The sequence below is a fragment of the Marmota flaviventris genome, chromosome 1 (assembly GCF_047511675.1).
Source record: "Marmota flaviventris isolate mMarFla1 chromosome 1, mMarFla1.hap1, whole genome shotgun sequence".
NCBI classification, from domain to species: domain Eukaryota; kingdom Metazoa; phylum Chordata; class Mammalia; order Rodentia; family Sciuridae; genus Marmota; species Marmota flaviventris.
In genome coordinates, this window is record NC_092498.1 from 208777268 (window position 1) to 208849356 (window position 72089).

Sequence of the window (72089 nt, forward strand, 5' to 3'; positions counted from 1 at the left end):
AGAATCCAGATTCCCACCCATAGACCTTCTTTTCAGAGACCCCATCCAGGTGAGTATGAGACCCCAGTAGATACTGCAGGGAAGGTTCAGCAAGAATGAAAGTTGGCAGAATTTACTTAAGGTCACCTGGAACAAGCCAGCCTAGCTGAGACATCTCTGTCATTGTGTACTTGACTACTTAGCAATTTACTTAATGTGTTAAAATTATACTGTTTTTTTAGAAGCTGCAATGCATGGATCATGGATGACAATTATATATTGGGAATAGAAGTCTAATTGGATCCCACTTGATAAAGAAGTAAAGTATTTTCCATAAAATTAGAACATATCCAAAGGATTTTTACATTATAAAGATCAGACTATTACCCTACTGACAAATATCACTTTGCAAAACAGCTCTGAGATTCCACCGTATCTACTGTTTTGCTGGGTTTTCACAGGAGCAAAGTAACTTTTCACTAGGTCAAAGGGGAAACTACATTGCTTTACATTGCAACACTGCTGAGGCTGGATATATGTTGTGTGTGTTGGCCAATCTCTTTCTCTGCAATTCCATATTGTTTATGCAAGTTCTTTTTTTTTAGTTTATTGATTTTATTTTATTTTACTTTTTAAAATACACGACAGCAGAATGCATTACAGTTCTTATTTTTAAAAAATGCTCTTGGAGATCTGTTTCTTTCTCATTCAGAAGGTGGGGATGTCTCATCCAGTAGGTGTCTCGGCCCCTAGGATGGTGTAGGTAACCAGGGTGTGAAGACTCGACCTGGTGTGGAGCATCTAGAAGTGGGGAGTGCTGCCCACAAATCCCAGGAGAAAAATTGCACCTCACAGGTCTTTTTTGTAACCACTCATCTGAATTGAGCCTCCGGTATTGTTTCCCACTCTTGCCTGGAGATTTTCCAGATCCTGGTCTCTCTGTTATGCTCCAGACTTTAGTCTCCTCCCCTCTCTTACTTATCTGGTCCCAACTGCAGAACCTCTCACCCCCAGGCTCACACCAGGTGCACGATGCCCTGTTTTTACTGCACTCCTGTCCAGCTGAGAGCTGTTTTTGTGTTGGGTGGTCACTGTGCAGAGTTACCACTGCTGGTGGTGGGTGGGATTGGAAATCAGGTACCTGCTCAGATGGCGATGGATCTGATAGCCCAGCCCACCACAAAATGGTGAGGAAGGTTTTCCAAGATGGAGTCCGTCTGCTTCCAGTGCTGGGGTGTCTGGTGAGGTGGGGGGAGCTGGGCAATGGCCTTGTGCTGTGGGTAGGTAGTGGCCTAGTGTCCTGTGTGGGAGCGGCAGTGCAGTCTGGAGTTCTGCAGAGGAGCTGACAGGTGGTTCAGCTAGGCCGCTTGGGAGCCATGTGTGAGCTAGCACTGCGGACTTTGGGTCCAGAGTCTGGAGACTCACTAGAGCCAGAGGCTCTGATTTCTGCACAGGTGGTTCAGTGCTGGTGATTTCTGTGAAAATCCACTGTATAGAGGTCCTCTCACACTCTCTAAGATGTTGTATTCAGTCTAAGTAAGACCTTGTGGAGAAGCTGCCTGTCTGCCTTCTTGGTTTCATGCCATGTAGCAGCCAGAGACAGGACCTCCTCTATTCCACCATCTTGGATCTCCTGTTTGTGCAAGTTCTTTTTTTTTTTTTTTTTTTGGTGGGAGGGGAACCGAGTGTTCTAACTTGTGATTTTGTTCTTTCACAGGATTAACTGGTTTTTCCACTGTTTGCCATTTACAATTTCATTATTTTATATATTATAGATATATTTGGGGGAGGGGGCATATGAGAGTTATAAACTTGTTGTGGTCAAACCTATGTCAGTCACATTGCAGACCCAATCCCTCCATAGCTTTTTAAATCTAGACAGTTCCTCTGCACAGCTTTTGGTAATCAATTGCCTCTTTTGCTTTTTGCTACCTTATTGCACATGTTTTTCCTTATTGCTTTCTGGGATTGATACTATTTACATAAATAGCAAACATCCCCTGCCACATGATGGAACCTGTTATTTCACATTCAACTAAAGATCACCCACATCTTTCTCATGAGCATACTTTTATACATAGAAGCTTTACTATATTTACGGAGATTCCCTGTCTATACAACAGGTGTAAATAATTGGCATCATAGGATTCCTATGAGGAACAATGAGAAGCTGTATGCAACGTGTCTAGCTCTCACACGTGGTGAGAACTCGGAAAGCAATCCAAGAGTTTTCATCATGGTTGAGATTTAATTTCATCATTCTTGCCATCATGTCCAGAGTCATAAGCTCTTTTGAATCCATTTATGTTTATATAGGATAAAATGATAATTGTGGGTGCTTCTTTCACTACTCCCAAGTATCTGTTTTTATTATTATATTTCTAGGACTTTGCCAATTCAATCTTGAATTAGATGCTCATGTTGATAGAATAAGATTTTTATTATTTTGGGCCTTTTGTTGAGAATTTACTTGAAATGTTATTCAATTTCATTCAATGCAGTTATTTGGGACCTCTTTAAATACTCAGTCATTCTTTTTTTTAAAAAAATACCTTTATTTTATTTATTTTTATGTGGTGCTGAGGATTCAACCCAGCACTTCACACATGCTAGGCAAATGCTCTACAACTGAGCCATAACCCCAGCCCCAAATACTCAGTCATCCTTTTCAGTGTATAAACTAACTTGTTTCAATATTTTCTAACATTTTTTCACCTTTGTAAAAACACATAAAGAAAGCAGATAAGATCTCCACTTGTGTGGATCTTACATTGTAATGCCAAAGTGTCTGTGAGACAACATCCACAAGGATAAATCACATGAAGTGGACAGAGTGTCTTGAGGAGGGAAAGATGCTATGGAGGTTATAGAGAGTGGTCTTCAGAGCTGTGGTTCTTGAGCTCATGTATTCTCAGTTGGGAACGATCCAACATTTCAAGGTGCTGTTGAATTCATCTTGCGAATATTTTGCTGAGGGTATTTTTATTTATGTTCATGAAGAACATCAGCCTGCAATTTTTCTTTCTTCACAGGGTCTTTGCCTGTCCAGATCATCACTTTTAAATACAGATGCCTGAAACAAACAAAGGAATCCACTTGGGTCTAGGGGATGCCTTTGAAATCAAATATCACATGATTCCACATAAATGAGAAGCCTAAAGTGACCAAGCTCATCGAGCACAGAGCAGAAGGGTGTTGGGGGAATGTGGGAGGGAACATCTGCTACTTCTTTAGGTATAAAGTTAATTATATAAGACATTTAATTTCTAAATACCTGATTACAACATAGTGCCTGGCACTAGCAAATGATATTGAAAACATTCCATATGGACAGAACTGGTGTTAATTGTTCTTACCACAGACAAAGACAAAGCAAAAACCAAAACAAAACAAAACTCGGGAAGGGATGGATGTGTCTAGGGCATTGATTGCATGGGGGCACCAGGCTCTGTACATGTCTGAACTCATCATATTGTACACATGACATAGGTGCAGTCCTTCAACTATAGCTAGGTCTCAGGGAAGCTGCTTAAAACTAAAGTATAAGGGACAACTTGTTTCCTCCATCTGTGTGATATTATCAGCTCAGGGGAGGTATAAAGCATCCACCTGTGTATCTCACCTCTCTGGTCCCCTTATTTTATTGTACTATTCAAATTGTGCACCTTAGTTCTGCTGTGACCCAAAACTCACACTCAAGTGCAAGAGCCTTGGTGACATACACTGTGGTCACCCCCATGCTGAACCCCTTCATCTAGTCTGAGGAATAAGGACATCAAGAGCACTCTGAAAGTATTCTCAGATAAACTGTATAAGCATCCACTGTCCGGAGACTAAAAATTTCTGTTGACTGCAGAGTTTGAAGCTTCAGAACAAGAAATGGTCAGTTTGTTCAGATGGTGGAAGTAGAACTTTTTCCTTCTGTTTATTTTCTTGAGTTTCCCTTTCTTTGGTTTCAACTCCTCTACAACAGTTTCATAACTCACTTTGTGAAGCTTTCTGCTCTTTGACATCCTAACTGTGTTCACTTTGTCCCTTTCATACTTTCTCAAAGTTATTTTCAATCGTGGATTGGAAATATTGGAAATTCCCGTTTATCTCATGGGACAACTTGCATTTTTAAAAGAATAATCTCTTCTCAAAGGCCAGGGAACACAAAAGTAAGTTCTCTTTCATTTTCACTTAAAAGCCTGTACATGTGTTGAACTCCTCCTGTGAAGAAGATGCCAGCTTCTGTATATAGATTGAGGCTCTATTGGCCTCCACATAGAAATGCACACAAGCAGTGTTTGCTTCTAGGTGGCATCTTTCATGTAACCCAAGGATCTGTCCCCTTCATTCTGTTTTAAATGACAGGATTTCATTCTTCTTGAAGGCTGAAGAGCACTCAGTTATGGATATACCTCATTTCCCTTTTCCATGTATTTACAGATGGGAAGCTCAGCTGCTTCCACACCCTGACTACTGTGAAGACTGCCCCAGGAAAGGTGGGGAGTGCAGGTACTTCGTTGGGTGTTGAGTTCACTCCCTCTCTTGCTTTATTACCAACATCTACCTCTATGAGTCTGGATTATTTTTCTGCCTCAAAGCCTCTTAGTTCACCTGCCCATGTGCAGTTTTTGTGGCTAAGGCTCTCTCTTCTTTCTCTTCAACCATCTCCTAATTTTTGTTCCTTTCAACTAAAATTCACAGAGGAAAAACTCCTTACCAGGAACTGTGCTAGACATCATGGTTGCAGGCACAGATGAGATAGGGTTCTGAATTTCAAGGGATCATACTGTGCATGAGTAGACAAATTCAGTAAGCTGAGGATGACAGGAAGCAAAGAGAATCACACAAAAAGGTGGGAAATCTTTGAGTTGGTCTCATTTGCCTCACCTCAGAACACATATATGCAAGTGAGTTTTCAGAGCAAAAGCACACACAGAGTGTTACTTCTGAGACTGTTTGTTAAAGATTTGGTTTCTTAACAATCAAAAAAGAAACCATTATTGTAGATAGCTGGAAAAATGCCATGTTATATTCATACCACTTAGATTTACTGGATGACAAATAAAAAGGGTGATCAACATAGAACTTTATGAACAGAGCCAAGATCAGAAAAGATCCCAAAGGAAGATCCGAGGGATGAGTTTCTTCAAACATATAAAAGCAGATGTAGTCAGAGGGCTAGATGACAAAGGCCAGGCTCTCAGGACCTCGATGTCATGCATGCTGCTGCTCAGGAGAGTCCTACTATGGCCTTCACTAGGGGGCATGATCTTGCTGGCCCCTTCACATTCCTGTTTCTCAGACTGTGGACAAAGGTGGTCAGCATGTGGGTGACCTTCTCCAAAGTTACATCAAGGTCATCCTAGACAAAGAGAGCTCCTGCAGTGCTGAGGTTGACCTCAAGAGCTGCGTTTTTAATCTTATGTGTCCTCCAAAGACCCTGTGTTAAACATTGGTCCCCAGCTTGGTGCTATTGAAAGGTGGTAGAAATGCTAAGAGGAAGGTCTAGTGGGAGGTCTTAGTTCATTGGGAGATTTCCCTTGAATGGGAAATTGGTACCCAGGTCTCTTCCTCTTTCTTTTTTCATTTCCTGGCCATGAGGTGAGCAGCTTTATTCTGCAACATGTTTTCCACCCCTCATCAAGGGCTCATTGCCACAGGGCCAAGCCATGGGGCTGATCCACCACAGACTGGAACCTTGAAAACTGTGAGCCAAAATAAACCTTCTCTCCTTACAAATCAATCATTTGAGGTGTTGTGTTATAGTAACAGAGTGCTGACTAGCACAGCCAGGGCATCAAGCAAGACATTAGACCCACAGGTGAAAAAGGCTTTGGACTAGCCCCGAGTAACAAAATTCTCAGGATAGAGGGGAAAACATTCTGAGAAGAAGAGAAGAGGATTTCAGTAAGAGGAAAAAAACTAGAATGAAAGAAACTAAATATACTGCTACTTTATTGATGAGGTTGCCTGAACAGAGGAATTCAGGACTCTGGCAAGAGTTCAGAAGAGTGTGGGTTTCTCATGTGTGTGCAGAAGGGAAGCAGTCAAAGAGGTTCATGTAAGTAAAAGCCACAGTGTAAATCACACGTCCGTCTGTACTGTATCCCCTAGTCTCTACACAGCAGAGAGTGAGAGCAAAGAAACATCAGATGCCAACATTTCTTATTGTCCCAAATCTGTTTATTTCAATATACAATATTTTTACCCCAATCAGAAAGCAAAATTCACCACAGTCTTCTGTATATCTTATGTCTAGATTGACAGAAAGCCACAGCCCATTACAGCATTCTCTTTCATTTACCAGGTCTCATTAGAACAAAGCACATGAGGGTAATTTCAGCATGGGATGCACCGTGAAAGCAATGACAGCTCGCAATTACACGGGAGAAAGTGAAAAGCAATCATGAGTTCAAGAGGAAAGGGAAACATATCAAAATTTAAACTGTTAACAAGTGGCTTCCTCAGGTATCATTCACTTTTTAAATAATTTTTAATTGAAATTTTAATTGGAGAAAATTATAAATTAACATTTTAATTGGAGAAAATTATAAATTAACATTTTAATTGGAGAAAATTATAAATGACCAAGAGAGATCCAAGGACCCTTTCATGAGCTTCCACAATGATAACACTGAGCAAAAATATCACAGCCAGGGTATTTACATTGATAACAAAGAAATGAAATTACAAAGCAAAGAGAAGCATCCATGCCCATGTTTATTGCATCATTCAAAATAGTAAGATATGGAGTCAACTTATGTGCCTGTCAACAGATGAGTGGAGATATAAAATGTGGTATATACACAACATGGAACATCATTCAACCATATATAAGGATGAAATCCTGTCATTTGGGGCCATGTGGATGGAGCTGGAGGACATTGTGCAAAGTGAATAATGCAGTTACAAGCTCTTCATGGTCTCTCTTGTATGAGAAGTTAGTAAAATACCAACTAGAATGTAGAATAAAGATTACTAGATATTGGACAGGTGTTGGAGAGGGGTGGATAAATAGAGGCTGGATTTGAGGAGTATACTCATCGCATTATAGTTAAAGAATGAGTATATATATATAAATATATAGGCACTGCTCCAGTTTCAGTAGAATTGACATTGGCATGTGTGGAAATATCAGGCTGAACCTCATTAATGTTTATAATTAATATATGTTCATCAATGCAGAGGATGGTTCCCATCAGTCAAGGATCCCAAGTTTTGTCCTGTTACAGCCCCATTCAACCCCCCACCTCTGCCCAGTGCCTTGACCCTTAGAACCATTAATCTATTCACCATTTACCTATTGCTATCTTTACAAAAATGTTGTCTAATGTGTAAAAATATGTGCCTGCAAAAAATGGTGGAGTGGATACCTGTTTTGTCCATACCTAATGTGATCTCTGTAAACACCATGTTGGAACAGAAATAGGATCTAAAAGATGCAAATAAAACCTAATGAACAGCTAAAACCATGGTAGGTGAAAGGCTACCTTATCAAGAATGGAAGTAATATAGGAAAAAAAATCATGAATACACAATTGAAAAACTATTCTCAGGCAGACCGGGTGGTGCATGCTTGTAATCCCATCAACTCAGTAGGCTGAGGCAGGTGGATCACAAGTCCAAGGCCTGTCGCAGCAATTTAGTAAGGCCCTAAGCAATTTAGCAAGACATGGTCTCAAACAAAAACCAGAAATGTCTGTGGATGTATCTCAGTGGTTAAGCACCAGTGGGTTCAATCAATGCTACCAAAAGAAATTTTTTTTCTCAAATTTTCTTCCACAAGAAAATTATAAAAATAATCTTAGTTGTCAAATAGATTTTTCACATAAGAATACAAATTGTGTCTATTTTGGCAAAATAAACTATTACTTAGTATGATGTATGTCAATTGAGATTCAATTATTTCCAAAAAAGATGTATTTTATGGGATAAGTGAGAATTCTCAAATATTTCTTATCCAAAGATGGGAATAATTTTGAGAAAGTTGGAAAATGACAAATGGAGGGGATTTGAATTCATAGAGATCAGAAAGTGACATAAAGTGTCTGATTCAGTGGAATTGTATGCAGTAGATGAAATCAAAGAAATGATAACTCAGGAATAAATTAGAAGGAGCAAGTTCTGATAAAGAATCCCAGATTTCAGACCAAAGGCTCTGAGCCCTGCGAATCATGGGCACTGCTCCAGTTTCAGTAGAATTGACACTTTTATCTTTCTCTCTCATAGAGTCTTCTCAGAGCACTCTTGATGTCCTTGTTCCTCAGACTGTAGATGAAGGGGTTCAGCATGGGGGTGACCACAGTGTACATTACTGAAGCTGTTGCAATGGAGTGTGAGTTTGGGGCCACAGCATAACTGAGGTACACACCTAGGCTTGTGCCATAAAATAAGGAGACCATAGAGAGGTGAGATGCACAGGTGGAGAAGGCTTTGTATTTGCCCTGAGCTGATGAGATTGCATGGATGGAGGACACTATCTTGCAGTAAGAGTAAAGGATGCCAGTGAGAGGGCCACCTCCCAGCAAGACAGCAGAAATATATATCACTAGGTCATTAAGAAAGGTGTCAGAGCAGGCACGGTGAACCACCTGGTTAAGTTCACAGAAAAAGTGTGGGATTTCCAAGTCTGTGCAGAAGGACAGCCACAACATCATTAAGCTTTGTAACAATGCATGCAAAAAACTCACAAACCAGGACACCAAAACTAACAATCCACAGAGTCTGCGGTTCATGATGACCATGTAGTGCAGGGGAAGACAGATGGCCACATACCTGTCATAGGCCATCACAGCTAAAAGGAAGTCATACAACCCAACAAACAGTACAAAAAAGTGAATCTAGGTGATGAAGCCTGCATAGGTAATGGCCATGCTCTGTGTATGGATGTTCACCAGCATCTTGGGGATGGTGGTGGAGGTGAAGCAGATGTCTACAAAGGACAGGTTGGAGAGAAAGAAGTACATGGGCGTGTGCAGGTGGGAGTCTGAGATGGTGGCCAGGATGATGAGCAGGTTCCCCAGCACAGTGACCAGGTACATGGACAGGAAAATGCCAAAGATGAGGGGCTGCAGTTCTGGGTCCTCTGCAAATCCCAGAAGAAGAAATTCTAAATGTTGACTATCATTCCCTGGTTCCATATGCATGTGACTACCAGAAATGAGAAAAAAGAGCATAACGAATTTTCCCTAGACAGGTATTACTCACATCATTGAAGTGAAATGATTCATATTTTTCTGAAAAGAATTAATTTAGGGAGTAGCTCAGTGGTGTAGTGATTGCCTAACATTTACAAGGTCCTGGGTTTCAACCTTAGCCCCACAGAAAAAGAAAAAGAAAAACCAAGGGAAAGGAGAGAAATTAACTTCCATAGAAGATCTCTGTATCTTATCCCCTAAGGGATCCTGTGCCAACTCTATAATGAATTTCTACTTCACTGTATGGTTCACTAGGAAGTCATATATTTCAGAATTGTAAAGATTTTCATGCATTTCAGAAATACACATCAAACACCCCTGATGAACACTTTGTGTCTTGGCGACTGTGAATTATGCATAGTAAACTAGGAGGTCAGATATCTCCCCAACATACCCATTTCATTTCTTTGGCTACATAGCCAGCCATAGGATATCTGGTTCGCATGGTGACTCTGTTTTATATTTGTGGAACCTCCTATCTTTTTCCACAATGACTTCATTAATTTGCATTTCTACCAACTCTGAATAAGGATTCCCTTTTCTCCACATTCTCACTGGCCCTCTCACTGATATCTTTGGTCATTTTGATAACAGCCCTCCTAACTGGTGTGAGGTGATATTCTACTGCAGTCTTAATAAGCATTTTCCTGATAATTAGCAATTTTAAGCATTTTTCCTATGGCTATTGGTTGTTTTATGTGATAGCGATACACAGTGGAATAATATTCATTATTAGTGAAAGATTGAATTCTGTCACTGGGGACAACGTAATGCTGTATTACTCAGTATATAATTATAGTTAACACTAATATATTACATATTTTAAAATAGCTAAAGGAGAGGATTTTGAGTATTCCACCACACAGAAATGATAAATGTTTCAGGTAATTAAGCTGATTGCCCTTATGCAATTATTACACTATTTACACAAGTATGGAAACATATACTTATACCTATAAAGTTGTACAATTATGTTAATTAATAATAAATAATAACTAATTATTAAGTATCAACTCTATTGATCATTAATATGTATAAGGACAAAAATCTCCATTACCCAGTGAGAGGGAGAGAACATAAGAAAAATATTTTAAGATCACTTAATATGTCCCATGGTGATGGGTACTATGAAGAAAAGAAAAAAGAGTAGAGAGGTAGTTGTACTTTTGCAGAAATGCGGGGAAAACCAGCAGGAAGAGGGGCATCCAAACAGAGACCACAAGGAAGGCAGGACAGGAGCTACAAATGATCCTCAGCAGTGTGGTCTTCACTGGGGGAAATCGTAAGCGCAAAGATCCTCAGAAATGTGATTGTTTCAGGAAACTGAGGCTTAAAAGAAATGCCTTGACAAGGAGAAGAAATAAGAGGGGGAGAGATGAGAGATGGTGTCAGAGAATGTTGAGGAATGATCTGGCCTCACTGCTCTCTGAGGCTACAAGGTACAGGGAGACATTCATCCACACCCTGAACCTCTTGCCCTTAGATTTGCTGCAAAGACATTCTGTGAATTGCAAAGGATTCCCTCCTTGCTACCATCTGAGGGTTAAGATCTGTTCTGACCTCTAGCTGCTAAGAGTCACCCTGGAATATATAAGCTCATGTACCCCTTCTCTGAGCCCTCCATGAGGCACATAAACACACACACACACACACACACACACACACACACAGAGGAACACACAACACACCCTGGGCTCATGGTCTTATTTCTGCATGGCCTCTCCGTCCCAATCATCCTGACAAGGTTGTGAGTGTCAACACAAGAGAGATGATCAGTTCCCTATAGAATGTGGACAGGGCACCTGGAGAGTCCACTGGACACAATTTTCCATGAACAAATGAGCAGACCCACTTAAGAATGCTGCTCCTCTTCCCTGTGTTTACAAAGAAGCACAAAAATCTGTGCAGTCAACAGAGGGAGGAAGAGAAATAGAGAAGAATGGTGAGTTAGAGAAAATGAGAGAGAAGGCAAAGGGGTGGATAGAACATGAAGAGGTGAGGGCAGAGATAGGGCGAGCTGACATGGACCCAGGGGAACAGGACCTTGCAAGCCCAGGTGTCTGTTCTCCAGGAGGAAAAGGCTGCCTTGGTTTTAGCAGCATTCCAAACCCAGTGACCTTTACTAGGTGCCCAGCAAAAACCATAAGCAGCAAAAGTAAATTTGCCAAAAGACAAAAGTGGTAACATTTTTTAACCTACCGTTTAATGTTTTTAGTAGTGCATTGCAGTGAAACCTAATATTGGGGTCCTATTGACACAATTACACATGCATGGAATATAATTTGGTCCACACTGGTCCCCAGTACATTCTCATTCCCTCCGCTCCTCCCACCCACTAACCCTAACCCTTCCTGATGTCAAGGCACCTGACAGATTGTACACTTCAAATAATAAAATGACCTAAGGTCAAACATCAACAATACACAACAGCAGATGCCAAAGTACATACAGAAACTTGAGAACTTTTAATATGAAATGGCACATCTGTCTTCCCTGCTCACCCAACCTATTGGCTTTTCCCTAGATTCATAGCAGTTAAGGCAGAACTCTTTCTGTTTTAAAATTCACAAAGAATTATTGTAGCTGTTTTTGAGTATACATGTGATAATTCAATATACGTATGTGTTGTGTGTTGATCAAATCAGGGTGATTAGCATTTCATTCTCCTTAGACACCATTTCTTTGATTCCATGAATTGTGGAATCAATTCATGGATGTTCTTGGGCTTGAGGGTATCTTACTTTTTATAAGTGTTATTTTGTTAGACACATTATAATGTATAGGTGTTTTTATCAGATATTTTTAAAATGTTTGATACATGAATACACTATTGTATAATGATCAGATCAGGGTACTAGGAATAAAATGTAAGAATAAATTGCTAGAGACTTGGAAATAAAAGATGAGAAAGTAGAACATAAAGTTATGATTGAATCTTATCTAAAGATAAATAAACTCAAATTTATTTGTGGAGGATGGAGGTGATCTTTAGTGAAATGATGAAGGGGAATGCCTTCCAACTGCTGGCCAAGATGACGAGGCTTTTGGAAATGCACCTACATCTAACCATGCAAAATCAAGACACAGAGACACAACAGAAAATAAATTGGAAATGTGCTGAAAAGACGACTTATTAGCACAAAAAGTGCAGAAAAACTTTCATCAGCATTTCATTTTAAACTGAGGATTCACAAGTGAAGAAATATCAGATTATTGAGTCAGATCTTTAAGAATGAAGAACCCTGAGAGGAACTCAGTACCAAACACTCATCTATTGGAAGACATTAAAATCTGTAGATTTGCAGACACTCTTCACAGACACATCTCCACATATGTTCTGTGCTTATGTAAACGAAACAAGTGGCAACATCAAAATCAGTGAAAAATATTCTGTCTGAAAGAATAAAATGGAAAAAGAAAGAAGGGGAAGGAATACACTCCAACCCAAAGCTAAGGGTTTTAACAATTTGAAATAGAGAATTCAACAGCTTTCCAATTTACTTCATCTTGACAGTTTATGGAATAATTGCAAAATAAAACTCTATGGCATGCCCATTTTCACTTATTATGTAAATTTATTTTTCACTTGGATAATACTCAGAATGAAACAAGATTCTGTGAAATATCTGTATCAATAATTTCTCCTACAGGGATTTATTTGCAAAAAAAAATCTTAAATCTGGATCTTTCTTACAAATATGAAAATGTGCTGAAATATGCTCCTTTGTAATTTTTTTTAAACGAGCTCTGTCCAGTGCATATATCTTCACTCTTAATTCTGGATTTACCCATTCCCCTTCATTGCAAAGGTATGTAGACTTACATTTTACTTTAATTTGAGCCACTTCATGCCTCCCATCCCTCTTCTAATTGAGCTTCTGTGACCATAAGTTAATGGTCAACAATGACCCCGTGTTGCTGATTTCTGAATCACTTCTCTTTTTAGTATCTTATAAATCCATCAATAAATTAAATAAGCTAGCAACAGACACCACTATCTCTGGGCTGCAGGCCAGGCTAGATGGGCTTTCAGGGAACATCAGGTGAAAGCTCCTGCCTTCATTCTCTTCAGTCCTCTCCTGCAGTGTCTGCTGGGTCTTCAGGCTCACCTGGGCGGCATCCCTGATGGGAGGGTCTTCATGCACATGCATCAGTTCTTCCCTGGATGTTGAGGGTGCAGAGTGAGACTCTGACCCCAGAAAAGAGAACCAGGAATGGGTCCAGCTTTGGTTCTTAAGTCCCATTTCAAGATCCTGAAGAATCAAGTGTGCCCCAGCACCACATACAAACAAAGATGTTGTGTCAGCCGATAACTAAAAAATGAATAAATAAATAAATAAATAAAAAACACTGACTCACGTTGGGGAGACAGCCTCTGGTGTCTCCAGAATTTTCCTATTTCCCTCTTATCAGAAAAGCATGCACTGCTTTTGTTTGTTTGTTGGTTGGTTGGTTGGTTTTTAAATGTGAAGCCATAAGACAACCCATCCTATATTCATCACACTTTGCCAATCATACCTAGAATGTCATACTTCTAATAAACTCACATTTCTAATAAGAGACCAAATTATGGCTCTTGACTTCAGATGTGAGTTGAGTGTGAAGAGATTAATAAAGATCTCTTCAGGCACCATGACCCGAGCTGTCTTCCCATTTCATGCTCATTCAAAGTTGGCTCTTTTCATATCCCTTCTCTCACATTTCAAGATGAAAAAATGTACATTTGTATGTACATGTGTATCCATTTGGGTTGACAATTCAACTTCTAAGCAAAACGGCTTACAAATCCAAAGGCACACATGGCCTTATTCACACCCTGTACCATGACCACATTCTGTGGTATTTTCCACACATTTCATTTATTCCTCACAACATTGGTCTGAATTTATGCTTATTTCCCAAGATTGCCTTCAGAAAAAAGGAGCATTGGGGAGATTAATTTTCTTGATATTAGAGTTTTAGTGGAGCCATATAAGTGTCACATATTTTTAGGGCACCATGTGATGTTTCCATATTGGTGTACATTGGGTAATGTACAGATCAAGGTAAGCATATATACCTCCCCAAGATTTATCATTTCTTTGTGGTGATAACACTCAACCATGGTTTAAAAAAAGGAAAGTGAAAAAGGGAAGGGGGAGAGGAGGAAATGGGGAAGTAATGGGGACTAAGTTGGAGCAAATTGTATTCCATGCTTTATGATTATGTCAAAATGAATCCCAAAATTATGTATAATTATAAAGCACTAATTGCAAGGGATATTGGATTCCATCATTTTTGAAATATACAGGACCTTATCATGACAGTACTGTGCGACAGAACAGCAGAACTCCTTCCTCCTACCTGACTACAACTTAGTACCCTGGGGCCCACCTTCTCTGTCCCTCCTGCTCCCTTACCCTTTCCAGCCTCTGGTAACCAGCATTCTTCTCTGTGATACTGTGAGAGCAACTTCTGTACCTTCTACATGTGAGTGAGATCCTGCCGTACTTGTCTCTCTGTGCCTGGCTTATTGCCCTTCACATGGTGACCTCCAGTTCTCTCCATAGGATCAAGGATGCCAATTTTATAACAATTATATATAAAAACAATTAACCCTTATTGAACACATTCTTCAATTGAGCACAAGAGGGGAAATGTTCATAGTAACACTTTATATATTTTATGAATAACTAGGAAAGAGGAGGTCAAAGTCTCCAGAGCAGAGGTAGTTAGGAATAGATGGAAGCATTAATTATCTTCATTTTTATCAATACTTACTATGCACAAGTATTAAAGTATTACACTGTACCCATACCTACATACAATTATTACATGTTAATTACACGTTTCTGAAATTGTTTAAGAAAATAGACCAGTTGAATATCCTAACATGATCATTACACACTGTATACATGAATTGAATTAATATGCCACTCTCTAATAATTTGTAGAATTAAGAAAATAATTTTGAATGAATTATCTTAAATTATGCATATCAATAAATTGATAAGATAATAGAATAAATCAGACATTATTACCCTATGTGCATACATGATTATAAGACCTGTATTACTCTACATCATGTATAACCCCATGAATGAAAAGTTATACTCCATTTATGTATGATCTATCAAAATGCATTCTACTGTCATGTATAACTAATTGAAATAAATTTTTAAATACATAAATTAAAAGAAACACTGATAAGAAAATTAAAAAAACTAGGGAAAACATATGATATATTGTGTACTGTGGAAATTTGCCTCATTACTACTAATAATTTACCTACCTATGATGTTACCCCTATAACATCAAGTTTTAAACCTCAAATATGGACAATAAAATGTACCCTAAAAATAAAGTAAATTAAATCCAAAGTAGCAAAATAGACATGTACAGATTATTTCAAAACATTTAAAATCTTTAAAACTCAAGAAGAAATGATCAATGTGCCTGAGCCACTGACCAAAAAATAAATACAAATGGTTTAGGAACATGAACCCATGCTCAATTTCATGAATACACAGAGAAAGTCACATTAAAATCATCAAGGGAACTTTAAGTACCTTACCTTGGTGTTCACTTTAGTCCTAAAACTCCAACACCCAGAGATAGAGCGCTTCTTTGTGGGGAGAATCCCAGCAGAAGGAGTTTGTATCAGAAGTTTCTCTTTTCTTTGACCTTGAGCTTTAACATTGGAAGAGCTTCTCTAGAGCCAGCTGGACATCAGGTCTGGGAGCCGGGCCTGGTCCACACAGCTTGTGGGGGTGGGGGGCTCATCATCCACTGTGATCTCAAGCTCGTTGCCTGGTGACCATAAGGTCCTGCTACCTCATGAAGGAGTGACCAGGAACCTCCAGAGACAGTGTGTATAAGATGGTCCAAACAAACGGGAAATGCTAGGCGGAGCTTTTAAATCGTTAATTTAATGTTTACTGACATGTGATTGTACATATCAATAGGGGTGATTGTGTTATTTTAGCACATACTATTGGTGTGTGCTGAATGAAACTGCTTAAGGAAACTTTCCCTCCCCATATCATTACCTTATGATTCCAGGTTTGTGCTCCTCACTTCAGATCTTCATAAAACACATGTCAAGATCTGGGAACTGCAGCCCCCACCCTCTTCCAGTCACTGAGAAACACCAGGACTGGGTCTTCCTATTCACCTGTGTTCCTGTACCTGTTATCCAGCCTCCCCTGCTCCTCCTCCTCCTGCCTCCTTCCCAGCCTCCAGTGTCACTATTCTGTATATAGATTGAGGCTCCTTTGACTCCACATAGGAGCACATGCAGTGTTTGCTTCTGTCTGGCTTCTTTCATGGGACACAATGGCCTGTCCCCTTCATTGTGTTGTAAATGACAGTATTTTATTCTTCTTGAAGACTGAAGAACTCAGTTATGGATATACCTCATTTCCTTTTCTATGCATCCACAGACGGGAAGCTTGGCTGGTTCCATACGTTGACTACTGTGAAGAAGGTGGGGAGTGCAGATATGTCTTTGGGTGCTGAGTTCACTCCCTCTCTTGCTTTATTATCAACATCTACCTCCATGAGTCTGGATTATTTTTCTGCCTCAAAGACTTTTAGATCATCTGCCCATGTACTGTTTTGTGGCTCAGACTCTCTCTTTTTTCTCTTCAATCATCTCCTAATTTTCATTCTATTCAACTAAAATTCACACAGGACAAACTCCTTACCAGGAACTGTGCGAAACATCATGATGGCAGGCACAGATGAGATAGGGTTCAGAATTTCTAGGAATTCATAGTGAGTGAGTGGAAAACTTCAGTAAGTAGAGGATGATGGGAAAGAAAGAGGATCCAACAAAAAGGCAGGAAATCTTCAGAGTTGGTCTCATTTGCATCACCTCAGAACACATCTCTGCAAGTGAGTTTCCAGGGCAACAAGGCATCACTTGTGAGGTTATTTGTTAAAGGTATAAGATTTGGTTTGTTAAATTTAAAGACAATCCCTTATTGTAGATAACTGGGAAAGTGCCCTGTTATATTCACACAACTGAGAATGCCTGGTGAAAGTTAAAAGGCTGATCCAATGTGGAACCTTAGAAACAGTCCTGGGGACAGGGAGGTCCTGTAGGGAGACCCCAGGGAAGAGTGGCTTTAAAACCTGTGAAAGCTGAAGTCGTCAAAGGGCTGGATGGAGGAGGTCAGGCTCTTGGGCCCTTAATGCCATGCCCACTGCTGCTCAGGAGAGTCCTGCCATGGCCTTCACTGGGGCACCATCCACCTGACCCCTCAAACTCCCTGCTCCTCAGTCTGAAGACAAAGAGGCTCAACATGTGGGTGACACCAAGGCCACATCAAGGTCATCTAGCCAACAAAGTGCCTGCAGAACTGAGGAAGACCTCAAGGCCAGTGCTAGAGTTTCAATCCTAAGTGTCACCCAAAGGCCCTGTGTTAAAGCTTGATCCCCAGATTGGTGCTATTGGAAGATGGTAGAAATAGTAAGAGGAAGGTCTAGTGGGAAATCTTAGTTCATTTTGGAATTGCCCTTGAAAGGGCTTGTAGGACCCCCATCTGTTCATCAATTTATTCAACTTCCAGGCCATGAGGTCAGCTGATTTCTTTTGCCACATTCTTGCCACCCCTCGTCATGTGCTCATTCCAATAGGGTCAAGCCATGGGGCCAATCCAAAACAGATTGGAATCTTGAAAACTGTGAGCCAAAATAAATGTTCTCTCCTTATAAATCCATTATCTCAGGTGTTGTGTTAGAGTAACAGAATGCTGACTCGCATAGAAAGTGCATAATGCAAGGACCTTACCAATAGTTTACACCCACTTGCAGAAAAGGCTTTGAACTAGTTCCTGACTGTCAAAATTCTAGAATGATAGAAACTAAGTACACTGCTATGTTATTGATGAGGTTGCCTGAATAGGGGAACTCAGGATTCTGGCAAGTCCAGAACAGTGTGGGGTTCCTATGTTTGTGCAGAAGGTGGGGAGTAGAAGAGGTTTACTTAAGTGAAAGCCATATTCTAAATGAAATATTCGTCAGTACTGTCTTCTCTCATCTTGATGTAGCAGAGATCAAGATCAATGAATTGTCATATGCCAACATTTCTTTTTGTCACAAATGTGTTTATTTCAATATCCAACATTTTTACACCAACCTGAAAAGCAGACTTCACCACAGTCTTTTTACATTTTGTGTGTGGGTTGACATTGTCATCAAGATGGTGTTCTCTTTCATTTGCCAGCTCTAATTAGAAGAAAGCACATGAGGGGAATTTGAAGCCTAGGATGCACCAGGACAGCAATGACAGCTTGCGATTCCATGGGAGAAAGTGAACAGCAATCATGAGTTCAGGAGGAAACGAGAATGCATCAACATTTAAACTATGTACAAATGGCTTGCTCTGCTTTCCCTCTTTATTTATAATTCTTAATGGAACTTTCCATTTGGAGAAAGTTGTGGATTAACATGTTGTAGTAAAAAAAAAGACAGAGAGAAATCCAAAGAAGCTTTAGTAAGATTGCACCATGGTAACACCATGGTAATATCACTGGCAACTTATCAGTGCTGCTAACCAGGAAGTGAACACACAGAGCAAGGAGAAGCTCACTGCTCATGTCTTACAACATCATTCACACAGGCTCAGATAGGGAGTCAATCTAAGTACCCATAACCAGAGGAGTGAAGGGAAAAAAAAACGTGGCATATATACAACATGGAACATCATTTATCCTTATGTAGGATGAAATCCTGTCATTTAGGCCAATGTGGATGGAACCAGAGCACATTGTGCTAAGTGAATAAGGCAGATACCAAAAGTATTTCATGGTCTCTCTCAAATGAAGAAGACAAAAATAAAATAAAATAAATGCTAACTTGAATATAGAATACCGATTACTATACATCAGGTTGGAGAGGGTGGATAATGGATGGTTATATTTGATGAGTGTTCACCGTGGGCATGTGTGGGAATATCACACTGAACCTCCTTAATATTTACAGTTATTTACGCTCATCAAAATAACAAACAGAACAGTTCCCAGGAGTCAAGGATCCCAAGTTTTGCCCTGTTACAGCCCCATCCACCTTTCTCCCTGCCCAGTGCCTGGCCCCCCAGAACCGTCAATCTGCTCACCATTTATATATTGCTAGCATCTCAAAAGTGTTGTCTAGCACATAAAAATATGCTACTGGGAAAAAATGGTGGAGTAGATACCTCTGGGGACATGACCTGTTTTGCCCACGACTATGTTAGGCACACTAGACACCACGCTGAAATAGAAACACAATCCAAAAATGAGAATAAAACCTAATGACCAGCTAATACCTTGGGAATTTAAGGGTTAACTTATCAAAAATGGAGGTTTTGGAAACAATATAGGAAAAAAATCAAAAATACAAAATTGAATATCTATTCTCATCCATGCATGGTGCACACTTGCAATCCCAGTGACTCAGGAGTCTGAGGCAGGGGGATCACATATCAAAGCCTTCCTCAGCAATGTAGTAAGGCCCTAAGCAACATAGCAAGACACTGTCTCAAACAAAAAACAGAAAGGGCTTTGCCTATGGCTCAGTGGTTAAACAGCCTTGGGTTCAATCCACAGTATCAAATTTTATTTTCTCAGATTTACTTTCACAATAAAATTATTAAAATTAACTTTAGTTGTTATATTCAGTTTTACACATGTGAATAGTAATTATGCATATTTTAAGCAAAATGAACAATTCCTTAGCATGACATAAGTCATTTGAGATTATTTCTAAAAATATATCTTTTGGGATAAATGAGAATTTTCAAGTATTTCTCATCCAAAGTGGGAATAATTTGGGAAAGTTGGAAATGACAGGGGAAAGGGTTGAATTTCATAGTGATCACAGTGTGCAATAAAGTGAAATGTGTAGTGGGATTGTATGTCAAAGTTGAAATCAAAGAAATGGAAACTCTGTGTTAACATAGAAGGATCCAGTCCTGCTTCCACATTCCAGTGAAGAATTGCGGATTCTGCTACTGAAGCTCTGATCCCTGAAATCATGGGCACTTATTCAGTCTCAGCACAATTATCACTTTCATCTTCCTGTGTCACAAATTTTTCTCAGAGCACTCTTGATGTCCTTGTTTCTCAGACTGTAGATGAAGGGGTTCAGCATGGGGGTGACCACAGTGTACATCACTGAGGCTGTTGCAGTAGAGTGTGAGTTTTGGGTCACAGCAGAACTGAGGTACACACCTAGGGTTGTGCCATAAAATAAAGAGACCACAGAGAGGTGAGACGCACAGGTGGAGAAGGCTTTGTACTTTCCCTGAGCTGATGAGATTGCACGGATGGAGGACACTATTTTGAAGTAAGAGTAAAGGATGCCAATGAGGGGGCCAAGAGCCAGCAAGAAAGAAGCAATATATATCACCACCTCATTGAGAAAGGTGTCAGAGCAGGCATGTTGAATCACTTGGTTAAGTTCACAGAAAAAGTGTGGGATTATTTCCAAGTCTGTGCAGAAGGACAGTCGCAATATCATTAAGCTTTGTAATAATGCATGTAGGACACTCACAACCCAGGACACCAGAACTAGCAATCCACAGAGCCTGCGGTTCATGATGACCATGTAGTGCAGGGTATGACAGATGGCCACATACCGGTCGTAGGCCATCACAGTCAAAAGGAAGTCATCCAACCCAGCAAAGAGTACAAAAAGGTGAATCTGGGTGATGCAGCCTGCATAGGTAATGGCCTTGCTCTGTGTCTGGATGTTCGTCAGCATCTTTGGGACAGTGTTGGAGGTGAAGCAGATGTCCATAAAGGACAGGTTGGAGAGGAAGAAGTACATGGGTGTGTGTAGGTGGGAGTCTGAGATGGTGGCCAGGATGATGAGCAGGTTCCCCAGTACAGTGACCAGGTACATGGACAGGAAAAGGCCAAAGAGGAGGGGCTGCAGTTCTGGGTTCTCTGCAAGTCCCAGAAGAAGGAATTCTAAATGTTGAGTATCATTCCCTGGTTCCATATGCATGTGACTACCAGAAATGAGAAAAAGAGCATAACTATTTTTTACAGACAGGTATTACTTACATAATTGAAATGAAACAATACATATTTTGCTATAAAACATAATTTTAATGATGTGTGTGTAGGTCATGTTGGAGTGGTTGCCTAACATATGCAAGGCTCTGGTTACCATCCACATACCTCAAAAAAAAAAAAAATAGAGAAATGCCAAGAGAATGGGGAAAAAATAACTTCTATAGAACATGTGTAGCACTTGTCCCCTAAGGGATCTTGTGTCACCTCTGAAGAGGAATTCCTGTTTCATTCTGAAGGTTTGACTAGGAAGTCTTGCATTTCAGAATTCTAATAAGAAAGTTATTCAGGCCTTTGGGAAGTGTAAATTGAGCACCCCTCCTGAGCATGTTGGTTGTTTCTGTGTTTTGGCTACAGTGAATTGTGCATTAGTCAATGTGGAATGGCAGATCTCTTCAAAATACCCATTTCATTTTCTTTGGCCACATACCCAGTAATAGGATTCCTACATCAAGTGATAATAGTATTTTAATTTTGTGGATTCTCCATAATGTTTTCCATAATGGCTTCAATAACTTGCATTCCTACCAACTCCAGGTCAGGATTCCTTTTCTCCACCCATACACATTGGCCCTTGATATCCTTGTCTTTTTTGATATTAGCCCTTCCAACTGAAGTTAGTCCACAGTCTACCATAGTTTTGATTAGCATTTCCCAGATAATTAGCAATTTTGAGCACATTTCACACAGCTATTGCCCATGTGTAAGTGGTACAGATACACAGTGGAATAATAACAGCTATTAATGAAATGATGCATCTTATCATTGGAGACAACATAGATGAACCTGGGGACATTTATGAAGTGAAATCAGCCAGGTACAGGTACACTAAAGCTACATGATAACATTCCTGTGTGGATTCTGAGAAATTTTATCTCATAGAATGTCAACATAGCATGATGGTCACCAGAAGCTGAGGTGCATTCTGGGCTCAAAGGGATGAGGAGAAGCTCCTCAAGGGGAAAAAAATTACAGTAAGAGAAGAGGAATAGCTTCTGGTGATGTATTGCACAGTAGGGTAATTATAGTTAAAAATAACATGTTCCCTATTTTAAAATAGATAGAGGGGAGGACTTTGAATGTTTGTCACAGAGAAATGATAAATGATTCATAAAATTAAGCCAATTATACTTGTTCAATTATTATTCAATTTATACATATATGTAGATATAAAGTTATTTTTGTGAACTTGTATAATTATATGTCAATTAAAAATAAAGCAAAAACTAATTACTGAGTACCAAGTATGTTCCACGCATTGGATCAGTAATCTATATGAGTTAAAACACAGAAGTCCACATTATCCAAAGAGAGGGAAAGCATATAAGCAAAAATGTTTAAAATCACTTAATATGTATCATGGTGATGGGTACTAAGAGGAAAAAGAAAGAGCAGAGGAGGTTATAGTTTTACAGCAATGCAGGGAACACCAGCAGAAAGAGGGGCATCCAAAGAGAGACCACAAGGAAGGCAGGGCAGGAGCCACCAATCATCCTCAGTGGAGTGGTCTTCATTGGGGACAGTCAGTGCACAGGTCCTAAGGAACATGCTTGTTTCAAAAAAAAAAACTGAGGCACAAAAGAACGCTGTTGGCAAGGAGGAGGAAAAAGATGAAGAGTGAATAGAGATGGTGTCAGAGAATATTAAAGAGTGAGCTGGCCTCACTACTCTCTGAGGCTGCAAGGTACATCCACACCCTGAACCTCTTGCTCTTAGATTTGCTGCAAACACATTCTGTGGATTGCAAAAGGATTCCCTCCTTGCTACCACCTGAGGATAAGTTCTGGCCTCTAGCTGCTAAGAATCACCCTGGAATATATAACATCAGGTCGCCTTTTCTGAGCCCTCCATGAGGCAAACACACACACTCACACACTCTCATAGCCTGATTTATACCACGTCCTCTCTGCCCCAGTCAACCTGATAAGGTTGTGAGCTTCCACAAAACAAGCTAAGTTTGTCTTTTCCCTGAAGAATGTGGACAGGGTACCTAGAGAGTCCACTTGACACTCTTTCCATGAACAAATGAGTGAACCCACCTAATATGCAAACACAGATATGACAAATTGTGGTATAAAGGTGTATTAAGAAGTGTAATGCAAAAAAACTATCAATAAGAGAGCCCACGTATAATGGCATAATTTGTTGTGAACATACTTTATATACAGAGTTATGAAAAATTGTGCTGTGAATTGGTAATTATGAATGTATTGCTTTCCACTTTTGTCATGTATGAAAGAAATAAAAAAAATAATACTTCTTTTCTGTGTTTAAAAAGGAGCATGAAAAGCTGTGCAGTTAACAGAGGGAGAAAGAGAAATAGAGAAGGATGGGGGAGTGAGAGAAAAGGAGAGAGAAGGCAAAGGGGTGGACAGAACCTGAAGAGGTGAGGGCAGAGATAGAGTGAGCTGATGTGGACAAAGGGGAACAGGACCTTGCAAGTCCAGGTATCTCTTCTCCAGGAGGAAAAGGCTGCCTTGGTCCTGGCAGTATTCCAATCCTAGTGACCCTCACTGAGTGCCCAGCACAAACTTTAAGCAGCAAAATACATTTGCCCAAAACACCAAAGTAGTGACATCATTTTCTCAATCTACATTTTAAATGTTTTCATTATTGCATTTCAGTGATACATAATGTTGGGGTCATTGAATATTTTTAATTGTAGATAGTCACAATACCTGTATTTTATTTACTTATTTTTTCTGAGAATTGAACCCAGTACCCACACCTGCTAGGCAAGTGCTCTGTCCCTGAGTCCTAGCCCCAGCCCTGTTGGGGTCATTTTGACACAGACTCACCTGCAGGGAATCTACTTTGCTCCACTTTAGTCCCCAGTACCTCCGTTTTCCCTCCTCTCCTCCCTCCCACTGTTCCTCTTCCTTGTGTCAAGGCACCTGACAGACCATACACTTCAAAAGAAAAAAAAAGGACCAATGTCAAACATCAGGAATTCACAAGTGGAGATATCCAAGGTACCTACAGGAAAGTGGGGAACATTGAATATGAAATAGCAGATCTGTCTTCCCTAGTTCTGCCCCTTTCACCTGACCTATTGTCTTGTCCCTAGTTATGTTGCAGATAAGGCAGGCCTTTTCTCACTATTTTAAAATTATTACAGAATCATTGTGCCTATTCACTGAGTATATATGTGATAATTCCATATATCTATGTGCTGTGTGACGATCACATCAGGGTAATTAGTGTTTCAATCTCCTTAAGTTCTACCATTACTTTGCTTGTTTTGTGTGTGTGTGTGGCATTATTTCATGATCGTTCTTGGGTTTGGGGCTTTTTAAATTTTTTTGTACATGTTATTTTGTTAGACATAATAATTATATATGTTTATGGGGCATATTGTGTTGTTTTGATACATGAGAATATTGCATAATGATCAAAAAAGAGTACTAGCAAGAAAATGTAAAAACAAATTGCTTGTGCCTTGGAAATAAAAGATAAGGAAGTAGAATAAAAACTTATGATTGAATCTTTCATATTTAAAGAGAAACAAACTCCAATATACTTGTGGATGGTGAATATGATCTACAGTAAAATGATGAGGAGCAATCCCTGTATTGTATTGTGGAAAATCAAGAGGCACAGAGACCTAAGAGACACATGAAAAGAAGTTGGAAATATGTTGAAAAGTTGACTTATTAGTGCAAGGAGTGCAGAAGAACTTTCACCAGCATTTTCGTTTAAAGCAAGGATTCACAAGTCAAGAAATATGTGTTGAGTCACATCTTTCAGAATGAAAAACCCTGCCAGGATCCCAATAACAAACACTGGTCTACTGGAAAACATTAGAATCTGTAGACTTTCAGAGACTCCCCACAGATACATCTCCACTTATGTGCTGTGCTTATGTAAATGAAACCTGGGACAATATGCAAAATCAGTGAAAAAAATATCTAAAGAATTAAAATAAATAGAATGAGAGGGAATACACTCCAACCCTAAGCAAAGGGTCTTAACAATTTGAAATAGAGAAGTCGACGGCCATCCCGCTGACTTCATCTTGACAGGTTGTGAAATACTTGCAACGAAAAATTCTGTGGCATACGCATCTTCACTTATTAGGTTAGTTCATTTTCCATGTGGATACCCAGAGAGGAAGGGGATTCAATGAAATATCTATATCATGATTTTCTCCTGCAGGAATTTATTTACAAAAATTCCTAAATCAGATCTTCCTCACCAATATGAAACTGTGCTGAAATATGTTCCATTATAACTTTTTTTAAAAAAAATGAGCTCCCTCCAGTGCATATCTCTCCATACTCAGTACTGGATTTACCCATTCCCCTTCATTGTAAAGGTAAGCAGACTTACATTTTACTTTATTTGAACCACTTGTGCCTCTCATCCCTCTTCTAATTGAGATTCCGTTACCATAAGTTAATGGTCAACAGTGACCCTGTATTCCTGATTTCTTGGTCACTTCTCCTTTTTAGTACCTTATAAATCCATTAATAAATTAATTAAGCTAGCAAAGGACACCACCATCTCTGGGCTGCAGGCCAGGCTACTTGGGCTCTCAGGGAACCTCAGGTGAAAGCTCCTGCCTTCATTCTCTTCAGTCCTCTCCTGTAGAGTCTGCTGGGTCCTCAGACTCACCTGGGTTCCATCTCTGGTGGGAGGGTCTTCATGAACATGCATCAGTTCTTCCCTGGAGGTTGAAGGTGCAGAGTGAGGCTCTAACCCCAGAAAAGAGAACAGAAATGGGTCCAGCTTTGGTCCTCAAGTCATATCTCAAGATCCTGAAGAATAAAGTATGCCCCAGGGTGTGCACTCAGGGAGAGCAGGAGCAATCACATCCCACAGCTTTCTCTATCTGCTCATTAGGCACATGTCCTTCTTTATACTGCAACCTCTAGGCACCTGTTTTCCCTGCAGAACTCTGGTCTATAATCAGGAAAGGAAGAGTTTGCATAGATCCCCTGAGATCAAAGTGCTATTAATCTGCCCCTTTTTACAACCAATCCATGAGCCTCACCTTCCTGATATCCCACCACCCATCACAACATCCACCCTTTGTGCTCCACTTTTCTTACCATGTCGAAAACTAAGAAACCTTCCCTGGTTATTTATCTCTGTCCTCAAAACACTGACTCACATTGGGGACACAGTCTCTGGCATCTCCAGAAGTTTTCTCTGTCCCTCTTTAACAGAGGAGTGAGCTGTGTTTTTTGAAATGTGAAACCACAAGACAGCACCTCCTGAACTCATCACACTTTGCTGATGATACCAGAAATTTCATGCTGGGAATGAACATACATTTTTATAATGAGGGACCAAATGATGGTTCTTGATTTCAGGTGTGTGTATGAGTTTCAAAAGATAAAGACCTAGAATGATAGATACTAAATACCCTGCTATGTTATTGGTGAGATTGCCTGAACAGAGGAACTCAGGACTCTGGCAAGATCTCAGAACAGTGTGGGCTTCCCATGTGTGTGCAGAAGGGAGGCAGTAGGAGAGGTTCTTAAGTAGTAAAAGCCACAGTGTAAATCACACTTCCATCTGTACCGTATCCCCTAATACCTACACAGCAGAGAGTGAGAGCAATGAAAATCAGAAGCCAACATTTCTTCATTGTCTCAAATCTGTTTATTTTGATATGCAACATTTATACACCAATCAGAAAGCAAACTTCACCACAGTCTTCTGTACGTTTTATATCTGGATTGACAGAAAGCCACAGCACATTATCAACAAGTCGGTGTTCTCTTTCATTTACCTGCTCTTGATTGAAGAAATACACAGGATAATTTTAAGCACAGGATGCACCATGACAGGAGTGACAGCTTACAGTTACATGGGAGAAAGTGAACAGCAATCACAGGTTCAAGAGGAAAGGGAAACACATCAAAATGTGAACAGTTTATAAATGGCTTCCTCAGATGTCAATCACTTTTTATTTATAATTTTAATGGAACTTTTAATTGGAGAAAATTGTAGATTAATGGGCAGTAGTAAAAACTGACAGGGAGAAATCCAAAGACCCCTTCGTGAGTTTCTACCATGGTAACACTGAGCAAAATAACACAGCCAGGTATTTACACTGATAACAAGGAAATGAAATCACAGCAAAGAGAATTGTCCATGGCCATGTTTACTGTAGCATCATTCACAATAGCTACACTATGAAGTCGCCCAAGTGCCCATCACCTGATGAGAGGAGGAAAGAAACGTGGCATATATACAACTTGAACATATTCAGCCATATGTAAAAAATAAATCCTGTTATTTGGGGTAATGTGGATGCACCTGGAGGATATTGTGCTCAGTGAAGAAGGCAGATACCGAAAGACAAGTAGTTCATGATGTCTCAAGTGGAGGTTTAAAAAAAAAAGTAAAATGTCACCCTGAACATAGGATAGAGATTACTAGATGTTGGGAAGGGGTTGGAGAGGGTGGATAAGGGAGGCTGGATTTGATCAGTGCACCCTGTGGGCAGGTGTGGAAATGTCATGCTGAACCTAACATTTACAATAATTTATGATATTCAAAATAAAATACAGAATAGCTCCCATCAGTCATGTGTCCCAAGTTTTGCCCTGTTACAGCCCTATCTACTCCCCTCCATGCCCAGAGCCTGGACCTTTGAACCAATAATCTAGAGTCTAGTCCTTTGAATCGTTAATCTAGTAACCATTAATATATTTCTATCATTTCAAAAATGTTGTCTAGTGCATAGAAATATATGCCTGTCAAAAAAGCAAAGTAGATAACTCTGGGAACCTGTTTTGTCCATGTCCATGTTACACACTGTGGACACCATGCTGAAAAATAAACAAGATCCAAAAAGTTGAGTATAAGACCTAATGACCAGCTAACACCATGGTGTGTTAAAGGCTACCTTATGAAGATTGGAAATTCTGGAAGTAATACAGGAAAAAACATCATGAATGCACCATTGAAGATTTATTCTCTGTCAGGCATGGTGGTGCATGCTTCTAATCCCAGTGACTCAGGAGGCTGAGTCAGGAGGATCAAAGTTTAAAGTCATCCACAAAAATTTAGTGAGGCCCTAAACAACTTAGCAAGTCACTATCTCAAATAAAAGCCAGAAATGTCTATGGATATGGCTCAGTGGTTAAGCACCCTTGGGTTCAATCCATAGGACTAAAAATATTTTTTTTTCTCAGATTTGGCTCCACAATAAAATTATGAAAACAGCCTTATTTGATAAATATTTTCACATATGAATATAAATCATGACTATTTTAGTAAAATAAATAAGTAAATATCAAGACATATGTCATGATATTTACTTATTTATTTCTAAAGTTATATCTCATGGAACACATGAGAATTCTCAAGAATTTCTCATCCAAAGATGGGAATATTATGAGAATGTTCAGAAATGACAAAGGAAAAGGATTGAATTTCATAGAGATCAGAATGTGCAAAAAATAATGATTCAGTGAAATTGTATGCAGGAGTCAAAATCAAAGAAATGGAAATGCAAGAATAAAGGAGAAGGAGCAAGTTCTGCTTCCAGAATCTGATAAAGAATCTCAGATTCTGACTTGGAGGCTCTGAGCTCTGCAATCAGGGGCACTTATTCAGTCTCAATACAATTGACACTTTTATCTTTCTCTCTCAGATTCTTCTCAGAGCACTCTTGAGGTCCTTGTTCCTCAGACTGTAGATGAAGGGGTTCAGCATGGGGGTGACCACAGTGTACATCACAGAAGCAGTTGCAATGGAGTGTGAGTTTTGGGTCACAGCAGAACTGAGGTACACACCTAGGCTTGTGCCAAAAAATAAGGAGACCACAGAGAGGTGAGATGCACAGGTGGAGAAGGCTTTGTACTTGCCCTGAGCTGATGAGATTGCATGGATGGAGGACACTATTTTGAAGTAAGAGTAAAGGATGCCAACGAGGGGGCCACCAGCCAGAAATAGAGCAGCAAAATATATCACCACCTCATTAAGAAAGGTGTCAGAGCAGGCACGCTGAACCACCTGGTTAAGTTCACAGAAAAAGTGTGGAATTTCCAAGTCTGTGCAGAAGGACAGCTGCAACACCATTAAGCTTTGTAACAATGCATGTAAAAAACTCACAACCCAGGACACCAGAACTAGCAATCCACAGAGCCTGTGTTTCATGATGACCATATAGTGCAGGGGGTGACAGATGGCCACAAACCGATCATAGGCCATCACAGTCAAAAGGAAGACATCCAACCCAACAAAGAGTACAAAAAAATGAATCTGGGTGATGCAGGCTGCATAGGTCATGACCTTGCTCTGTGTCTGGATGTTCACCAGCATCTTGGGGATGGTGGTAGAGGTGAAGCATATGTCCACAAAGGATAGGTTGGAGAGGAAGAAGTACATGGGCGTGTGCAGGTGAAAGTCTAACATGACAGCCAGGATGATGAGCAGGTTCCCCAGCACAGTGACCAGGTACATGGACAGGAAAAGGCCAAAGAGGAGGGGCTGCAGTTCTGGGTCCTCTGCAAGTCCCAGAAGAAGGAATTCTAAAAGGTGAGTATCATTCCCTGATTCCAAATGCATGTGACTACCAGAAATTAGAAAAAGAGCATAAGTAATTTTCCCATAGACAGGTATTACATCATTGAAGTTAGACAATACATATCTTGCTGTAAAGAAATTAATTTTAGGAATGGGTGTGTAGCTCAGTGGAGGAGTGCTTGTCTAACATGTGCAAGGCCCATGATACCATCATTAGCCTCACAATAAACAAAAAGAAAAAAAAAACAATGGAAAAAATATAATTAGTTTCTACAGAACGTGCATGTGTCGTGTCCCCCTAAAGGATGCTGTGCCATCTCTGTTGATGAATTCCACTTTTACACTCACGGTTTTACTAGGAAGTCATGTATTTCAGAATTCTAAAGGGAACATTAATAGTGCCTTTAGAAGTATAAAAGGAGCACCCCTGATGTGCACTCTGGTGGTTCCTGTAATTTGCTACAGTGAACAGAGCATCAGTAAACATGGAAGGACAGATATATCCTACTACACGTATTTCATTTCCTCTGACTATATCCCAATACTTTGATTGCTGCATCATGTGATATCTACTTTTAATTTTTATAGAATGTCCGTATTGTTTTCCATAATGACTTCATTAATTTGCATTCCAAACAACTCTGAATAAGGAGTATTTTTTCCTCCACATACTCACTGGCCCTTATTATCTTTGAACATTTTATAATAGACCGTCTAACTGGAATAAGATATTATTCTATGGCAACTTGATAATTGGCATTGAGTATTTTTCATATGGCTATTGGCCATTTGTATGTGTATAGTTCACAGTGGAATAATACTCAGCTGTTTATAAAAGATTAAATCCTTTCATCGAGGACAACCTGGATGAACCTGGGGGACATTATGTGAACTGAAATAAGCCAGGTACAGGAACACTAAAGCTGCATGACATCATCCATAGGCAGATTCTGTAAAAGATGATGTCACAGAAGTGCAGCAGAGCAAGATGGTCACCAGAAGCTGAGGAGCGTGGTGGGGACAAAGGGATTTAGAGAAGCTTCTCAAGGTGAGCAACAAACACACAATTAGAGAAGAGGAATGACTTCTGGTGTTGTAATGCACTGTAGGAAATTATAATTAACAATAATATATTACATATTTTAAAATAGTTAGAGTGGAGGATTCAATGTTCCACCACAGAGAAGTGTTAAATGTTTCAGGTGATTAACTAATTACACTTATACAATTATTACACAATTTATAAATTCATGGAAATATAAAGTTATACTAATAATGTTGTATAATTAAGTCATTAAATATAAAGAAACAACTAATTATTGAGTACCAACTCCGTTCCAGGCATTGTATTAGTAATCTCTATGAGGTTAAAAAAAGGCTCCATTATCCAAAGAGAGGGAAAGAACATAAGCAAAAATGGTTAAAATCACTTAATATGTCCCATGGTGATGGGTACTAAGAGGAAAAATAAAGAGTAGAGAGGTAAGTTGTACTTTTATACCAGTTCAGGGAAAACAAGCAGGAAAAGGGGCATCCAAACAGAGACCACAAGGAAGGCAGGGCAGGAGCCGCAAGTCATCCTCAGTGGTGTGGTCTTCACTGGGGAACAGTCATTCCTGAGGAACATGCTTGTTTTGGAAAAACAAGGCTTAAAAGAAAGCCCTTGGCCACAGAAGGATCAAGTAGGAGAGTGATAAGATGGTGTCAGAGAATGTTGAGGAATGATCTGGCCTCATTGCTATTTGAGGCTACAAGGTACAGGGAGTCCTTCATCCATACCCTGAACCTCTTATCCCCTTAAATGTACTGCAAACACATTCTGTGAATTGCAAAGGATTCCATCCTTGCTAAGACCTGAGGGTTAAGTTCTGACCTCTTGCTGCTAAGAGTCACCCTACAATGTATAAGCTCATGTACTCCTTCTCTGAGCCCTCCATGAGGCACATAAACACACACACACACACACACACACACACACACACACAGGAACACACAACACACCCTGGACTTGAGGCCTAATTTATGCCATGGCTCTCATCCCAATCCCACTGACAAGGCTGTGAGTGTCCACAATACAGCTGCGATGATATTTTCCCTACAGAATGTGGACAGGGCACCTGGAGAGTCCAATCAACACACTTTCCATGAACAAATGAGCAGACCCACTTAAGAATGCTGCTCCTCTTCCCTGTGTTTACAAAGGAGCATGAAAATCTGTGCAGTCAACAGAGGGAGGAAGAGAAATAGAGAAGGATGGGGAGTGAGAGAAAATGAGAGAGAAGGCAAAGGGGTGGACAGAACATGAAGAGTTGAGGGCAGAGACAGAGCTAACGTGGACCCAGGGGAACAGGACCTTGCAAAACCAGGTGTCTCTTCTCCAGGAGGGAAAGACTGCCTTGGTCCTGGCAGAGTTCCAAACCCAGTGAACCTCACTGAGTGCCCAGCAAAAACTATAAACAATAAAAGTATGTTTTCTAAAAGTCCAAAGTAATCATTGTTTTTTTTTTTTTTAACCTAGTTTATAAATGTTTTTATTATTTCATTGCAGTGATACATACGGTTGGGGCTATTTTTTGAAAGTATTTTATTTGTAGGTGGACACAATACCTGTATTCTATTTACTTACTTTTTTTGTGGTGCTGGGGATCCAGCCCAGTGTCTCACACATGCCAGGTAAGCGCTCTGCCCCTGAGCCCCAGCCCCAGCCCTGTTGGGGTCATTTTGGCACAATCTCACATGCAGGAAATCTGTTTTGCTCCCCTTCAGTCCCCAGTACTTTCCCTCCTTCCCCTCCTTCCTCCCACTCTTCCTCTTCCTCATGTCAAGGCGTCTGACAGTTCATACACATTAGAAAAAATGACCAAAGGTCAAAAATCAACAATTGACAACAGGAGATATCCAAAGTAGCTACAGCAAAGTGGGGAACTTTTAATAGGAAACAGCAGATCTATCTTCCTGTTGCTGCTCCTTTCAATTCACCTATTGAGTTTCCCTAGATTCACGGCAGATACAGCAGGCCTCTTTCTCCCTGATTAAAGTTCACACAGCATCATTGTGCCTGTTCACTGAGTCTATAGGTGATAATCCAATATATGTGTGTGCTGTACCATGATCAAATCAGGTTAAGGAGCTTTCAATCTCTTTATCACTGACCATTTCCTTGATTCCATTTTTTTGTATGTAACATCAATTACTGGTTGATCTTGTTTTTTAAAATTTTTTTATAAGTGTTATTTTGTTATAGACATAATAACTGTATAGGTTTATTGTGTATATTGTGATGTTTTGATATATTTATATGTTATATAGTGATCAGATCACGGTACTGGGAAAAATGTTAAAATAAATTGCTAGACTCTTGGAAAGAAAAGATTGGGAAGTAGGATTTAAAGTTATGATTTATCTAAAGATATATCCAAATTTACTTGTGGATGATGGACATGATCTTTAGTGAAATGATGAAGAAGAGCACCTTCCAACAGCTGGCCAAAGGTGACTTGGCTTTGGAAATACACGTGTGTCAAAGTGTAGAAAATCAAGAGGCACAGAGACGTAAGAGAGAAATGAAAATAACTTGAAAATATGTTGGAAAGTTGACTTATTAGAACAGAAGAATTTTCACTGGCATTTTTGATAAAGTGGGTATTTACAAGTGAAAAAAATATCAAATTGTTGAGTCAGATCCTTCAGAATGAAGAGCCCTGGCAGGAACCCAATAACAAACACGCATCTGTTGGAAGATACTAAAATCTGTAGACTTTCAGACACTCCCCACAGATGCATCTCCACATAGGTGCTGTGCTCATGGAAAAGGAACAAGTACAACATCAAAATCAGTGAAAAACAGGCTGTTGGAAAGAAAAAATGCAGGGAAAAAAGAAGAAAAAAAGAATGGGAAAGAATATCCTCCAATTCAAAGCAAAGAATTTTTAAAAATGTGAAATGGAGAAGTCAACATCCCTCCAAGGCACTCCCTTGACATGTTATGCAATAATCATAATATAAAACTCTTTAGCATACCTATTTTTCACTTATCAAGTAAATTTATTTTTCATGTGGATAAAACCAAGAGTGGAAGAAGATTCTGTGATATATCTATATTAAGAGTTTCTGATGCTGAGATTTATTTACAAAAATAAAATCCTAAATCTGGATCTTTCCCAAAAATATTAAAAATATGCTGAAATATGCTCCATTGTAATTTTTTAAAGGATCTCCCACCAGGGTACATCCCTCTGTTGTTCATTCTGGGTTGATCCATTCCCCTTCCTTGCAAAGGTACTCAGACTTACATTAACTTCATACCTCTCATCCATCTTCTAAATGAGCTTCTGTAAACAATAGGTTGATGGTCAAAAATGACCCTTTGTTGCTGATTTCTGGGACACTTTTGGTATCTTATAAATCCATTAGTAAATTAATTAAGCTGGCAAAGGACAGCTCCATCTCTGGGCTGCAGGCCAGGCTAATTGGGCTCTCAGGGAACCTCAGGTGAAAGCTCCTGGCTTCATTCTCTTCAGTATTTTCCTGCAGTGTCTGCTGGGCTCTCAGGCTCACCTGGGTAGCATCTCTGGTGGGAGGGTCTTCATGCTCATGCATCAGTTCTTCCCTGGATGTTGAAAGTGCAGAGATAGACTCTGATACCAGACAAGAGAACTGGAATGGGTCCAGCTTTGATCCTCATGTCAGATTTGAAGATCCTGAAGAATAAAGTAAATCCCAAGGGTGTGCAATCAGGGAGAGCAGGAGCAATCACAGCCTACAGCTTTGTGTTCACTAGGCACCTGTCCTTCCTTATACTGCAACCTCTAAGCACCTGATTTCCCTGCAGGACACTGGTCTATAATCAGGAAGAGTTTCCATGGATTCCTCAGGGAGCAGAGTGGAGTCAGGTGCATCAGCCCATATTGCCACCAATCTACAGGCCCCATCTTCCCAAAGTACAAACCACCTACTACCATATCCCTCCTGTGAGTTATAGTTTTCTTCCATGTGTGAAACTAAGAAACTTGCCCTGGTTAGTTATCTTTTGTCCTCAAAACACTGACTGATGTTGGGGAGACAGTCTCTTGTTTCTCTAGAAGTTTTTTCTATCCCTCTTTAACAGAAGAGTGAGGTCTTTTTGTATAAAATGTGAATACATAAGACAACACCTCCTGTATTCATCACTCTTTGCCAACAATACCCGCAATGTCATGCATCTGATAACTCACATTTCTAATGAGGGACCCAATTATGGCTCTTACCTTAGGAGGTGAGTATGACTTTGAAGAGATAAGAATCTTTTAGGCACCAAGACTTGAGCTCCCTTCTCATTTCATGCTCATTCAAAGTTGGCTCTTTTCATGTCACTTCTCTCAAATTTCGAAATGAAACATGATTTTGTATGTACATGTAGATTTGTGTGGGTGGATGACTCAACTCTTTAAAAAATTACAAATCCATAGGCACACATGTCGTATTCACACCTGGCACCATGAACACTTTCTGTGGACCCACAAAGTATTTCCACACACTTCATTTATTCCTCACAACATTGTTCTGAGGTTATGCTTATTTACCAAGATTAACTTCAGAATAAAAGGCACTGGGGGGGTTAACTTTCTTGATATTAAATGTTTAATGGTGCAATTATATTGTCACATATTTTTAGGGCATTATATGATGTTTCCATACTTTTAAACTGGGTAATGACCAGATCAAGGTGAGCATATTTACCTCCTCAAGCTTCATCATTTCATTGTGGTGAACACACTCCAGACTGGTAGAAAAAAAGAAGGTGAAACAGGGCAAGGAGCGGAAAGAGAAAGGGGACATACTTGGGGTTTAGTTGGAACCAATTGTATTCCATGCTTTATGATTATAGCTAGATGACTCCCAATATTATGTATAATTTTAAAGCACTAAATGCAAAGGATATTGGATTCCATCATTTTTGAAATATGCAGGACCTTATCATGACTGTACTTTGCGACAGAACAGCAGAACCAATTCCACACACTTGACTACAACTTAGTACCCTGGGGCCAACCTTCTCTGTCCCTCCTGCTCCCTTACACTTTCCAGCATATGGGGACCAGCATTCTGCTCTGTGCTCCTGTGAGAGCAACTTCTGTGCCTTCTACATGTGAGTGAGGTCCTGCCGTACTTGTCTCTCTGTGCCTGGCTTGTTGCCCTTCACACAGTGACCTCCAGTTCTCTCCATATGATCAAGGATGCCAATTTTATAACAATTGTATATAAAAAAAGTTAAAGCTTATTGAACACGTTCTTCAATTGACACATGAGGTGAACTGTTCATAGTAAGATTTTATATCTTTTAATGAATATCTAGAAAAGTGGCGCTCAAAGTATCCAGAGCAGAGGTTGATAGAGAGAGATGGAAGCATTAATTATCTTCATTTTTTCAGCTTTTAATGCACACAAGTAATAAAGTATTACACTGCACCCATACCTACATTCAATTATTACATGTTAATTATACATGTTTCTGAAATTGTTTAAGAAAATAGACTTGTTGACTATCCTGACATGATCATTACACACTGTATACATGAATTGAATTAATTCCATACCCTATTTGCACAATTAAGAAAATTATTGAATTAAATATTTTAAATTATGTATGTCAAAAATGATAATAGAGTAAATGAGACATTATTACCCTATGTGCACACATATATATGACCTACGTTACTACACTACATCATTTAAACCAGATGAATGAGAAGTTATAATCCATTTATGCATAATGTGTCAAAATGCACTCTGCTGTCATGTATAGTGAACTGGAATAATTTTTTAGAAATAAATTTAAAGAATTGATAAGAATTTTTTTTCAAACTAGGGGAAAGTGTTTTTTTTTTTTGTATATTGTGGATATTTGCTTGATTATTTGTAATTATTTACCTACTTATATTTACCCTATAAAATCAGGTTGCAAGCCTCAAATATGAACAATAAGATTCACCCTAGAATAAATTAAATTTAAATTAAATGAAATCCCAAAAGTCAAAATAGGCATATACAAATTATTTCAAAACAATTACCATTTTTGAAATGCAAGAAAATTGTCAATGTGCCTGAGTCAGTGACCTAAAAGAATAAATACAAATGACTTGGGAACATGTGCTCAATTTCATGAGTACACAGAGAAAATCACATTAAAATCATCAAGGGGACTTTAAATACCTTACTTTGGTGTTTGCTGTAGTCCTAAATCTGCAACACCCAGAGACAGAGCGATTGTTTGTTGGGGAGAACCCCAGAAGCAGGAGTCTGTATCAGAAGATCTTGATTCCTCTGAGCTTAATTTACTCTTTAGTAAAGCTTCTCTAGAGCCATCTTAACATGAGATCAGGGACCATGCCCTGCCCTTTGTGACCTCAAGCTGGTTGCCTGGTGACCATAAGGTCCTGCTACATGATGAGGGAGTGACCAGAAACCTCCAGAGACAGTGTGTATCAGATGGTCCAACAAAGTGGCAAATGCTGAGTGGAGTTTTAAAATATTAATTTAATGGACAAGTGATTGTACATATCCATACGGTGACGTGATGTTTTTTGCACATGCACACAATGTGTGCTGAACAAAACAGCTTAAGGGAACTTTTCTTCCCCATATCATTACCTTATGTTTCCAGGTCTGTGCTCCTCACTTCAGATCGTCATAAAACACATGACAAGATCTGGGCACTGCAGTCACCACCCACCCCCACTCACTGTACAACACCAGGACTGGGTCTTCCTATTCACCTGTGTTCCTGTACCTGTTATCCAGCCTCCCTTCCTCCTCCTCCTCCTGCCTCCTTCCCAGCCTCCAGGGTCACTATTCTGTATGTAGATTGAGGCTCCTTTGGCCTCCACATAGGAGCACATGCAGTGTTTGCTTCTGTGTGGCTTCTTTCATGGGACACAAGGGCCTGTCCCCTTTATTTTCTTGTAAATGACAGGATTTCATACTTCTTGAACTCTGAAGAGCATTCAGTTATAAATATACCACATTTGACTACTGTGAAGACTGCCCCTGGAACACTGGGAAGTGCAGGCACATTTTTGGAAGCTAATTTCAAATCCTCTATTTTTTATTGTCAAGATCTACCTCCAGGAGTCTGGATTTCTGTTTTTTTCTGCCTCAAAGTCTCTTAGTTAACCAGCCCATGTGTAGTTTTGTGGCTCAAACTCTCTCTTCTTTCCCTTCAACCATCTCCTAATTTTCATTCTATTAATATAAAATTCACAGAGGACAAACCCTTTTCAGGAACTGTACTAGACATTATGGTTGCAGGCATAGATGAGATAGGGTTTAGAATTTCTAGGATTTCATACAGTGTGAGTATAATACTTCAGTAAGTTGAGGATGACAGGAAGGAAAGAGGAACCATCCAAAAGGCAGGAAATCTTCATAGTTGGTCTCATTTGCATCACCTCAGAACACATCTCTGCAAGTGAGTTTCCAGGGCAACAAGGCCCCCCAAGCATTACTTGTGAGGTTACATGTTAAAGGTATAAGATTTGGTTTGTTAAAATTAAAGACAATCCCTTATTGTAGATAATTGGGAAAGTGCCCTGTTATATTCACACAACTGAGATTTCCTGATGAACGTTAAAAGGCTGATCCAATGTGGAACCTCAGGAACAGTCCTGAGGACAGGGAGGTCCTGAAGGGAGACCCCAGGAAAGAGTGGCATTAAAACCTGTGAAAGCTGAGGTTGTCAAAGGGCTGCATGGAGGAGGCCAGGCTCTCGGGCCCTTGATATAGTGCCCACTGCTGCTCAGGAGAGTCCTGCCATGGCCTTCACTGGGCACCATCCACCTGACCCCTCCAACTCCCTGCTCCTAAGAGTGTAGACAAAGAGGCTCAACATGTGGATGACACCAAGGCTACATCAAGGTCATCTAGACAACAAAGTGCCTCCAGAACTGAGGAAGACCTCAAGGCCAGTGCTACAGTCTCAATATTAAGTATCACCCAAAGGCCCTGTGTTAAAGGTTGGTCCCCAGCTTGGTGATATTGGAAGGTGGTAGAAATACTAAGAGGAAGGTCTAGTGGGAAATCTTAGTTCATTTGGTAATTGCCCTTGAAAGGGATTGTAGGACGCTGATCTGTTCCTCTATCTCTTCCAATTCCAGGCCATGTGGTCAGCGGCTTTCCTCTGCCACATTCTTGCTACCGCTTGTCATGTGCTCATTGAAATAGGGCAAGCCTTCAGGCCAATCCAAAACAGATTGGAATTTGAAAACTGTGAACCAAAATAAATGTTCTCTCTGTATAAATTGATTATCTCAGGTGTTGTGTTATAGTAACAGAATGCTGACTTGCATAACCAGTGCATAATGCAAAGACATTACAAATAGTTTAGACCTCCATGCAGAAAAGGCTTTGAATTGGTTCCTGACTGTCAAAATTCTAGAATGATAGAAACTAAGGACACTGCTATGTTATTGATGAGGTTGCCTGAATAGGGGAACTCAGGATTCTGGCAAGTCCAGAACAGTGTGGGGTTCCTATGTTTGTGCAGAAGATGGGCAGTAGTAGAGGTTTACTTAATAAAAGCCATATTCTAAAAGAAATATTCATCAGTACTGTCTACTCTCATCTCTATCTATCAGAGATCAAGATCAATGAAATGTCATATGGCAACATTTCTTTTTGCCCAAATATGTTTATTTCAATATCCATCAGTTTTACACCAACCTGAAAAGCAGACTTCACCACAGTCTTTTTACATTTTGTGTCTGGGGTGACATAAAACCACAGCACATTGTGTTGTCTTTCATTTACCAGCACTCATTAGAAGAAAGCACATGAGGGGAATTTGAAGCCTAGGATGCATCAGGACAGCAATGACATCTTGCAATTCCATGGGAGAAAGTGAACAGCAATCATTTGTTCAGGAGGAAAGGAGAATGCATCAACATTTAAACTATTTGCAAATGGCTTGCTCTGCTTTCCCTTTTGATTTATAATTCTTAATGGAACTTTTCATTTGGAGAAAGTTGTGGATTAACATGTGGTAGTAAAAAAAAGACAGAGAGAAATCCAAAAACCCTTTAGTCAGTTTTCACCATGGTAACACTGAGCAAAATATCACAGGCAGCTTATCAGTGCTGATAAAAAGGAAATGAACACACAGAGCAAGGAGAAGATCCCTGCTCATGTCTTACTACATCATTCACACAGGCTCAGATAGGGAGTCAATCTAAGTGCCCATCACCAGAGGAGTGAAGGGAAAAAAACGTGGCATATATACAACATGGAACACCATTTATCCTTATGTAGGGATGAAATCCTGTCATTTAGGCCAATGTGGATGGAACCGGAGCACATTGTGCTAAGTGAATAAGGCAGATACCAAAAGTACTTCATGGTCTCTCTCAAATGAGGAAGATAAAAATAAAATAAATGCTAACTTGAATATAGAATAGAGATTACTATACATCAGGTTGGAGAGGGTGGATAATGGATGGCTATATTTGATGAGTGTTCACCGTGGGCATGTGTGGAAATATCACACTGAACCTCATTAATAGTGCCAATTATTTATGCTCATCAAATAACATACAGAACAGTTCCCAGCAGTCAAGGATCCCAAGTTTTGCCCTGTTACAGCTACATCCACCTTTTTCCCTGCCCAGTGCCTGGCCCCCCAGATCCATCAATCTGCTCACAATTTATATATTGCTAGCATTTCAAAAGTGTTGTCTAGCATGTAAAAATATGCACCTGGGAAAAATGGTGGAGTAGATACCACTGGGGACATGACCTGTTTTGCCCATGACTATGTTAGGCACTGTGGACACCACGCTGAAATAGAAACACTATCTAAAAGTGAGAATAAAACCTAATGACTGGCTAATGCCTTGGTAAGTTAAAGGCTACCTTATCAAAATGGAAGTTTTGGAAATAATATAGAAAAAAAATCAAAGAAAGAAAATTGAATATCTATTCTCATCCAGGCTTGGGGCACACTTGCAATCTCAGTGACTCAGGAGTGTGAGGCAGGAGGATCACATACCAAAGCCACCCTCAGCAATGTGTTAAGGCCCTATGCAACATAGCAAGACACTATCTCAAACAAACAAACAAACAAACAACAACAACAACAAAATAAAAAAACAGAAAAGGCTGTGCCTATGGCTCAGTGTTTAAACAGCCTTGGGTTCAATCCACAGTATCATTTTTTTTCTCATTTTTACTTCCACAATAAAATTATGAAAATTAGCCTTAGTTGTTATATGCATTTTTTCTCATGTGAATAGTCATTATGCATATTTTAAGCAAAATGAACAATTACTTAGCATGACATTTGTCATTTGAGATTATTTATAAAAATATATCTTATGGGATAAATGAGAATTTTCAGGTATTTCTTATCCAAAGTTGGAAAAATTGGGGGAAAGCTGGAAAATGACAAGGGAAAGAGTTGGATTTCATAGTGATCACAGTATGCAATACAGTGAAAGGTGTCATGGAATTGTATGCCAAAGTTGGACCAAGTTCTGCTTCCACCTTCTGGTGAAGAATCCCGGATTCTGGTTCTGAGCCTCTGAGCCCTGCAATCATGGACACTAATTCAGTCTAGGTACAATTAACACTTTTATTATTCTGTGTCACAGAGTCTTCTCAGAGCACTCTTGATGTCCTTGTTTCTCAGACTGTAGATGAAGGGGTTCAACATAGGGGTGACCACAGTGTATATCACTGAAGCGGTTGCAATGGAGCATGAGTTTTGGGTCAGAACAGAACTGAGGTACACACCTAGGGTTGTGCCATAAAATAAGGAGACCACGGAGAGGTGAGGAGCACAGGTGGAGAAGGCTTTGTACTTGCCTGAGCTGATGAGATTGCACGGATGGAGGACACTATCTTGCAGTAAGAGTAAAGGATGCCAGTGAGAGGGCCACCTCCCAGGAAGACAGCCGTAATATATATCACCTGGTCATTAAGAAAGATGTCAGAGCAGGCTCAGTGAACCACCTGGTTAAGTTCACAGAAAAAGTGGACGATGTCCAAGTCTGTGCAGAAGGACAGCCACAATACCATTAAGCTTTGTAACAATGCATGTAGAAAACTCACAACCCAGAACATCAGAACCAGCAATCCACAGAGCCTTTGGTTCATAATGACCATGTAGTGCAGGGGGTGACAAATGGCCACAAACCAGTCATAGGCCATGATAGTCAAAAGGAAGCTATCGAACCCATCAATGATTTTAAAAAAAGCACATCTGAGTGATGCAACCTGCATAGGTAAAGGCCTTGCTCTGTGTTTGGGTGTTCACCAGCATCTTGGGGATGGTGGTGGAGGTGAAGCAGATGTCCACAAAGGACAGGTTGGAGAGGAAGAAGTACAGGGGCATATGAAGGTGGGAGTCTGAGATGGTGGCTAGGATGATGAGCAGGTTCCCCAGCACAGTGACCAGGTACATGGACAGGGAATGGCCACAGATGAGGGGCTGCAGTTTGGGGTTCTATGCAAATCCCAGAAGAAGAAATTCTAAACGTAGAGTATCATTCCCTGTTTCCATATGCATACGTCTACCAGAAATGAGAAAAAGAGCATAACTCATTTTCCCTAGACAGGTATTACTTACATCATTGAAATGAAACAATACATATTTTGCTGCAAAAAAAATAATTTCAGTGATGGGTGTGTAGCTCATGTTGGAGTGGTTGCCTAACATATGCAAGGCCCTGGTTACCATCCATATACCTCAAAAAGAGAAAAAAAGCCAAGGGAAAGGAATAAAATTAACTTCTATAGAACATGTGTGGCTCTGTTCCCTAAGGGATCTGATCCACCTCTGATGGGAAATTCCTGTATCATACTCAAGGTTTCACTAGGAATTCATGTATTTCAGAATTCTAAAGAGAAAGTTATTCAGGCCTCTGAGAATTATAAATTGAACCCCCCTTATGAACACTTTGGTTGTTTCTGTGTCTTGGCTACAGTGAATTGTGCATCAGTGAACATGGAAGGGCAGATCTCTTCAATATACCCATTTCATTTTCTTTGGCTACACACCCAGTAGTAGGATTGCTGCATCAAGTGATATCTGTATTTTAAATTTTGTGGTATATCCATATTGTTTTCCATAATGGCTTCATTAACTTTCATTCCCAGCAACTCTAGGACAGGATTCTTTTTTGCTACACATACTCACTGTCCCTTGATATCCTTGGTCTTTTTGATAATAGCCCTTCGAACTGGAGTTAGGCAATATTCTACCATAGCTTTGATTAGCATTTCCCAGATGATTAGCAACTTTGGCACATTGCAGATGGCTATTGGCTATACAGATACACAGTGGAATAATATTTGTCTATTAATAAAGTAATGAATCTTATCATTAGAGACAACACAAATGAACCTGGGGGACATTTATGAAGTGAAATCAGCCAGATACAGAAACACTAAAGCTTTGTTATATCATTCCTGTGTGGATTCTGAGATATTTGATCTCATAGAATGTCAGCATAGCATGATGGTCACAGAAGCTGAAGTGCATTTTGGGCCCAATGGAATAGGAGAAGCTCCTCAAGGGGAAAAATACAGTAAGAGAAGAGGAATAGCTTCCGGTGATGTATTGCACAGTAGGGTAATTATAGTTAAAAATAACATGTTCCCTATTTTAAAATAGATAGAGGGGAGGACTTTGAATGTTTGTCACAGAGAAATGATAAATGTTTCAGAAAATTATCATATCATAAGTTTCAATCATACTTGTTCAATTATTATACAATTTATAGTGTATGTAAATGTAGAGTTATTTTTGTGAACTTGTATAATTATATGTCAATTAAAAATAAAGCAAAAACTAATTACAATGTACCAAGTACGTTTCACGCATTGAATCAGTAATCTGCATAAGTTAAAACAAAGAAGTACCCATTATCCAAAGAGAGGGAAAGAACATAAGCAAAAATTTTTAAAATCACCTAATATGTCCCATGGTGATGGGTACTAAGAGGAAAAAGAAAGAGTAGAGAGGTAGTTGTACTTTTATAGCAATGCAGGGAAAACCAGCAGGAAGAGGGTCATCCAAACAGAGACCACAAGGAAGACAGGGCAGGACCCACATGTCATCCTCAGTGGGGTGGTCTTCACTATGGGGACAATCAGGGCACAGGTCCAAAAAAAACATGCTTGTTTCAAAAAACTGAGGCATAAAAGAAATCTCTTGGCAAGTAGGAGGCAAAAACCGAGAGTGATGAGAGATGGTGTCAGAAAAAAGAATGAGCTGGCCTCGCTGCTCTCTGAGGCTACAAGGTACAGGGAGCCCTTCATCCACCCCCTGAACCTCTTGCTCTTATATTTTCTGCAAACACATTCTGTGGATTGCAAAATGATTCCCTCCTTGAAGGAGAGCTGCATTGTTATACAAAAATACATATAAGAGGATGTGAGGCGAAGGGGAGAAAAAATAAATAAATAAGAGAGAGTGAGAGAAATGAGTTATGGTAGATGGGGTAGAGGGAGGGGAGTGGAGGTTATGGGAGGGGAGGGGAGGGGAGGGGGGATAGGAAGGGGATAGGAAGGGCAACAGAATACAACAGACACTTGTTGGGCAGTCTGTATAAATGGGGCTGTATAATAAATGAGATCCTGCAATCTGTACACGGGGGGATAATAAGAATTCATACCCCATTTGAAACAAATTATGATAAATGTTATGTCAAGATCAATGTGATATTTTGAGCAATCAATAAATTTCTGATGTTTAAAATAAAAAAGGATTCCCTCCTTGCTACAGACTGAGGGTTAAGTTCTGGCCTCTAGCTGCTAAGAATCACCCTGGAATATATAAGATCAGGTCACCTATTCTGAGCCCTCCATGAGGCAAACACTCACTCACACACTCTCATAGCTTCATTTCTGCCATGGCCTCTCAGCACCAGTCACCCTGACAAGGTTGTGAGCTTCAACAAAACAAGCTGAGTTTGTCTTTTCTCTGAAGAATGTGGACAGGGTACCTGGAGATTCCATGTGACACTCTTTCCATGAACAAACGCGTGAACCCACCTTATATACAAACAGAGATATGATAAATTGTGGTATAAAAGTGTATTAAGAATTTTAATGCAAAAAAAATCAATAAGAGAGCTCATGTATAATGGCATAATTTGGCTTGAACATATACAGAGTTATGAAAAATTGGGCTGTGAATGGATAATTATGAATGTAATGCATTCCACTATTGTCATGTATGAAAGACATAAAAAAAGACTGCTCCTCTTCTTCGCTGTGTTTTAAAAGGAGCATGAAAAGCGGTGCAGTCAACAGATGGAGAAACAGAAATAGAGAAGGGTGGAGAGTGAGAGAAAAGGTGAGAGAAGGCAAAGGGGTGGACGGAACATGAAGAGGTCAGGGCAGATAGAGAGCTGATGTGGACTCAGGGGAACAGGACCTTGCAAGCCCCGGTGTCTCTTCTCCAGGAGTTCATGGCAGCACTCCAAGCCCATCAAAAAACAATAAGCATTAAAATATATTCGCCAAAAATACAAAGTAATGACATAATTTTCTCAATCTAAATTTTAAATATTTTCATTATTGCATTGCAGTGATGCATAATGTGGGGGTCATTTTATATATTTTTAGTTGTAGATGGTCACAATACCTGTATTTTTTTACTTATTTTTATGTGGTGTGGGGATTGAACCCAATGCCCACACATGCTAGGCAACCTCTCTGCCACTGTGCCACAGCCCCAGCCCTGTCGGGGTCACTATGACACAATCTCACATGCAGGGAATCTATTTTGCTCCACTTTATTCCCCAGTATCTTCCTTTTCCCTCCTCTCCTCCCTCCCATTGTTCCTCTTCCTTGTGTCAAGGCACCTGACAGACCATACACTTCAAAAGAAAAAAAAATATGACCAAAGGTCAAAAATCAGCAAATCACAAGAGGAGGTATCCAAGATACCTACAGCAAAGTGGTGAACTTTGAATATGAAATAGCAGATCTATCTTTCCTAGTTCTCCCCCATTCACCTGAACTATTGGCTTGTCCCTAGTTACATAGCAGATAAGGCAGGCCTTTCTCACTATTTTAAAATTCATACAGAATCATTGTGCCTGTACACTGAGTATATATTAGGTCATTCCATACATGTATGTGCTGTGTAACGATCACATCAGGGTAATTAGCCTTTCAATCTCCTTAAGTCCTTACGATTACTTTGCTTGTTTGGTGTGTGTGGCATCATTTCATGATTGTTCTTGGGTTTGGGGCTTTTTAAAATATTTTTTACATGTTATTTTTTGGACATAACAATTATATATGTTTATGGGGCATATTGTGATGTTTTGAAACATAAAAATATTGCATAATGATCAAAAAAGGGTACTATTAATAAAATGTAAAAATAAATTGCTAGAGCCTTGGAAATAAAAGTAAGGAAGTAGAGTAAAAAGTTATGACTGAATCTTTCTTATCTAATGATAAATGAACTCCATATACTTGTGGATGTTGCATATGATCTGTAGTAAAATGATGAAGAGCAATGCCTACATTGAACCATGGAAAATCAAGAGGCACAGAGACCTAAGAGAGACATAAAAATAAGTTGGAAATATGTTGAGAAGTTGACTTATTAGTGTAAGGAGGGCAGAAGAACTTTCACCAGCATTTTCGTTTTAAGCAAGGATTCACAAGTCATGAAATATCCAATTACTGAGTCACATCTTTCAGAATGAAAAACCCTTCCAGGAGCCCAATAACAACACTGGCCTATTGGAAAACATTAGAATCTGTAGACTTTCAGAGACTCCCCACAGATACATCTCCACTTATGTGCTGTGCACATGTAAATGAAACTAGGGATAACATGCAAAATCAGTGAAATAAAACTCTAAAGAATTAAAAAAAATAGAATGAGAGGGAATACACTCCAACCATAAGCAAAGGGTCTTAACAATTTGAAATAGAGAGGTCTACGGCCATCCTGTTGACTTCATCTTGACAGGTTGTGAAATACTTGCAGCGTAAAATTCTTTCGCATAATTGTCTTCACTTATTAATTCATTTTCCACGTGGATACCCAGAGAGGAAGAAGATTCCTGAAATATCTATATCATGATTTTCTCCTGCAGAAATTTATTTATAGAAATTACTAAATCTGGATCTTTCTCACCAATATGAAAATGGGCTGAAATATGTTCCATTATAACTTTTTTTTAAAAAAAAATGAGCTCCTTTCAGTGCATATCTCTCCGAACTTAATACTGGATTTATCCATTCCCCTTCATTGAAAAGGGAAGCAGACTTACATTTCACTATATTTTAATCACTTCGTGCCTCCCATCCCTCTTCTAATTGAGATTCTGTTACCATAAGTTAATGGTCAACAGTGATATCATGTTGCTGATTTCTTGGTCACTTCTCCTTTTTAGTACCTTATAAATCCATTAATAAATCAATTAACATAGCAAAGGACACCACCATCCCTGGGCTGAAGGCCAGGCTAGTTGGGCTCTCAGGGAACCTCAGGTGAAAGCTCCTGCAGTGTCTTCTGGGTCCTCAGGCTCACCTGGGTGGCATCTCTGATGGGAGGGTCTTCATGCACAGGCTTCAGTTTTTCCCTGGATGTTGAATGTGCAGATTGAGACTGTGACCCCAGACAAGAGAACAGAAATGGGTCCAGCTTTTATCCTCATGTCAGATTTCAAGATCCTGAAGAATCAAGTATGCCCCAGGGTGTGCACTCGGGGAGAGCAGGAGCAATCACAGCCTACAGCTTTCTCTATCTGCTCATTAGGCACATGTCCTTCTTTTTACTCCAATCTCTAAGCACCTGATTTCCCTGCAGGATTCTGGCCTATAATCAGGAAAGGAAGAGTTTGCATAGATTCCCCTGAGATTACAGTGGAGTGCTAGTAATCTGCCCCTTTTTACCACCAATCCATGAGCCTCACCTTCCTGATGTCCCACCACCCATCACCACATCCATCCTTTTTGTTCTACTTTTTCCCCATGTCTAAAACTAAGAAACCTGCCCTGGTTTGGTACATTGTGTCCTCAAAAAAGTGACACACATTGGGGCCACAGTCTCTGGCATCTCCAGAAGTTTTCTCTGTCACTCTTTGAAAGAGGAGTGAGCTGTTTTTTTGAAATGTGAAACCATAACATGGCACCTCCTGCACTCATCACACTTTGCTGACAATACCAGAAATTTCATGCTGGTACTGAACATACATTTCTAAAATGAGGGACCAAATGATGGTTCCTGATTTCGGATGTGTGCAGGAGTTTGAAGAGATAAAGTCCTAGAATGATAGAAACTAAATACCCTGCTATGTTATTGATAAGTTTGCCTGAATGGAGGATCTCAGGACTCTGGCAAGCACAGAGGAGTGTGGGGTTCCCATGTGTGTGCAGAAGGGAGGCAGTAGGAGATGTTCTTAAGTAGTCAAAGCCACAGTGTAAATCACATGTCCATCTGTACCGTCTTCCCTAGTATCTACACAGCAGAGAGTGAGAACACTGAAACATCAGAAGCCAACGTTTCTTATTGTCCCAAATGTGTTTAGTTCAGTATCCAACACTTTTACCCCAATCAAAAAGCAAACTTCACCACATTCTTCTGTACATTTTATGTCTGGATTAACAGGAAGCCACAGCACATTATCAAAAAGTGGGTGTTCTCTTTCATTTTCCTGCTCTTGTTTGAAGAAAATACACAGGATAATTTTAAGCACAGGATGCACCATGACAGCAATGACAGCTTATAGTCACATGGGAGAAAGTGAACAGCAATCACTGGTTCAAGAGGAAAGGGAAACACATCAAACTGTGAACAGTTTATAAATGGCTTCCTCAGATGTCCATCACTTTTTTAAATTTATAACTTTAATTGAACTTTTCATTGGAGAAAATTGTAGATTAATGGTCAGTAGTAAAAACTGACAGGGAGAGATCCAAGGCCCCTTTCATGAGCTTCCACCATGGTAACATGAGAAAAATATCACAGCCATGTATTTACACTTATAACAAGGAAATGAAATTACAGCAAAGAGAATCATCCATGGCCATATTTATTGTAGCCTCATTCACAATAGCTACACTGTGAAGTCACCTAAGTGCCCATCACCTGATGAGAGGAGGAAAGAAATGTGTCATATACACAACTTGAACATACTCAGCCACATGTAAGGATGAAATCCTGTTATTTGGGGCAATGGGAATGGACCTGGAGGATATTGTGCTAAGTGAAGAATGCAGATACAGAAAGACAAGTACTTCATGGTGTCTCAAGAAGAGGTTTAAAAAAAAAGTAAAATGTCACCCTGAACAAAGTATAGAGATTACTAGATGTTGGGAAGGGGTTGGAGAGGGTGGATAAGGGAGGCTAGATTTGATCAGTGCACACTGTGGGCAGGTGTGGAAATGTCATGATGAACCTCACATTTACAATAATTTATGATCATCAAAAAAATACAGAATAGCTCCCATCAGTCAAGGGTCCCGAGATTTGCCCTGTTATAACCCATCTAATCCCCTCCCTTCTCAGAGCCTGTACCTTCAAACCATTAATCTATTGACCACTTATATATTGCTAGCATTTCAAAAGTGTTGTCTAGCACATAGAAATATGTGTCTGGGAAAATGGTGAAATAGTTACCTCTGGGGACCTGTTTGCCCATGACTATGTTAGGCACTGTGGACACCATGCTGAAAAAGAAACAGGATTCAAACAGTTGAGAATAAGAGCTAATGACCAGCTAACACCATGGTATGTTAAAGGCTACCTTATGAAGATTGGAAATTCTGGAAGTCTTATAGGAAATAAATCATGAATACACAATTGAAGATCTATTCTCTGTTGGCCATGGTGGTGCATGCTTGTGATTCCAGTGACTCAGGTGGCTGAGGCAGGAGGATTAAAGATGAAAATCAGCCTCAGCAATTTAGTGAGGACCTAAGTACTTAGTAAGACGCTATATCAAACAAAACCCAAATATGTCCATGGATATGGCTCGGTAGTTAAGCAACCTTCGGTCCAATCCATAGTACTACAAATATTTTTTTCTCATACTTGCTTCCACACACAGTCATGAAAATAGCCTCAGTTGATAAATATTATTTTCACATGTGAATACAAAGTAGTACTCTTTTAAGCGAGATATACAATTAAGTAACATGGCGTATGTCATTTGAGATAAAATTATTTCTAAAATTATATCTTATGGAACTAACGAGAATTTTCAAGTATTTCTCATTCAAAGATGGGAATGATTTTGGGAAAGTTCAGAAATGACAAATGAAAAGGATTGAATTTCATAGAGATCACAATGCGCAATATAAATAATGACTCAGTGGAATTGTGTGAGGAACTCGAAATCAAAGAAATGGAAATTCAGGAATAAAGGAGAAGGAGCAAGTTCTGTTTCCCAGTTCTGATACAGAAAATCAGTTCTGAGCTCTGAGGCTCTGAGGCTCTGAGCCCTGCAATCACAGGCACTTATTCAGTCTCAGTAGAATTGACACTTTAATGTTTCTCACAGAGTCTTCTCAGAGCACTCTTGATGTCCTTGTTCCTCAGACTGTAGATGAAGGGGTTCAGCATGGGGGTGACCACAGTGTACATCACAGAAGCAGTTGCAATGGAGTGTGAGTTTTGGGTCACAGCAGAACTAAGGTACACACCTAGGCTTGTACCATAAAATAAGGAGACCACAGAGAGGTGAGATGCACAGGTGGAGAAGGCTTTGTACTTGCCCTGAGTTGAAGATATTGCACGGATGGAGGACACCATCTTGCAGTAAGAGTAAAGGATGCCAGTGAGAGGGCCACCTCCCAGCAAGAAAGCAGTAATATATATCACCAGGTCATTAAGAAAGGTGTCGGAGCAGGCACGATGAACTACCTGGTTAAGTTCACAGAAAAAGTGTGGGATTTCCAAGTCTGTGCAGAAGGACAGCTGCAACACCATTAAGCTTTGCAAAATTGCATGTAAAAAACTCCCAACCCAGGACACCAGAACTAGCATTACACAGAGCTGGTGATTCATGACGACCATGTAGTGCAGGGGTTGGCAGATGGCCACATACCGGTCATAGGCCATCACAGTCAACAGAAAAATGTCTAACTCAGCAAAGATAACAAAAAAGTGAATCTGGGTGATGCAGCCTGCATAGGAAATGGCCTTGCTCTGGGTCTGGATGTTCACCAGCATCTTGGGGATGGTGGTGGAGGTGAAGCATATGTCCACAAAGGACAGGTTGGAGAGGAAGAAGTACATGGGCGTGTGCAGGTGAGAGTCTGAGATGACAGCCAGGATGATGAGCAGGTTCCCCAGCACAATGACCAGGTACATGGACATTAAAAGGCCAAAGAGTAGGGCCTGCAGTTTTGGGTTCTCTGCAAGTCCTAGAAGAAGGAATTCTAAATGTTGAGTATCATTCCCTGGTTCCAAATGCATATGACTACCAGAAATGAGAAAAAGTGCATAACTTATTTTCCCATAGACAGGTATTTCTCACATCATTGAAAAGAAACAACACATATTTTTCTTTAATGAAATTAATTTTAGGAATGGGTGTGCAGCTCAGTGGAGGAGTGCTTGTCTAACATGTGTAAGACCCAGGATTCCATCATTAGCCTCACAATAAACAAAAAGAAAAAAAATCAATGGAAAGAAAAGTAATTAACTTCTATAGAACGTGCATGTGTCTGTCATGTCCCCCTAAAGGATGCTGTGCCATCTCTGTTGATGAGTTCCTCTTTCACTCTCAGATTTTTGCTAGGAAGTCATGTATTTCAGAATTCTAAAGGCAAAATTACTAGTGCCTTTGAGGAGTATAAAAGGAGCACCCCTGATGTGCACTCTGGTTGTTCCCATAACTTGTGTACAGTGAAGAGTAAATCAGTAAACATGGAAGGACAGATATCTCCTACTACACCCATTTCATTTCCTCTGACTATATTCCCAATACTGTGACTGCTGCATCATGTGATAACTGCATTTCAATTTTTAGAGAACTTCCATAAAGTTTTTCAAAATGGCTTCATAAATTTGCATTCCAAACAACTCTGGATAAGGAGTTTTTTTTTCCTCTACATACTCACTGGCCTTTATTATCTTTGAACATTTTATAATAGACCTTCTAACTGGAATAAGTTGTCTTATTTCAGCATGGCCTCTCAGCCCCAATCACCCTGACAAAGCTGTGAGTGTCCACAACACAGCTGAGATGATCAGTTCCCTACAGAATGTGGACAGGGCACCTGGAGGGTCCACTCGACACACTTTCCATGAAAAAATGAGCAGACCCACTTAAGAATGGTGCCCTTCTTACCTGTGTTTAAAAAGGGGCATGAAAAGCTCAGTCAACAAAGGGAGGAAGAGAAAGAGAGAAGGATGGGGAGTGAGAGAGAAGGGGAGAGAAGGCAAAGGGGTAGACTGAACAAGAAGAGGTGAGTGCAGAGACAGAGCTAGCTGATGTGGACCCAGGTGAGCAGGACCTTGCAAGCCCAGGTGTCTCTTCTCCAGGAGGAAAAGGCTTTCTTGGCCCTGGCAGTGTTCCAAACCCAGTGACCTTAACTGGGTGCCCAGCAAAAACCATAAACAATAAAAGTATGTTTTCTTTTTTTTTTCCTTGTCTATTTATTTATTTATTTTATTTTATTTTTTTAATTGGTTGTTCAAAACATTACAAAGCTCTTTTTTTATTATTTTAATTTAATTTTATTATTTTTTTAAACTACATGACAGCAGTGGAAAGCCTTATAATTCTTATAACACATTAAGACACAATTTTTCATATCTCTGTATATAAAGTATATTCACGCCAATTTATGCCTTTATACATGTACTTTGTTGTTGTTTTTTGCATTACAATTCTTTTTTTTTATTGGTTGTTCAAAACATTATAAAGCTATTGACATATCATATTTCATATGTTAGATTCAAGTTGGTTATGAACTCCCAATTTTACCCCAAATACAGATTGCAGAATCACATCAATTACACATCCATATTTTTACATAATGCCCTATTAGTAACTGTTGTATTCTGCTACCTTTCCTATCCTCTACTATCCCCCCTCCCTCCCCTCCCATCTTCTCTCTCTACCCCATCCACTGTAATTCATTTCTCTCCTTGTTTATTTTCCCATTCCCCTCACAACCTCTTATATGTAATTTTGTATAACAATGAGGGACTCGCTCCATTACCATGCAATTTCCCTTTTCTCTCCCTTTCCATCCCACCTCATGTATCTGTTTAATGTTAATCTTTTCTTCCTGCTCTTCCTCCCTGCTCTGTTCTTACTTGCTCTCATTATATCAAAGAAGACATTTGGTATTTGTTTTTTAGGGATTGGCTAGCTTCACTAAGCATAATCTGCTCTAGTGCCATCCATTTCCCTGCAAATTCTATGATTTTGTCATTTTTTAGTGCTGCGTAATACTCCATGGTGTATAAATGCCACATTTTTTTTATTCATTCATCTAATGAAGGGCATCTGGGTTGGTTCCACAGTCTAGCAATTGTGAATTGTGCTGCTATGAACATCGATGTAGCAGTATCCCTGTAGTACGCTCTTTTAAGGTCTTCAGGGAATAGTCCAAGAAGGGCAATAGCTGGGTCAAATGGTGGTTCCATTCCCAGCTTTCCCAGGAATCTCCATACTGCTTTCCAGATTGGCCGCACCAGTTTGCAGTACCACCAGCAATGTACAAGAGTACCCTTTTCCCCACATCCTCTCCAGCACTTGTTGTTGTTTGACTTCATAATGGCTGCCAATCTGACTGGAGTGAGATGGTATCTTAGGGTGGTTTTGATTTGCATTTCTCTGACGGCTAGAGATGGTGAGCATTCTTTCATGTACTTGTTGATTGATTGTATATCCTCCTCTGATAAATGTCTGTTCAGGTCCTTGGCCCATTTGTTGATTGGGTTATTTGTTTTCTTATTGTTTAATTTTTTGAGTTCTTTGTATACTCTGGATATTAGGGCTCTATCTGAAGTGTGAGGAGTAAAAATTTGTTCCCATGATGTAGGCTCCCTATTTACTTCTTTTATTGTTTCTCTTGCTGAGAGAAAACTTTTCAGTTTAAGTAAGTCCCATTTGTTGATTCTTGTTATCAACTTTTGTGCTATGGGTGTCCTATTAAGGAATTTGGAGCCCGACCCCACAATATGTAGATCGGAGCCAACTTTTTCTTCTATCAGACGTAGAGTCTCTGATTTGATATCTAGCTCCTTGATCCACTTTGAGTTAACTTTTGTGCATGGCGAGAGTAGGGGATTCAGTTTCATTTTGTTGCATATGGATTTCCAGTTTTCCCAGCACCATTTGTTGAAGATGCTATCCTCCCTCCATTGCATGCTTTTAGCTCCTTTATCAAATATAAGATAGTTGTAGCTTTGTGGATTAGTCTCTGTGTCCTCTATTCTGTAGCATTGGTCCACCCTCCTGTTTTGGTCCCAGTGCCATGCTGTTTTTGTTACTATTGCTCTGTAATATAGTTTTAAGTCTAGTATCGCTATACCGCCTGATTCGCACTTCCTGCTTAGAATTGCTTTTGCTATTCTGGGTCTTTTATTTTTCCATATAAATTTCATGATGGCTTTATCCATTTCTACAAGAAATGCCGTTGGGAATTTGATTGGCATTGCATTAAACCTATAGAGAACTTTTGGTAATATCGCCATTTTGATGATGTTAGTTCTGCCTATCGATGAACAGGGTATATTTTTCCATCTTCTAAGATCTTCTTCTACTTCTCTTTTTAGGGTTTTGTAGTTTTCATTGTATAAATCTTTCACCTCTTTTGTTAGGTTGATTCCCAAGTATTTTATTTTTTTTTTTTGAGGATATTGCGAATGGAGTGTTTTTCCTCATTTCCGTATCAGAAGTTTTGTCGCTGATATACAGAAATGCCTTTGATTTATGCGTGTTGATTTTATATCCTGCCACTTTGCTGAATTCATTTATTAGTTCTAGTAGTTTTTTTGTAGACCCTTTTGGGTCTTCTAGGTATAGAATCATGTCATCGCAAATAGTGATAATTTAAGTTCTTCCTTTCCTATTTTTATGCCTTTAGTTTCTTTCATCTGTCTAATTGCTCTGGCCAGTGTTTCGAGAACTATATTGAATAGAAGTGGTGATAGAGGGCATCCCTGTCTTGTTCCAGATTTTAGGGGGAATGCCTTCAATTTTTCTCCATTGAGAATGATGCTAGCCTGAGGCTTAGCATAGATAGCTTTTACAATGTCAAGGTAAGTTCCTGTTATCCCTAGTTTTTCTAATGTTTTGAACAAAAAGGGATGCTGTACTTTGTTGAATGCTTTTTCTGCGTCTATTGAGATGATCATATGGTTATTATCTTTAAGTCTATTGATGTGGTGAATAACATTTATTGATTTCCGTATATTGAACCATTCTTGCATCCCAGGGATGAATCCTACTTGATCATGGTGCACAATTTTTTTGATGTGCCTTTGTATCCAATTCGCCAGAATTTTATTGAGGATTTTTGCATCTAGGTTCATCAGAGATATTGGTCTGTAGTTTTCTTTCTTTGAGGTGTCTTTGTCTGGTTTCTGAATCAGGGTGATGTTGGCCTCATAGAATGAATTTGGCAGAGCTCCTTCTTTTTCTGTTTCCTGAAATAACTTGAAAAGTATTGGTATTAATTCTTCCTTAAAGGTTTTGTAAAACTCCGCTGTATACCCATCCGGTCCTGGGCTTTTCTTGGTTGGAAGTCTTTTGATTGCTTCTTCTATTTCATCTATTGTTATTGGTCTGTTTAAGTTGTGAGTATCCTCCTGACTCAGTTTGGGCAAATCATATGACTTCAGGAATTTATCGATGTCTTCACTATCTTCTATTTTATTGGAATATATGTTTTCAAAATAATTTCTAATTGTCTTCTGTATTTCTGTAGCGTCTGTTGTGATATTGCCTTTTTCATCCCGTATGTTAGTAATTTGAGTTCTCTCTCTTCTTCTCTTCGTTAGCATGGCTAAGGGTCTGTCGATCTTATTTATTTTTTCAAAGAACCAACTTTTAGTTTTGTTAATTTTTTCAATGGTTTCTTTTGTTTCAATTTCGTTGATTTCCGCTCTGATTTTAATTATTTCTTGCCTTCTGCTACATTTGCTGTTGTTTTGCTCTTCCTTTTCTAGGGCTTTGAGATGAAGTGTGAGCTCATTTATTTGTTGGTTTTTCCTTTTTTTGAGGAATGACCTCCAAGCGATGAATTTCCCTCTTAAAACTGCTTTCATTGTGTCCCATGGATTCCGATATGTTGTGTCTGTATTTTCATTTATCTCTAAGAATTTTTTGATTTCCTCCTTTATGTCTTCTGTAACCCATTGATCATTCAGTAACATATTGTTCATTTTCCATGTGATGTAGGATTTTTCCTTCCTTCTTTTATCATTGATTTCCAGTTTCATTCCATTATGATCAGATAAAATGCAGGGGATTATCTCCACCCCTGTATATTTACTGAGGGTTGCCCTATGGCATAATATATGGTCTATTTTTGAGAAGGATACATGTGCTGCTGAGAAAAAAGTATATCCACTTGATGATGGTTGATATATTCTATATATGTCAGTTAAGTCTAGGTTGTTGATTGTGATATTGAGTTCTATAGTTTCTTTATTTAGCTTTTGTTTGGAGGATCTGTCCAATTGTGAGAGAGGTGTGTTGAAGTCACCCATAATTATTGTGTTGTGGTCTATTTGATTCTTGAACTTGAGGAGAATTTGTTTTATGAACGTCGCAGCACCATTATTTGGTGCATAAATATTGATAATTGTTATGTCTTGTTGGTGAATGGTTCCTTTTAACAGTATATAATGTCCTTCCTTATCCCTTTTGATTAATTTAGTCTTGAAGTCAATTTTATTCGATATGAGGATGGCCACCCCTGCTTGCTTACGAGGACCATGTGCGTGGTATATTTTTTCCCAACCTTTCACCTTCAGCCTGTGTATGTCTTTTCCAATCAGATGTGTCTCCTGGAGGCAGCATATTGTTGGATTTGTTTTTTTAATCCATGTTACCAGCCTATGTCGCTTTATTGGAGAGTTTAAGCCATTAACGTTTAGAGTTACTATTGATATATGGTTTGTACTTCCAGCCATGTTTGATTATTTATCTTCTTTTTTTTTAATTTAATTTAGTTTGTTTCTCCATGGTTAGCTTCCCCCCCCCCCCCGCCCTCTGTCTTTATAGAGGCACTTCCCACTGATGGTTTTGGTTATTGTTTTTCATTTCTTCCTCGTGTAGTGTTTTGCTCAAGATGCTTTGCAATGCTGGTTTTCTGGCTGCAAATTCCTTTAGCTTTTGTTTATCATGAAAGATTTTTATTTCGTTGTCGTACCTGAAGCTTATTTTTGCTGGATACAGAATTCTTGGTTGGCATCCATTGTCTTTCAGTGTTTGAAATACGTTGATCCATGATCTTCTCGCTTTCAGCGTCTGTGATGAAAAATCCGTTGTTAACCTTATTGGTTTACCCCTGAATGTAATCTGCCTCCTTTCTCTTGTAGCTTTTAATATTTTCTCTTTGTTCTGTATATTGGATATCTTCATAACAATGTGTCTTGGCGTTGGTCTACTGTGATTTTGTGTGCTTGGTGTCCTGTATGCATCTAAAATTTGTATATCCGTTTCCTTTTTTATTTCTGGAAAGTTTTCTGTAATTATTTCATTCAGCAGGCTACTCATTCCCTTGGTTTGAATCTCTGTACCTTCTTCTATCCCGATGACTCGTAGGTTTGGTTTTTTTATGTTATCCCATTTCTCTTGGATATTTTTCTTGTGGTTTTTAACCAGCCTTTCTGAGTTGGCTAGGCTCTTTTCAAGATGATATATTTTGTCCTCATTATCTGATGTTCTGGCTTCTACTTGCTCCACTCTGTTGGTGATACTCTCAATTGAGTTTTTAATTTGGTTTATCGTTTCCTTCATTTCTAGAATTATTGTTTGGTTTTTTTTTTATAATCTCTATCTCCTGATAAAGATGCTTAACTTCTTCTTTTATCTGTTTATGTAATTGATTTTCAAAGTGTTCTTTCACTGTTTGGATTTGCTGTCTCGTATCTTCTTTAAGGTTCCATTCCATTTGTCTAAGGTATTCCTTGAGTTCTTTATATGACCATTTTTCTGCTGACTCTAGGTCCTCCTGAATATTTAGGCTGTCCTTCATTGTTTGTATTCCTTTTCTTCCTTGCTTTTTTATGCTGCTCATGTTACTTCTTGTTCTGTTTGACTGCTGAGTTTCTGTTTACTCTTATAGATTTATTTGATGCTTGGGAGGAAAGATATTAGAAGGGAAGGGAAGAAGTCACTAAAGAGAATGAGAGTAGGCAGGTAGAATTCAAGGAAGGGGGAATAAGAAAATTGAAAAGAAATGAAAAGACAAAAGAAACAAAAATAACAAAGATTAGATAATTAAGAAAGAAAGAAAAGACGAGAAAAAAAATTTTTTAACAAAAATTATAATGATAATAAAAAAATGAAAATTAAAATTAAAAAAATAATAATAAAAAAATAAAAGAAATTTAAAAAAATTAGAAACATTGAAAAAAGTTAAAGAACAACAACAAATAAAAATTGAAAATGAAAGAAAAAGAAGAAAGAAAAAAAGAAAAAGAAATGATAATAATAATAATAATAAATGCAGTCCTAGAGTTCTATTAACTTCTCTTCCAGTAGGTGGAGCTGTGCCCACTGGGCCAAGCTTCTCCTCTCAATAGGTGGGAACCATTCACTGTGCAGCAGCTCTTTCTCCTAGACTGGGCTGGTCTCCAATCCTGAGTGTCTAGGGCCTTGTCTTGTGTTTCCTCAAGCCAGGCCGTGCTCACCTGTGGCGCTCACCACAATACTGGCTACACGCCAGGTCTGCTGCTCCTGGGAGCCCTGTTTTCATGAACTCCTGGGCTCACTCTCCCTGTTTGCCTCCCTCAGACCCTAAGTTTGTAGAGCTTGGGGCTGAGATCCCCCAGCGAATTTGCTTGCCCTCCTGTAGCCACGCCCCCGGTAGCTGGTGTAAGAGACCTCAGTTGTCAGCACTGGTGGGAGCGGTAGCCGGGAGTTCCACACCGCGAGTCCCGCGCCACTCCTGATTCCCTCGGTCTGGTTATTGCGTTCACAGGAGAGCTGGGAATGGCCCTTAAGGTTTCCCCACTGTGTGGAGAGAGATGACTAGGGGATTACACACCTGTCGCGCTGGTTTCAATGCAGTTATCTCCTCTGCCCGTGACGCCATTTCTCTGCCATGGTGGTTTCCCATGCAAATGGTGACCTTCGTTCCCTTTGCCGGGTGACCAATGCAATGGGTGGGTCCTGACTGTCTCTCCCAATCCCTGTTTCAGTCCTGTGGCCACTGCCTATGAAGGCTCGGTTGGCTTTTATCTCTGTAAGTTCCTAAGGGCCGACAAATTATTTCAGTGGGATAGTTAGTGCTGAGTCACACGAAGCAGGTGAACCGAAGCTTAATTGCCTCCAATTCGGGCTCTGTGTGTGTGTTCTGAGGGGCCCAGCCTGTACACCCCAGATCCACGTCAGCTCAGCATTGCCTAGTGATCCTGAGCAAACAGCATTTAGACAGTTTACGGCTCCCTATGCCCAAGCAGTTGAAGATGTCGGAGACTTGATCTCTCTGCGCCTGCCACCATGTTAGATCTCCTCTATGATATTCATGTTGCCATTACAGCTTCCTGGCATAAGCAAGTTCTTGGGATTATACAAACTGCTGCTTCTGTTTCCAGTCCAGATTTCTAGAAATGAAACCCTGCCGCCATCGCCTCCGTCTCTGGGCCGCGCTGACGGGCGCTGCGCTCGTCTGCGACCATAGCAGAGCCGCCGTGGCCTCTACTCTCTTCAGCCCGGTGCCCGGCCCCTGGGGCCCAAGCGGCTGCCACCGCGACTCTCCGTCCCCCTCCTCCAGAGCACGGGTCTCCTGGCAGGGGGGAGCAGAACGACCCCAGAGCAGGCTCTGCCCGAAGGTGCAGTGGCGAACAGGCCACCGAGGCGCTCGAGGCTGCAGTCCAGCCTTCGGAGGACAGGGCTCGGCACACAGCCCAGCTCCAACCTCTAGGTGCAGCTGCCGGACAATGTATACAGAGCCATCAAGACAGCAAGCAGAAAGCAAATGGCGGCTCCCGCGGAGTGGATTTTCGGCACAGAAACCACAGCCCCGCCAACAATCCCAATCCACAAACTCTCCCTGTATAAAAAATATTCAAAAAAAAAAGAAAAGAAAAGAAGAAAAGGCGGGGCGCACTGAGCTTTCTTTGCCTCGGGTACTTACAATCCACTGCTGACTACACATTCAGCTTCTCTGCCCCCATTACAAAGCTCTTGACATACATTATTTCATACATTTGATTCAGGTGGGTTTTGAACTCCCAATTTTACCCCAAATACAGGTTGCAGAATCACATTGGTTACACATCTACATTTTTACATAATGCCCTATTAGTAACTGTTGTATTCTGTTACCTTTCCTATCCTCTACTATCTCCCCTCCCCTCCCCTCCCATCTTCTCTCTCTACCCCATCTACTGTAATTCATTTCTCTCCTTGTTTATTTTCCCATTCCCCTCACAACCTCTTATATGTAACTTTGTATAACAAAGAGGATCTCCGTCCATTACCATGCAATTTCCCTTTTCTCTCCCTTTCTCTCCCACCTCATGTATCTGTTTAATGTTAATCTTTTCTTCCTGCTCTTCCTCCCTGCTTTGTTCTTAGTTGCTCTCATTATATCAAAGAAGACATTTGGTATTTGTTTTTTAGGGATTGGCTAGCTTCACTAAGCATAATCTGCTCTAGTGCCATCCATTTCCCTGCAAATTCCATGATTTTGTCATTTTTTTTTTGTTGTATAATACTCCATTGTGTATAAATGCCACATTTTTTTTATCCATTCATCTATTGAAGGGCATCTGGGTTGGTTCCACAGTCTAGCAATTGTGAATTGTGCTGCTATGAACATCGATGTAGCAGTATCCCTGTAGTACGCTCTTTTAAGGTCTTCAGGGAATAGTCCAAGAAGGGCAATAGCTGGGTCAAATGGTGGTTCCATTCCCAGCTTTCCCAGGAATCTCCATACTGCTTTCCAAATTGGCTGCACCAGTTTGCAGTCCCACCAGCAATGTATAAGAGTACCCTTTTCCCCACATCCTCTCCAGCACTTGTTGTTGCTTGACTTCATAATGGCTGCCAATCTTACTGGAGTGAGATGGTATCTTAGGGTGGTTTTGATTTGCATTTCTCTGACTGCTAGAGATGGTGAGCATTTTTTCATGTACTTGTTGATTGACTGTATGTCCTCCTCTGAGAAGTGTCTGTTCAGGTCCTTGGCCCATTTGTTGATTGGGTTATTTGTTTTCTTATTGTTTAATTTTTTGAGTTCTTTGTATACTCTGGATATTAGGGCTCTATCTGAAGTGTGAGGAGTAAAAATTTGTTCCCAGGGTGTAGGCTCCCTATTTACCTCTCTTATTGTTTCTCTTGCTAAGAAAAAAAACTTTTCAGTTTAAGTAGGTCCCATTTGTTGATTCTTGTTATTAACTTTTGTGCTATGGGTGTCCTATTAAGGAATTTGGAGCCTGACCCCACAATATGTAGATCGGAGCCAACTTTTTCTTCTATAAGACGTAGAGTCTCTGATTTGATATCTAGCTCCTTGATCCACTTTGAGTTAACTTTTGTGCATGGCGAGAGTAGGGGATTCAGTTTCATTTTGTTGCATATGGATTTCCAGTTTTCCCAACACCATTTGTTGAAGATGCTATCCTTCCTCCATTGCATGCTTTTAGCTCCTTTATCAAATATAAGATAGTTGTAGCTTTGTGGATTAGTCTCTGTGTCCTCTATTCTGTACCATTGGTCCACCCTCCTGTTTTGGTACCAGTACCATGCTGTTTTTGTTACTATTGCTCTGTAATATAGTTTTAAATCCGGTATCGCTATACCACCTGATTCACACTTCCTGCTTAGAATTGCTTTTGCTATTCTGGGTCTTTTATTTTTCCATATGAATTTCACGATTGCTTTATCTATTTCTACAAGAAATGCCATTGGGATTTTGATTGGCATTGCTTTAAACCTATAGAGAACTTTTGGTAATATCGCCATTTTGATGATGTTAGTTCTGCCTATCCATGAACAGGGTATATTTTTCCATCTTCTAATATCTTATTCTACTTCTCTTTTTAGGGTTTTGTAGTTTTCATTGTATAAGCCCTTCGCCTCTTTTGTTAGGTTGATTCCCAAGTATTTTATTTTTTTGAGGATATTGTGAATAGAGTGTTTTTCCTCATTTCCGTTTCAGAAGTTTTGTCGCTGATATACAGAAATGCCTTTGATTTATGCGTGTTGATTTTATATCCTGCCACTTTGCTGAATTCATTTATTAGTTCTAGTAGTTTTTTTGTAGACCATTTTGGCTCTTCTAGGTATAGAATCATGTCATCGCAAATAGTGATAATTTAAGTTCTTCCTTTCCTATTTTTATGCCTTTAATTTCTTTCGTCTGTCTAATTGCTCTGGCCAGTGTTTCGAGAACTATATTGAATAGAAGTGGTGATAGAGGGCATCCCTGTCTTGTTCCAGATTTTAGGGGGAATGCCTTCAATTTTTCTCCATTGAGAATGATGCTAGCCTGAGGCTTAGCATAGATAGCTTTTACTATGTCGAGGTAAGTTCCTGTTATTCCTAGTTTTTCTAATGTTTTGAACATAAAGGGATGCTGTACTTTGTTGAATGCTTTTTCTGCGTCTATTGAGATGATCATATGGTTATTATCTTTAAGTCTATTGATGTGGTGAATAACATTTATTGATTTCCGTATATTGAACCATCCTTGCATCCCAGGGATGAATCCTACTTGATCATGGTGCACAATTTTTTTGATGTGCCTTTGTATTCGATTCACCAGGATTTTATTGGGGATTTTTGCATCTAGGTTCATCAGAGATATTGGTCTGTAGTTTTCTTTCTTTGAGGTGTCTTTGTCTGGTTTCGGAATCAGGGTGATGTTGGCCTCATAGAATGAATTTGGCAGTGCTCCCTCTTTTTCTATTTCCCGAAATTGCTTGAAAAGTATTGGTATTAATTCTTCCTTAAAGGTTTTGTAAAACTCCGCTGTATACCCATCCGGTCCTGGGCTTTTCTTGGTTGGAAGTCTTTTGATTGCTTCTTCTATTTCATCTATTGATATTGGTCTGCTTAAGTTGTGAGTATCCTCCTGACTCAGTTTGGGCAAATCATATGACTTCAGGAATTTATCGATGTCTTCACTATCTTCTATTTTATTGGAATATATGTTTTCAAAATAATTTCTAATTGTCTTCTGTATTTCTGTAGCGTCTGTTGTGATATTGCCTTTTTCATCCCGTATGTTAGTAATTTGAGTTCTCTCTCTTCTTCTCTTCGTTAGCATGGCTAAGGGTCTGTCGATCTTATTTATTTTTTCAAAGAACCAACTTTTAGTTTTGTTAATTTTTTCAATGGTTTCTTTTGTTTCAATTTCGTTGATTTCCGCTCTGATTTTAATTATTTCTTGCCTTCTGCTACATTTGCTGTTGTTTTGCTCTTCCTTTTCTAGGGCTTTGAGATGAAGTGTGAGCTCATTTATTTGTTGGTTTTTCCTTTTTTTGAGGAATGACCTCCAGGTGATGAATTTCCCTCTTAAAACTGCTTTCATTGTGTCCCATAGATTCCAATATGTTGTGTCTGTATTTTCATTTATCTCTAAGAATTTTTTGATTTCCTCCTTTATGTCTTCTGTAACCCATTGATCATTCAGTAACATATTGTTCATTTTCCATGTGATGTAGGATTTTTCCTTCCTTCTTTTATCATTGATTTCCAGTTTCATTCCATTATGATCAGATAAAATACATGGGATTATCTCCACCCATGTATATTTACTGAGGGTTGCCCTATGGCATAATATATGGTCTATTTTTGAGAAGAATCCATATGCTGCTGAGAAAAAAAGTATATCCACTTGATGATGGTTGATATATTCTATATATGTCAGTTAAGTCTAGGTTGTTGATTGTGATATTGAGTTCTATAGTTTCTTTATTCAACTTTTCTTTGGAGGATCTGTCAAATGGTGAGAGAGGTGTGTTGAAATCACCCATAATTATTGTGTTGTGGTCTATTTGATTCTTGAACTTGAGGAGAATTTGTTTTATGAACGTCGCAGCACCATTATTTGGTGCATAAATATTGATAATTGTTATGTCTTGTTGGTGAATGGTTCCTTTTAACAGTATATAATGTCCTTCCTTATCCCTTTTGATTAACTTAGTCTTGAAGTTGATTTTATTCTATATGAGGATGGCCACCCTTGCTTGCTTACGAGGACCGTGTGCATGGTATATTTTTTCCCAACCTTTCACCTTCAGCCTGTGTATGTCTTTTCCAATCAGATGTGTCTCCTGGAGGCAGCATATTGTTGGATTTGTTTTTTTAATCCATGTTACCAGCCTATGTCGCTTTATTGGAGAGTTTGAGCCATTAACGTTTAGAGTTACTATTGATATATGGTGTGTACTTCTAGCCATGTTTGATTATTTATCTTCTTTTTTTTAAATTTAATTTAGTTTGTTTCTCCATTGTTAGCTTTCCCCCCACCCTCTGTTATTATAGAGGTACTTCCCACTGATGGTTTTGGTTATTGTTTTTCATTTCTTCCTCGTGTAGTGTTTTGCTCAAGACGCTTTGCAATGCTGGTTTTCTGGCTGCAAATTCAAATTCTTTTAGCTTTTGTTTATCATGAAAGATTTTTATTTCGTTGTCGTACCTGAAGCTTAATTTTGCTGGATACAGAATTCTTGGTTGGCATCCATTGTCTTTCAGTGTTTGAAATACGTTGTTCCAGGATCTTCTCGCTTTCAGCATCTGTGATGAAAAATCCGTTGTTAACCTTATTGGTTTACCCCTGAATGTAATCTGCCTCCTTTCTCTTGTAGCTTTTAATATTTTCTCTTTGTTCTGTATATTGGATATCTTCATAACAATGTGTCTTGGCGTTGGTCTACTGTGATTTTGTGTGCTCGGTGTCCTGTATGCATCTAAAATTTGTATATCCATTCCCTTTTATATTTCTGGAAAGTTTTCTGTAATTATTTCATTCAGCAGGCTACTCATTCCCTTGGTTTGAATCTCTGTACCTTCTTCTATCCTGATGACTCATAGGTTTGGTTTTTTTATGTTATCCCATATCTCTTGGATGTTTCTCTCGTGATTTTTAACCAGCCTTTCTGAGTTGGCTAGGCTCTTTTCAAAATGATATATTTTGTCTTCATTAACTGACGTTCTGGCTTCTACTTGCTCCACTCTGTTAGTGATACTCTCAATTGAGTTTTTAATTTGGTTTATCGTTTCCTTCATTTGTAGAATTATTGTTTGATTTTTTTTTTATAATCTCTATCTCCTGATAAAGATGCTTAACTTCTTCTTTTATCTGTTTATGTAATTGATTTTCAAAGTGTTCTTTCACTGTTTGGATTTGCTGTCTCATATCCTCTTTAAGGTTCCATTCCATCCATCTAAGGTGTTCCTTAAGTTCTTTATATGACCATTTTTCTGCTGACTCTAGGTCCTCCTGAATATTTAGGCTGTCCTTCATTGTTTGTACCCCTTTTCTTCCTTGCTTTTTTATGCTTCTCATGTTACTTCTTGTTCTGCTTGACTGCTGAGTTACTGTTTACTCTTATAAATTTATTTGATGCTTGGGAAGAAAGATATTAGAAGGGAAGGGAAGAAGTCACTAAAGAGAATGAGAGTAGGCAGGTAGAGTTCAAGGAAGGGTTAATAAGAAAATTGAAAAGAAATGAAAAGACAAAAGAAACAAAAACAAAACACACAAAAAAAAGTTAGAAAATAAAGAAAAGAAAAAAATTTTTTTACAAAAATAATAATGATAATAAAAATAATGAAAATTAAAATTAAAAAAATTATAATAATAAAAAAAATTAGAAACATTAAAAAAAGTTAAAGAACAACAACAATAAAAAATTGAAAATGAAAGGAAAGAAAAAGAAAAAGAAAAAAATGATAATAATAATAATAATAATAAATGCAGTCATAGAGTTCGATTAATTTCTCTTCCAGTAGGTGGAGCTGTGCCCACTGGGTCAAGCTTCTCCTCTCACTAAGTGGGAACCAATCACTGTGTAGCAGCTCTTCCTCACAGACTGGGCGGTTCTCCAATCCTGAGTGCCTAGGGCCTTCTCTTGTGTTTCCTCAAGCCAGGCCATGCTCACCTATGACGCTCACCACAATACTGGCTACATGCCATGTCTGCTGCTCCTGGGAGCCCTGTTGCGCTGGTTTCAATGCAGTTATCTCCTCCACCCGTGACATCAGTTCTCTGCCAAGTTGGTATCACATGTAAATGGTGACCGTTCGTTCCCTTTGCCGGGTGACCAGTGCAACGGGTGGGTCCTGACTGTCTCTCCCAATCCCCGTTTCAATCCTGTGGCCACTGCCTATGAAGGCTCAGTTGGTTTTTACCTCTGAAAGTTCCGAAGGGCCAACCAGTTATTTCAGCGGGATTGTTAGTGCTGAGTCACGAGAAGCAGGCGAACCGGAGCTTGGATGCAGCCAATCCGGGCTCGGTGTGTGTGTTCTGAGGGGCCCAGACTGTACACCCCAGATCCACGTCAGCTCAGCATTGCCTAGTGATCTATTTTTGTCTTCTGTGGTGACCCGGCATCCTCTTGAGGAACCTCCAGGCACCCGAGACGGGGGTGGGGGGAACACAGGCAGAGCAGAGTCACCTGAGTCCCTCAAGCAGAGAACTCTTGGCTTGAAGGATGAGGAGGGGAGTCGCTTAGGAAGAAGTAAAAAGTATGTTTTCTAAAAGACCAAAGTAGAGACTGTTTTTTTTTAACCTCCTTTTAAAATGTTTTATTTTTGTATTGTGTGATACATAAGATTGGGGCTATTTTTTAAGTATTTTTATTTGTAGGTGGACACAATACCTTTATTCTATTTATTTATTTTTTGTGTGGTGCTGAGGACCCAACCCAGTGTCTCACACCTACTAGGCAAGCGCTCTGCCCCTGAGCCCCAGCCCCAGCCCTGTTGGGGTCATTCTGACACAATCTCACATGCAGGGAATCTGTTTTGCTCCCCTTAGTCCCCAGTACTTTCCCTTCTTCCCCTCCTCCCTCCTACTCTTCCTCTTCCTCATGTAAAGGCGTCTAACAGTCCATACACATTAGAAAAAATGATCAAATGTCAAAAATCAACAATTGACAACAGGAAATATCCAAAGTACTAACAGCAAAGTGGAGGACTTGTCATAGGAAACAGCAGATCTGTCTCCCTGTTGCTGTTCCTTTCACCTGAACTATTGACTTTTCCCTAGATTCTCAGCACATATGGCAGGCCTCTTTCTCCCTGTTTTAAAATTCACACAGAATCATTGTGCCTGTTCACTGAGTCTATAGGTGAGAATCCAATATATGTGTGTGCTGTGCGGTGATCAAATCAGGATAAGGAGCTTTCGATCTCCTTTATCACTGATCATTTCCTTGATTCCATTTTTTTTTGTATGTGACATCAATTGCTGGTTGATCTTGGGTTTTTTTTTTTAATTTTCTTATAAGTGTTATTTGTTAGACACCTAATAACTATATAGATTTATTGGGTATATTGTGATGTTTTGATACATGAATAAATTTTATAGTGATCAGATCAAGGTACTAGGAATAAAATGTAAAAATAAGTTGCCAGACTCTTAGAAATAAAAGATCAGGAATTCAGATGTAATGTTATGATTTATCTAAAGAAAAATAAACTCAAATTTACTTGTGGACGATGGACATGATCTTTAGTGAAATGATGAAAAGGAGCACCTTCCAACAGCTGGCCAAAGGTGCGAGGTTTCTGGAAATACACCTGTGTCAAAGTGTGGAAAATCAAGAGGCACAGATACATAAGAGATAAATGAAAACAATTTGGAAATATGTAGAAAAGTTGAATTATTAGTGCACAGGAACTTTTACCAGCATATTCGATAAAGTGAGAATTCACAAGTGAAGAAATATATGACATTGTTGAGTCTGATCCTTCATAATGAAAAGACCTGGCAGAAGCCCAATAACAAACACTCATCTATTGCAAGATATTAAAATCTGTAGACATTCACACAGTCCCCACAGATACATCTCCACATGAGTGTTGTGCTCATGGAAAAGGAACAAGTGGCAACATCAAAATCAGTGAAAAACATTCTGTTTGAAAGAATAAAATGCCAAAATAAAAAAGAAAGACAGAAATGGGAAGGAATACCCTCCAATTCAAAGCAAAGTGTTTTAAAAATCTGAAATAGAGAAGTCAACATCCCTCCAATGCACTTACTTGAGGTTATGAATTAATTATAATATAAAACTCTTTAGCATACCTATTTTTCAATTATTAAGTAAATTTATTTTTCATGTGAATAATACCAAGAGTACAAGAAGATTCAGTGAAATATCTATATTAACAGTTTCTGATACAGAGATTCTTTTACAAAAAAATTCCTAAATCTGGATCTTTCTCACAAATATTAAAAATGTGCTGAAATATTCACCATTGTAATTTTTTTAAAAGGATCTCCTGCCAGTGTACATCCCTCTGCTGTTCCTTCTGGGTTGATCCATTCCCCTTCCTTGCAAAGTTACTCAGACTTACATTAAATTTGATCTGAACCTTCACACCACTCATCCATCTTCTAATTAAGCTTCTGTTACCATAAGTTCATGGTCAACAATGACCCAGTGTTGCTGATTTCTGGGACACTTTTAGTATCTTATAAATCCATTAATAAATTAATTAAGCTAGCAAAGGACACCACCATCTCTGGGCTGCAGTCCAGGCTAGTTGGGCTCTCAGGGAACCTCAGGTGGAAGCTCTCTTCAGTCCTCTCCTGCAGTGTCTGCTGAGTTCTCAGATTCACCTGCGTGGCATCTCTGCTGGGAAGGTCGTCATGAACATGCATCAGTTCTTCCCTGGATGTTGAAGGTGCAGAGTGAGACTCTGACCCTTGAAAAGAGGACAGGAATGGGTCCAGCTTTGGTCCTCATGTCAGATTTGAAGACCTTGAAGAATGAAGTAAGTCCCAAGGGCATGCACTCAGGGAGAGCAGGAGCAATCACAGCCTACAGCTTTCTGCTCACTAGGCACATCTCCTTCTTTATACTGCAACCTCTAAGCACCTTATTTCCCTGCAGGACTCTAGTCTATAATCAGGAAAGGAAGAGTTTGCATAGATTCCCTTGAGAGAAGAGTGGAGTCAGGTGCATCAGCCCACATTACCACCAATCTACAGGCCCCATCTTCCCAAAGTCCGAACCTCCTACCACCATATCCCTCCTGTGAGTTATAGTTTTCTTCCACGTGTGAAATTAAGAAACCTGCCCTGGTTAGTTATCTTGTGTCCTCAAAACACTGACTCATGTGGGGACACAGTCTCTGGTGTCTCCAGAATTTTTTTCTATCCCTCTTTAACAGAGGAGTGAGCTGTTTTTGTATAAAATGTGAATCCATAAGACAACACCTCCTGTATTTATCATGCTTTGCCAACAATACCCACAATGTCATGCATCTTATAAACTCACATGTTTCTAATGAGGGATCAAATGATGGCTCTTACCTTAGAAGGTGAGTATGAGTTTGAAGAGATAAGAATCTCTTCAGGCACCAAGACTTGAGCTTCCTTCTCATTTCATGCTCATTCAAAGTTGGCTCTTTTCAGATCTCTTCTCTCAAATTTCAAAATGAAACGTGATTTTATATGTACTTGCAGATTTGTGTGGGTGGATAACTGAACTCTTAAAAAAATTACAAATCCACAGGTATACATGTCGTATTCACACCTGGTACCATGACCACTTTCTGTGGACCCACAAACTATTTCCACACACGTCATTTATTCCTCACAACATTGTCCTAACATTATGCTTGTTTCCCCAGATTAACTTCAGAATAAAGGGAACTGGCGGGTGTTAACTTTCTTGATATTAAATTAATGGTGTCATTTTGATGTCACATATTTTAGGGCACCATGTGATATTTCCTTACTTTTATACACTGGGTAATGACCAGATAAAGGTGAGCATATTTACCTCCTCAAGATTTATCATTTCTTTGTGGTGAACACACTCCAGACTGTTCAAAAAAAGGAAAGTGAAATAGGGCATGGAGAGTGAATGGAAAGGAGAGGTACTGGGGTGAAGTTAAAGCCAATTATATTCCATGCTTTATGATTAGGCAAGATGAATCCCAATATTATGTATAATTATGAAGTACTAATTGCAAAGGATATTGGATTCCATCATTTTTGAAATATGCAGGACCTTATCATGACCGTACTGTGTGACAGAACAGCAGAACCAATTCTTCCTACCTGACTCCAACTTAGTACCCTGGGGCCAAACTTCTTCGGTCCCTCCCACTCCCTTACCCTTTCCAGCCTCTGGGAACAGCATTCTGCTCTGTGCTCCTGTGAGAGCAACTTCTGTACCTTCTACATGTGAGTGAGATCCTGCCGTACTTGTCTCTCTGTGCCTGGCTTATTGCCCTTCATACAGTGACCTCAGGTTCTCTCCATAGGATCGAGGATGCCAATTTTATACAATTATATGTAAAACAGTTAAACCTTATTGAAAACGTTCTTCAATTGAGCACATGAGGGGAACTGTTCATAGTAACATTTTATATCTTTTTATAAATAACTAGGAAAGAGGAGGTCAAAGTCTCCAGAGCAGATATAGTTAGGAGTAGATGGAAGCACTAATTATCTTCAATTTATCAATACTTAGTGGGCACAAGTATTAAAGTATTACACGGTACCCATACCTAAATGAAATTATTGCATATTAATTATACATCTTTCTGAAATTGTTTAAGAAAATAGAATGCTTGACTATCCTGATACGATCATTACACACTGTGTACATGATTTGAATTAATATGCCATACCCTATTTGTACAATTAAGAAAATAATTATTAAATAAAATATTTTAAATTATGCATGTCATAAATGATAAGATAATAGAATAAATCATACATTATTACCCTATGTGCATACATGAGTATATGACCTATGTTACTATCTACATGATATAAACCTGATGAGTGAGAAGTCATACTCCATTTATGCATAATGTGCCAAAGTGCATTCTGCTGTCATGTATAATGATTGGAACAATTTTTTTAGAAATACATTTAAAGAATTGATAAGAAATTTTTAAAAATTAGGGAAAATTGTTTTGTACACTGTGGATATTTGCTTTATTATTATAATCATTTACCTACCTATATTTACCCTATGACATCAGGTTGCAAATCTTGAATATGGACAAAAAGATTCACCCTAAAATAAATAAAATTTAAATTAAGTGATACCCAAAATGGCAAAATAGACATATACAAATTATTTCAAAACAATTACAATTTTTGAAATGCAAGCAAAAATGGTCAATGTGCCTCACTCAATAACCTAAAATAATAGATACAAATGCTTAGGAACATGAAAATGTGCAAAATTTCATGAGTACACAGAGAAAATCACATTAAAATCATCAAGGGGACTTTGATTACCTAGCCTTGGTGTTTCCTGAAGTCCTAAATCTGCAACACCCAGAGACAGAGCGATTCTTTGTTGGGGAGAATCCGAGATGCAGAAGTCTGTATCAGAAGCTCTTGTTTCCTCTGAGCTTAATTTATACTTTAGTAAAGCTACTCTAGAGCCATCTTCACATGAGGTCTGGGACAATGGCCTTTGCTTGGTGACCTCAAGCTCGATGCCTGGTGACCACAAGGTCCTGCTACCTGGTGAAGGAGTGACCAGGAACCTCCAGGGACCATGTGTATCAGATGGTCCAACAAAGTGGCAAATGCTGAGTGGAGTTTTAAAATCTTAATTAAATATTTATGGACAAGTGATTGTACATATCCATAGGGTGAACTTGATGTTTTTAGACCATGCACACAATGTGTGCTGAACAAAATACCTTAAGGGAACTTTCCCTCCCCACATCATTACCTTATGATTCCATGTTTGTGCTCCTCACTTCAGATCTTCATAAAACACATATCAAGATCTGGGCACTACAGCCCCAACCCACCCCCACTCACTGTGGAACACCAGGACTGGGTCTTCCTATTCACCTGTGTTCCTGTACCTGTTATCCAGCCTCCCTCCTCCTCCTCCTCCTGCCTCCTTCCCAGCCTCCAGGGCCACTATTCTGTATGTAGATTGAGGCTCCTTTGGCCTCCGCATAGGAGCACATGCAGTGTTTGCTTCTGCCTGGCTTCTTTCATGGGACACAATGGCCTGTCCCTTTTATTCTCTTGTGAATGACAGTATTTCATTCTTCTTGATGCCCGAAGAGCCCTCAGTTATAAATATAC

The 72089-nt window shown here is 39.4% G+C and overlaps 3 protein-coding genes and 2 pseudogenes across 3 annotated transcripts; all 5 read right to left on the reverse strand.

The window, feature by feature from the left end:
• Positions 1-8180: 8180 nt before the first annotated feature.
• Positions 8181-9110, reverse strand: LOC114107799 (olfactory receptor 7A5-like; annotated as a pseudogene).
• An 11091-nt stretch (positions 9111-20201) lies between these two features.
• LOC114107712 (olfactory receptor 7A5-like) lies at positions 20202-21134 on the reverse strand. The gene has a single exon (XM_071619073.1). The coding sequence runs from the start codon at positions 21132-21134 to the stop codon at positions 20202-20204; it is 933 nt and encodes a 310-aa protein (XP_071475174.1).
• A 7679-nt stretch (positions 21135-28813) lies between these two features.
• Positions 28814-29629, reverse strand: LOC114107902 (olfactory receptor 7A10-like). The gene has a single exon (XM_027955388.2). It carries the CDS (start codon positions 29627-29629, stop codon positions 28814-28816), a length of 816 nt encoding a protein of 271 aa, XP_027811189.1.
• An 11665-nt stretch (positions 29630-41294) lies between these two features.
• Positions 41295-47871, reverse strand: LOC114107711 (olfactory receptor 7A10-like; annotated as a pseudogene).
• A 2310-nt stretch (positions 47872-50181) lies between these two features.
• On the reverse strand, positions 50182-52457 carry LOC114107709 (olfactory receptor 7A10-like). The gene is made up of 2 exons (XM_027955075.2): positions 52448-52457; positions 50182-51098 (listed from the first exon to the last, which is right to left on the reverse strand). The coding sequence occupies exons 1-2, from the start codon at positions 52455-52457 to the stop codon at positions 50182-50184; spliced, it is 927 nt and encodes a 308-aa protein (XP_027810876.1).
• Positions 52458-72089: the final 19632 nt, after the last annotated feature.

Bases quoted from the DNA above. Each gene is read 5' to 3' on its own strand.
- LOC114107902 (XM_027955388.2), bottom strand. From the start codon at position 29,629: ATGTACCTGGTCACTGTGCTGGGGAACCTGCTCATCATCCTGGCTGTC.
- LOC114107712 (XM_071619073.1), bottom strand. From the start codon at position 21,134: ATGGAACCAGGGAATGATACTCAACATTTAGAATTCCTTCTTCTGGGA.